The following is a 72089-nucleotide window of genomic DNA, read 5'->3' as shown; positions in this document are numbered from 1 at the left end:
TTGAGACCACGCCCTTTGCCCCAGGGTAATTCCCCGTGCAAATTTTAATCTTCAACATATCCTGATCCTTGTATGTAAGTTTGGTGAAAATCTGCCTGGTGGTTATGGAAAAGATTTTTTAGCAACCAGTACTTTTGGTTTTGTTTTTCTGATTATCTCCCCTTGCTTAAGGGTCCCAACCCTTATTTTAGTATAAATGGCAGCCCTTGGGCGAAGGATACCCTGTGACAAATTTTGTACTGATTGGCCAAGGGGTTCTTGATTTTGGAATGGTTGAGGGGGCGTTTAAATAAACGCAGAGAAGACCTTAAATAATGAATAATGGAATGACCTGACTACCCTTGGAATAGAACAGTCCAAGGGTATATAAAGCGATGCTTTAGGTAAGTCAGGCATTCAGAAGTTAGCTGAGGAAGCCGACAGCTGAATCAGAAGCTGAGAGAAGAGAATTGTAGAATAAAGAACAGAAGCATCAGTGGCAAGTAGTCCTAGGAAATTGATGGTAAGTTCTGGGTGTAGTAAATCTGAAGAAGATTGAGACACTCAGTTCTTATCTATCAATAGGAAGCTAGGAAGAGAAACACGGTGCAAAAGCCATACCCAGTCCACGTCTCTAGATAACAAAATTTTAAATAAATTGTGATTTTCCCTCAGATAGAGCGGCCGTACAATTATTAGATTAGTCCAATCATTAACTCAGACAGAGTGAGAGAAAAAGCATTATACTGTACATATACACGGCTTTTTCTGATTAATTTTTTTATTGTTGTCTAATTTACTTTGTTAACATTTGTGATAATATTGACACCAGGTACACTGAAGTAGTGATACCGCGTGCTTTAGTATAAATTTACTGACACTTGTTGCTCTGAACTGGGTACAGTGTTAAGCAGTGTTGTGAAACAAAGTAGTGATACAGGGTGCTGTTGACACCGGGTGCAAGAAACTCGGTTCAGTGTTACCAAGTACTGTAAAGTCCAGTAGTGATACCAGGTGTTGGGTACCAAGTGCAGTGGTACCATGTGCAGTATCACCAGGTTCTCTCTTTACCAGGTATATTATTTTTGAGTGTAGAGTAGTAAGATTTATTGAAACTGAGCACTGTGTGTCAAGTGTTACAGCCTTAGGTCTCGTGAAAATTGAATGAGCATGGATAATTTAGAAGCAGAGCTGTACGCTGATCTGAGTGCAATTGATGCTAAGAGAGAAAAATTGAGAGAAACATTAGATATGATGAAGTCCACCCCCCAGACTACAAGATCAAACGTAGTTCCAGACTCCGGGGTAGATGTTGGAGACAAACTATTAGAAAGTAGTTTGTATGAATTGACATCAAAATCAGCCAGTAACCGTGGCGCAGAGGGTACAACTAATATGAGAGACACTTTTAGTCATATAGATTACCCACAATCAAGTTACGCGCTGTATGAAGATGAACATAGGGACATGAGAGGAGCCAGTAAATATGACTCGCTGAGGAAAAGTTCACTTAGACAACCTGTGTTTTACGTGGCACGATCCACACCTGGGTTCTCTTGGCGTACTCCAAGTGCTTCAACAGCAACAACTAGTGTGACCTGGACATCAGGGATAGGAGCTGGACATGGTTCCCATATTGGATTCCAACAAAATCCAAATATGAGTATGCAGGCCACACAAAGTTATAATGCAGGAGGTTCATATGGTAAAACCATAATGAACCCAGCAACGTACGACGGAACCGGGTCTTGGATAGACTATAAGGCCCACTTTGAGGCATGTAGCGATATTAACATGTGGAATGCGCGCCAGAAAAGTTTATATTTTGCAGCGTCATTGAGAGGACAAGCACAGACTGTCCTTGGTAACATGAAGGGAGGTACGGCTTGTACATATATGGATTTATGTAATGCACTGGAAGACCGCTTTGCACCAGCCAGTCAAACAGAGTTATATCGGGCAATGCTGAGATAAACGACAAAAGGTGTCCAAGACATTACCAGAGCTCGGTGAGAGAATTAGACGCTTGGCTCACCTTGCTTACCCGACAGCACCTAGGGAAGTCACAGAAATGATTGCCAATAGGATCAGTTTGTTGATGCGTTGACAGATTTTGATATGCGCTTACGCATCCAACAATCGAGGCCTAAATCGCTAAATGATGCTATACGTTTGGAGGCTGAAATTGAGGCTTTCTGTAGAGCCTAATGCCAACGTCGGCATGATGTCGGATTTGCATGAACAGCTACTGGAGATCAGGAAAGTATAACAGAGTCTCAAAAGGACTCAAGTGTGAGAGATGAAATGAAGCAGCTATGTAACGAACTGCAGGAATCATTAAGAAGTTTAGAAAGAAAAATTGCAGACATGGCTATGACAAAAGAGACTCCAAAAGCACCACGTTCAAATCATTCAGTAAAACCAGATGCTTTCTCATATAAATGTTACAACTGCGGAAAGCGTGGTCATCGAATTAAAGACTGCTTGGTAAAGCATAAGCAAACTAATAAGAGGATACAGAAACCCGAGTCATAGGGTGAAATGAAGACTGGCACAGAGACTCAAACCGGGAAGAAAAACAACCAAGTAGTATCTAGTACAACTGTGGTTAAGCATTCATCAAAGCTTTGGTGAATCATGTGCCATGCAATTTGTTGGTTGATACCAGAGCAACCTTGAATTTTAGCCGATAGACTATACAATGAAATAGAAAGTGAAGGGGATGGTAGACTAGAGCTTGTTACTCAAAGTATTCTAGGTGCAGGTGGAACACCCCTGAAGGTTAAAGGAAGAGGGAATTTTTCACTTCGACTTGGTGATAGTGAATCTAAATGCCATGCTGTTATTGCAAATATCAAAGCTGATGGCATATTCCTGGGTTTAGATTTTCTCAAGTCTAACAAATGTTTAATATTAGATGTATCTGAAATGAAAATGCATATTTATGGAGTTGAACATGAATTGCATTTACAAGGACATATTGGATGTTTCTGTGTGAAACAAGAAACAATATCTAGGCTTAGACGAAGGGAAGTTACATGTTCAGGTCAGTTGCATGTGTCAAATCTCAGCATGGTCACAAAGAGGCAAAAGTTGAAGAAGTCAAGTCAAGGAAAAACCAAAGCTAAAGTGACCAAACCCCATATCAGTCATCTGACAATTTGGCTTGTGGTTTGTCTAATTGTTGCAAAGGAAATTTTAAATGTGAGCAGTGTGCTCATACCTTTGGCAAGAAGACTGTGCTTAGAAGACACTTGAACAGAACACATAATTGGAAAGAACCACACACAGAAACCGTAGACACACTAGTGGGAAAGTTTCCAAAATGAGAAGTCCCCTTTTTTTTTGAGGATAAGGTGGAGGATCCAGAAGAGCTGATATTATTTTTATTTTTGAGGAGACAGATTTTTGCTGACAATCTTATAATGTGTCATGTAAAATTCTGTTGCATGTGTTAAAAAACCATTTTTGTAACGAACGTTTCTTTATAGAAATAGTGTTCCCTATAAATTCCAGATAGTTTCAGCCTAAATTTTTTCAACAAGATGTGTTTGTGAAATACTATGCGCCCGGCGTCAACAAGTTATAGAAATTGGTAATACAACTGTAATGAAAAAGCTATTTTTAGTATATAGGTCACAGTCAAGGTCACAAGGTCATTGACCTTGGTGTTGTTTGTAAGAACTTTCATTTAGTGGTGTATGCATACTAAATATGAAGTCTCTCTCTCTCTCTCTCTCATGGTTCAAAAGTTATGGCAAAAAGTGGAAAAAGCTATTTTTAGCATATAGGTCACAGTCAAGGTCACAACAAAATTAAGGTCATTGACCTTGGTGTCATTTTGAAAAAACTTTAATTAAGAGTAAATGCATACTTTTATAATATGAAGTCCCTATCTCATATGGTTTTAAAAGTTTGATGGCAAAAAGTTGCAAAAGCTATTTTTTGTTCTATGATGTATAAAATATCTACATATAAGGTCACAAGGTCATTGACCTTGATGTCATTTGAAGGAACTTTATTAGTGGAGTATGCATACTGAATATGAAGTTTCTATCTCTTATGGTTCAAAAGTTATGACAAACAGTTGAAAAAGCTATTTTTAACATAAAGGTCACAGTCAAGGTCACAAGGTCATTGACCTTGATATCTTTGTAAAAAACTTGCCAAAGATATTAAGCATACCAAATATGAAGTCCCTATCTCTTATGGTAAAAGTTGTGGAAAAAGCTATTTTTAGAAATTTCATTTAGGTCAACGCCACAGTCAAAATCACAAGGTCATTGATCTTGATGTGTATAAAGTTATATTTTATGTAGAGGAGTATGCATTTTGAATATCTATGAAATTTCTATTTTTAAGGTTCAAAAGTTTTGGCGAAATTAAAGTTGACACACAGAATTATGTATCAGTGTAGTCTACAGATAAAAATCAGGACAAAAACTGTAGGAAGTGCATTTTGAAAAAATTCGGGCAGAAATAAAAAGTTAATAATTCGTAAATAGTAAAAAAAAAAGAATTATGTCCTTAGTGTAGTTGTGTGTCAAGTTAAATCACATGCGGGACGCATTTTGATATCAATCTTGGGTAATTTCTATTGGTTAACGGGGCACCGTTTAAATAAAAACCGCACAGAATTATGTTTAAATAATGTGTCAATATATTGGAATGACCAAAACTGTAGGACTACCCTTGGAATAGAACAGTCACAGGGTATATAAAGCGATGCTTTAGTCGAAATCAAAAACCGATATATTCAGAAGTTATGAGGAAGCCGACAGCTGAATGTGTCAAGCTAGAAATCAGAAGAGAATTGTAGAAGGAAGAACAGAAGCATCAGTGGCTATTTTTAGTAACAAATTGATGGTAAGTTCTGGGTGTAGAAATCAAAAACCATATAAGAAGATTGAGACACTCAGTTCTTACTTGTGTGCCAATTTATATTGAGAAACACAAAAGCCATACCCAGTCATTTTGACGTCTCTAGATAACAAAAAAATTTAATAAAGTGTGATTTCCCCAATTTATATTGAAATCAAACCAAAACTGTAGAAGGAGTAGATTTTGAAAGCGGCCGTACAATTATTAGATTAGTCCAATCATTAACTCAGACAGAGTAAGAGGAAAAGCATTATACTGTACATATATCCTTATATTGAAATCAAATCATACACGTTACATATTCAAGATTACGACACTTTTTGTGTTCAAGCAGCCACGGGTAGGAGAGAGCTATATATGCAGAATCCAGATCGTGGCTTGTGTGTGAAATCCTATACACTTTCTTAATCAATGAAAAAATTATGAAACTTTGGCCATCCTTAAAAAGATGTTTGTTTGGAATTGTCGCCTAGTGGATTTATAGATCCAGGAAAACTGAGGAGGAGTAGCATTTAATCTTTTTTTTTTTTACAAATTAACCTAATTAATAGAAATTAAAAATCGCAATGAACAGTGGTGATTTTTGTGTAATTTTCTTTCTTTTATTTGATAAATATCATTTTTGTTTAAAATTAACATAGAACGGTAAATCAAAAACCAATACACAGAATTATGTATCTTCGATATTAGATTTGCTTATCTATTAAAAGTCAAATTTAGGTCAAACTTTTTTCTTTATTTTAAAAATCTTTTTAAAACAATTTCTTTACAAATCTTTATAAAACAATTTCATTAGTGTATTTCATAGCATTTCTCTTTGTGTGCCAATTTATTTGAAATCAACCCTTAAAAGAGGAGGAACTCACAAAATTTCTTAAACGAATAGTTGGGATCCGATATGTGGAAAAATGGGAGGGGGTGCTTAGGTAGTTCTAAGCCAAGTTATATTGAAATCAGTTTTAAAATTAGGTTTCATTTTGAAGAATTGTCATAGACAGACAACATTTTTCCTTTTGACAGACGGACGGACATTTTTCTGGTCTCTGACCAGTAGAGCTAACAACCAAGTGGTATCTAGTACAACTGTGGTTAAGCATTCATCAAAGCTTTGGTGAATCATGTGCCATGCAATTTGTTGGTTGATACCAGAGCAACCTTGACAATTTTAGCCGATAGACTATACAATGAAATAGAAAGTGAAGGGGATGGTAGACTTGAGCTTGTTAAAAGTTTTAGGAGCAGGTGGAACATTCCCAAGGTTAAAGGATAGAGGGAATTTTTCACCAAACTTGGTGATGGATGAAATGCCATGCTGTTATTGCAAATATCAAACTGATGGCATATTCCTGGGTTTAGATTTTCTGGAAGACTAACAAATTTTAATATTAGAGTACCTGAAATGAAAATGCATGTTTATGGAGTTGAACATGAATTGCATTTACAAGGACATATTGGATGTTTCTGTGTGAAACAAGAAACAATATCTTTAGACGAAGGGAAGTTACATGTTCAGGTCAGTTGCATGTGTCAAATCTCAGCATGGTCACAAAGAGGCAAAAGTTGAAGAAGTCAAGTCAAGGAAAAACCAAAGCTAAAGTGACCAAACCCCATATCAGTCATCCTGACAATTTGGCTTGTGGTTTGTCTAATTGTTGCAAAGGAAATTTTAAATGTGAGCAGTGTGCTCATACCTTTGGCAAACTTGCATGGATGTGCTTAGAAGACACTTGAACAGAACACATAATTGGAAAGAACCAAAAGAAACCGTACAGTTTCAGGACTAGTGGGAAAGTCTCCAATAAGTCCCCTACTAACTTCAGTTGAGCATAAGGTGGAGGATCCAGGGAGCTGATATTAGAGGAGACAGATTTTTGCTGACAATCTTTATAATGTTTCTGTACCCAATTCTGTTGCATGTGTTAAAAAACTTTTTGTATGATGTATCTTTATAGATGTGTTCCCCGAATTCCAGATAGTTTCACAAGATGTGTTTGTGAAACACTATGCACCCGACGGCAACAAAGTTTGAAAAAGCTATTTTTAGTATATAGGTCACAGACAAGGTCATTGAACTTGGTGTTGTTTGTAAGAACTTAATTAGTGGTGTATGCATACTAAATATGAAGTCCCTATCTCCTATGGTTCAAAAGTTATGGCAAAAAGTGGAAAAAGCTATTTTTAGCATATAGGTCACAGTCAAGGTCACATGGTCATTGACCTTGGTGTTGTTTGAAAGAACTTTATTAGGAGAGTATGCATATTAAATATGAAGTCCCTATCTCATATGGTTCAAAAGTTATGGCAAAAAGTGGAAAAAGCTATTTTTAGCATATACCGTAGGTCACAGTCAAGGTCACAAGGTCATTGACCTTGATGTCATTTGAAGGAACTTTATTAGTGGAGTAGGCATACTGAATATGAAGTTTCTATCTCTTATGGTTCAAAAGTTATGACAAACAGTTGAAAAAGCTATTTTTAACATAAAGGTCACAGTCAAGGTCACAAGGTCATTGACCTTGATGTCTTTTGAAAAAACTTAATAAAAGGAGTAAGCATACCAAATATGAAGTCCCTATCTCTTATGGTTCAAAAGTTGTGGAAAAAGCTATTTTTAGCATATAGGTCACAGTCAAGGTCACAAGGTCATTGACCTTGATGTCATATGAAAGGACTTTATTAGAGGAGTATGCATACCAAATATGAAGTCTCTATCTCTTAAGGTTCAAAAGTTTTGGCGAAGGTTAAAGTTGACAACAGACAGACAGACAAACAGACAATCAGATAAACAGACAAACAGACAGGACAAAAACAATATGCGCCCCAAAAAAATTTGGGCGCATAAAAAGTTAATAATATAAATAGTAAAAAAAAAATCCTTTAGTTTTGAATCAAATCACATGCGGGACACATGATATCAGAGGCTTGGGTAATGTAATGGTTAAGGGGGCGTTTAAATAAACGCAGAGAAGACCTTAAATAATGAATAATGGAATGACCTGACTACCCTTGGAATAGAACAGTCCAAGGGTATATAAAGCGATGCTTTAGGTAAGTCAGACAGGCATTCAGAAGTTAGCTGAGGAAGCTGACAGCTGAATCAGAAGCTGAGAGAAGAGAATTGTAGAATAAAGAACAGAAGCATCAGTGGCAAGTAGTCCTAGGAAATTGATGGTAAGTTCTGGATGTAGTAAATCTGAAGAAGATTGAGACACTCAGTTCTTATCTATCAATAGGAAGCTAGGAAGAGAAACACGGTGCAAAAGCCATACCTAGTCCACGTCTCTAGATAACAAAAAAATTTAATAAAGTGTGATTTCCCCTCAGATAGAGCGACCGTACAATTATTAGATTAGTCCAATCATTAACTCAGACAGAGTAAGAGGAAAAGCATTATACTGTACATATATCCCTTGTAGAACCCAATCATACATGTTACATATTCAAGATTATGACACTTTTTGTGTTCAAGCAGCCACGGGTAGGAGAGAGCTATATATGCGGACTCCGGACCGTGGCTTGAGACGATGAAATCCTATACACTTTCTTAATCAATGAAAAAATTATGAAACTTTGGCTATCCTTAAAAAGATGTTTGTTTGGAATTGTCGCCTAGGGATTTTCAGATCCAGGAGGGAGTGAGGGAATTTATTTTTTTTTTTTTTTTACAAATTAACCTAATTATTAGAAATTAAAAATCGCAATGAACAGTGGTGATTTTATTTGATAAATATCATTTTTGTTTAAAATTAACATAGAACGGTACTCAAGTATCAATCCATCTTCGATATTAGATTTGCTTATCTATTAAAAGTCAAATTTCAGCGTCAAACTTTTTTCTTTATTTTAAAAATCTTTTTAAAACAATTTCTTTACAAATCTTCATAAAACATTTCATTAGTGTATTTCATAGCATTTCTCTTTGAAATTTAGCCCTTCATTAAGACAACCTTTACAAAGAGTGCGAACCACACAAAATTTCTTAAGAATAGTTGGGATGTTTTGTGGAAAAATGGGAGGGGGTGCTTGGTATGTTCTAGAGTGTTCGCCAGAATCAGTTTTAAAATTAGGTTTCAAAGACTTGTCATATCGACAAACAACATTTTTCCTTTTGAATTTGGGAATAAACATTTCTGACCCATGTAATTTTTAGCTCACCTCGACGAAGTCGAGATGAGCTTATGCTATACCCCCAGCGTTGGCGTCGGCGTCCCAGGTTAAAGTTTTAGGAGCAAGTCCATTCCCAAGTAACTATAAGCTCTATCTGAACCAAACTTGCATGGATTGCATCTAGGGATGACACTAAGACTTGTTCAAATGCTGGATCACCTACATTTTCTAAGAGTACTTAAAGTTAAGCATTAAAGTTCAGAACCAAAAGGAATTTAAACTACCCTGACAAACTATGGATGATGCATCTAGGGATGTACACTACCAGACTTGCTTCGGATGCTGGATCTGAGCTACATTTTCGAGATGAGTGACCGGGTTAAAGTTTTCAGGTTAAAGTTTTTGGAGCAGGTCTATTCCACAAGGAATTATAAGCCCTAACTACCAGGTTAAACTTGCATTGATGATGCATCTAGGGATGTACACTACCAGACTTGCTTCGGATGCTGGATCTGACCTACATTTTCCAGATGAGTGACCAGGTTAAATTTTTTGGAGCAGGTCTATTCCAAAGGAACTATAAGTCCAACCTGGACCAAACTTGCATGGATGATGCATCTAGGGATGGACACTACCAGACTTACACTTCGGATGCTGGATCTGACCAGTCCTACATTTTCAATCCCAAGTAACTATAAGCCCTAGCTAAGCCAAACTTGTTTGGATAATGCATCTAAGGATGGACACTATCAGACTTGCTTCGGATGCTGGATCTGATCTACATTTTCATTCCCAAGTAACTATTAGCCCCTACCTGAACCAGACTTGCATGGATGATGTATCTAGGGATGGACACTTCCAGACTAGCTTCTGATGCTGGATCTGACCTTCATTTTCATTTCCAAGTATCTATAAGCCCTTTTTGGACCAAACTTGCATGGATGATGTATCTAAGGATGGACACTACCAGACTTGCTTAGGATGCTGGATCTGACCTACTTTTTCATTCCCAAGTAACTATAAGCCCTAGCTAAACCAAACTTTCATGGATGATGTATCTAGGGATGCCCCGACACTACCAAACTTGCTTCGGATGCTGGATCTGACCTACTTTTTCATTCCCAAGTAAATATAAAGCTAAACCAAACTTGCATGGATGATGTATCTAGGGATGGCACTACCAGACTTGCTCCGGATGCTGGATCTGGCCTACATTTTTATTACCAAGTAACTACAAGCCCTAGCTAAACCAAACTTGCATGGATAAACTATCAGACTTGCTTCGGATGCTGGATCTGACCTATATTTTCCATACAAGAGACCAGGTTCAAGTTTTGGGAACAGATCAATCCAAAAGAACTTGAAGTCCTTGATATCTGCAGTATATAACAGTTATAACAATATTTGTTTAAAAAACTATACATGTTTTTCCACTACACGCATAGAAATGTGTATATATGCCATGTAAGGGGTTAAACACAACTTGCAAGAATATTGTTATTGGGCTGAATACTAAATATTAAGAAAATATGATGTGAGATTTGCATTACATAAACTGATAATATTCGTCGAGGTGAGCTTCGTAATCTTTGATTACCTATGTTTTAACTAGGAACTGAACGATCATTTTTAATTTCAACATGACGGACTTATCCTATCAAGTTCAAAGGGCAATCTATTACAATAGCTCTTTCCAGGTATCGGTGTATCATTCCATTTAATTTTTTTATTAATCTTTTACTTTTATGAAGATGCATAAATGTTCTGGTCTTCAACGCTTGAATGTTTTCACATCAACTGATGCAACTTGAATCTGACATTTTGGAGGCTTTCAGTTTGTCAAATAACATGTATATTCCCTATATCATAAATACTATGAAGAAAGCGTTTTATTGACCGGTGTTGTTAAATTTATGTGAGCTCAAACCCGACTTTAAAAAGCTATTTTGAAGAACGAACTAACTTGTAAAAAGCGATGTTGGACATAAGACGGTAAAAAAAATATTTCCAATATTTTTCCAATAAAATATTTCAATGAGGCGGGCGGAATTTTAAAAACTTTAATTTTATTTTCCTATATAACTGTGAATTTTTACCCTGTCTAAACTTCAAACTGCACAGATTGTGACTTAACAATTACAGTGCACAATTTGTGCAGCAATATCTTAAATCCTTAATATCTTGCATAACTTTATACCTTGTTTCTGTAAAACAAAGTAAGGTATGCCCTTGAGCAGAGAAGCGATTTTGCTGAAAATGAAAACCAATGCATTGTGTTCAATAAACCAGAAGTGAAAAAAGAATTAGATAGATTACACGATCAGCACTTGGTTCCTGCTGACAAAGCAGGTAACAACATTGTTTCGTTTTGTAAGGCTCATATTGCATTCTACAATCAAGGATTTAATTCTACAAGTTTAATCCTACTTGATGTCTTCTCTTTCATAGGAAGAAATTTTTCAAAATCACCTGTCATTTTGAGTACTTTTAATATTCCACAGAGCCAAAATGAATTTGAACTGCCCCATATATATTGGACCATGAAATTCACAATTTTTGTTCCTTACAAACACAGATGCTTTGTGCCAAAATGTTGAAATTGGTTGACTAAAATATTGACAGAGAAGGAAAAACTTCAAAATGTTCAAATATATTCAAGAAGTGGTGCAAATCAGCATGACGGATACTTAAAAATTCTAAAAAACTTTTGGTCAATTTGAAATCACTCAGACTGACAAAAATCAACAGCTTAAAAACTTACAACTTTCAACTTTATACACAACAATTCCCCACAACAAATTAAAATCAAGGCTTTTTGATATCATTGACAGCTGCTTCTTCAACAAAAATGGAACTCGTAAATTACTTACCTCGTCATTGGTCATTTGAAAAATTATTTTGTTAAAACAGATTCTGATTGCACACATAAGTACTCTGAAGTTGACATCAAGAAGATGCTTGAGTTTCTGATTGACAATATCTATGTGGTTTTTGGAGACCAGGTATTCCAACAATCTATTGGAATTCCCATGGGTACAAATTGCACCCTGTTATAAGCAGACTTATTTTTATATTCATATGAAGCAGAATTTATGCAAAATCTTATGCGTGAAAAGAAGAAAACACTTGCTGTGGTCTTCAACTCGACATTTAGATATATCGATGATGTATTGTCAATTATTAATGATAATTTCCATTCCTAAGCCGATACGATAAATCCTGGTGAGCTTGAGATAAAAGATACCACAGAGTCCGACACTTCTGCTTCATACTTGGATATTTTACTTGAAAAAGACACTAATGGTAATCTAACAGCCAAGCTATATGATAAACGTGATGTCTTTAACTTTTCTATCGTCAACTTCCCTTACTTAAGCAGCAATATACCTTCATCACCTGCATACGGAGTATATATATCTCAGTTGATTCAATATGCAAGAGCATGCTCTACGTATGAACAATTTCTTAAACGAGGTAAATTATTGACAAGCAAGTTGATGAAACAGGAATATGAACAGTCTCGATTAAAGTCATCATTTCGTAAATTTTATGGTCGATACAATGACCTTGTCAGCAAATATAATTTATCATTGGGTCAAATGCTGACTGACGTTTTTCATACCAATTGTTAGTCCATTATTTAAACACTGAATTGATGACGGATTTTTTACGTTATTTCCTGATCATGACAATGAGCACACGGCGGGTGTGACCGGTCGGCAGGGGATGCTCACTCCTCCATGGCACCTGATCCCACCTCTGATGTTTCGGAGGTCCGTGTTTGCTCTGCTCTTATTTTGTATATTGTTTAATGGACGTTGAGATTGAATACTGTTCGTTATCTCCATGTCCTTCTTATAAACTTGTGTAGAAGAGGTCGATGACGTCATAATGTGCACTTGCTATTGCATGTCGTGGGTACCAAGAATGTATTAGAAAACAATTAAGTCTTAACATTTTCTGTGCGGTAGGTAGAGCAATTATTGAATTTAATTAAAGACATTTTGCATAGAAACCTCCATATGTAGACTTAACTCACTTGCATAGAAGTTAAACCTATTTTTCAAAAATATTTACTTATATTAGGCCAAAAATAAAATTAGCTTTGTTTGGTGTTGCCGTCCAACTCAGGTAAATTGGTGCTGTCCAGCCATTTACAACAGCACAAGCCTCAAAATGTGATCTGTAGTCAAGCCAGGAACTGGTACCGTCATACGTGGCTGGCTTGATTTTATGCCCTGTCTTTGCATTGTCTGTCCCTATTGACTGCCTATGTGGTTTTAGTGTGTCGAACAGATGGCCCGTCACAAAGTCGTCAACCCCAGCAATTGATGTGTAGCTTGGTTTGCCTTTGTCTGAAAATCGAACTTTGCGCCGTACTCGTCAAATGACACTTCTCCTGACATACCGGTATTATCAGTACTGTGTGTTGCATATCCAGACTCTCGGCTTGCAGCATTTGTCTGACCACCGTCACTGGTTGGCGTTCTCATCCTTTCTAAGAGCTTCTCCATTCGCTCTATAGTTTCTGACACTTATACGAATCCATGGTCAACAAAACCCCGACGCTTGCCACCAAATAATGTAATGTGCAACACGGCCAAGCTTATATGTTTGGTGATAATATGGTTTGTATCACCGAGGCGTAACACTTAGGTTCGTTAACCTGTTAACTCAAGTTTTTGTTGACCAATACGATTATACTCAAATATGTACTGATCAATGGGTTTCTTCTTGATTGGACAACCACTAACTGTGGTCAACGGTTGTCTCCCGCAAGTAAATTTCTTCTTGTCCTGCCTCTCCACTAGTACTGCTGCATCTTGACACTTCCCCCACCTCTAATTGTGGTATGCCACCTCTCTCTACAACCAAGTGACTGCCTTATTCAGGTCTAACGTGCTTTGGTGTACTGTGACACACTTAGCTGTTTATCCCCTACAACCGTCTGCCTTATTCAGGTCTTACGACCGTATGTAAGAGAAGAAACAAACTAATGTTTATTCCCTCCGTCACCAGAGAGGTCCCCTAAATTCATGTTACACAGCATGTGTTACCTCAGTGCAGCCCCTTGCATAGGCAGTTTCATACTACTTGTATGATCTGAGAATTAATATTTTTTAGTGTTTAAGAATTTATATAAAAACATAGGTCTAACGTTTTTACGAAACTAAACAACAACCATTTCCGTTTCACTATGATTTTTCCCCTTTGACCTAATTTTCAAAAATTGACATATGATAGGAGTGCATATTTGACACACAATCTGCCATAAATTATGGCATCCCATTCACTGAAACACAGAAAGCAGAAGACCACGATTCTTTGAATTTGCTTGTATAATACTGTATACAGGGAAATTTTCGTCCCTTTCGCCCTCTTCTTGATTGGGCGAATTTAAAACGGGGCGAATTCAAATTACACAGTTTAATTTCTTAGGCAGAACTATGACAGGACAAATTTAAAACCGGGCAAAATTGTTTGCAAGTGCAAAAGGGCGAAAATAACATGGGGCTAAAATAACCCTGTATATAGTATTGATATGGAAACATCCTCATATAATGTAGATTCAAGTTTTTTATGCCACGCAATGAGTAGGAAGGAATACATGTATAGTTTTTGTCATGTCTGTCCCCCACCCTTCCATCTGTCTTTCCATCGGGCTTAAAGAAACTTTCTAGATATATTTATCAAAGCTAGTTCATATGTTAATGCATACTGATGTAAACTATACAACTGCAGCAATATTTTTTTACCTTGACATTTCCTTTGACCTTCTTTTAACTTTTCATTAAATTAGTGTTTGGCTTTATTGTAAAGAAACCATTCAAGTTGTGTAATGAAACTTCACATGATGATACATACTGATGTAAGTTTTACAATGCTTCACTCTTTTTTACCTTGACCTTTCCTGTGACCTTTACTTCACTTTTCTAATATTAATGTCTAGATCAGTTTTGAATAAACAGTTCAAGATATATTTATCAAACTTCATATGCTGATACATACTGCTGAGAGCAATTAATGCATCAACTTATTTTGACCTTGAATTTTCCTTTGACCTTGACCTCAATTTTTAAAATATGTGTTTATCTAAGTTTTAAATAAACCATTAATTATATTCTTATCAAACTTCATATGCTAAAAGTAAATTCATACTGATGTAAGCTTTTCAACTGCAACAACATTTTGACCCCAACCTTTCCTTTGACCTCTCTTTTCTTAAAAAAAAGTGTTAAGGTCTCACAAAAGGAAATAATTTCACTATATATTACAATATAGCTTTAATTAAATTATTTAATTTATTAGACTCTCAGCAGAAAATTCATGAAAGAGAAAATAAAGATTAATGCTTGAACAAAAATTTGAGATCAGTAAAAATATGCCTTATGCGGCTTTTAAGAAAGAAAAACGACAGTAAACTTACCTACCCCGAAATGCACATGGGATTCACATGTTGACAAACAGCCTACACACCATCCAGGAAGCTGCATCATGCGCACCTGAAAAAAGAGTTCCTTTTAATTCAGTGGGATAATTCTGCTAAAGAAATGATATTCCTAGTACATGAGTCCAATTTTAATACTGTAGGCCTAAAACAAATTGCCAAAAATGATAAAAGAAAAAGAATTGTCTCTAAATATATGGAACTTCAATTGACTAAGTTCATTACTAAGTTCATTTTGATTGGCTATTTCCTTGCATGAGACCTTTAAGACAACTAAAAGTTAATGAAATTAATTGAAATTGCACAAAATGTCTCTGAGTTATTTATCTTTCATATACTAGTGCATAAAAATTTATCTTTGTCCTTAAGGGATGAAAAATAGGAGATAACTCTTCCTAACAGATTATTGAATTTTAGGCTAAATTTCTGTACTAATTCATCTTTGGCATATTAATTTCAAAATTTGAAAAAAATAAATAAGTGAATTATTCAGAAAACAAGAGGCCCAGGAGCCACAGCGCTCACCTGAGCACATCGGGCTTGAATTTAACCCCCCCCCCTCCAGGCATTCATCATTTGAACAAACTAGAATCTACACTACCTGAGGATGATTCCATATAAATATCACTAGTCATAGCTTTGAAGTACTTGAAAAGAAGATTTTAAAAGATTTCCCTATATTTCCCTATGTAAAATTTGGGTCGGCCATTTTGGCCCAACCCTAGCTCCGGGGGTCATGATTTGAACAAATTTGAATCTACACTACCTGAGGATGATTCCACATGAGTTTCATCTTTCCTGGCCCAGTGGTTCTTGAGAAGAAGATTTTTAAAGATTTTTCCTATATATTCCTATGTAAAACTTGGGTCGGCCATTTTGGCCCCACCCTAGCCCAGGGGGTCATGATTTGAACAAATTTGAGTCTACATTACCTGAGGATGATTCCACATGAGTTTCATCTTTCCTGGCCCAGTGGTTCTTGAGAAGAAGATTTTTAAAGATTCTTCCTTTATATTCCTATGTAAAACTTGGGTCGGCAATTTTGGCCCCACCCTAGCCCCAGGGGTCATGATTTGAACAAACTTGAATCTACACTACCTGACGAAGATTCCACATGAGTTCCATCTTTCCTGGCCTAGTGGTTCTTAAGATTTTTTAAAAATGCCATTAATTTTTCTCTAATTCATAATTTTCTCCCCTTGGAAAAGGGCGTGGCCCTTCATTTGAACACACTTGAATACCCTTCACCCAAGGATACTTTGTGCCAAGTTTGATTGAAATTGGCCCAGCGGTTCTTGAGAAGAAGTCAATAATGTGAAAAGTTTACAGACAGACGGACAGCTAGACAGACAGACAGACGGACGCCGGACAAAATGTGATCAGAAAAGCTTACTTGAGCCTTCGGCTCAGGTGAGCTAAAAAATTTGAATGAAATGAAAGCTGAAATATTGTAGTTTTTGGCTATCTGCTAAAAAATAATTCAAATCTAATCAATGAGCTCTAATTAGCTAAGAAACAGGAAGTTCACTGTTTTTTAAGGAATTAATTAGCAAAAAAGTGAAAATCTTAATTTTAAAACAAAGTCAGAGACTGGAAAAATGGTGTCAACAGAGACTTCAATAATGTACCTTGGAGCTTTGGTAACAGTGATCACTGATTAATGGCTGGTGATTAAGATAAGGGGTTCTTAAGCAGTGGGGGGTGATGAGGCTTTTCCATCAGTCATCAAAGAATGGATTTCTCTTAGAAGTCCTGGCAGCTTTAAAATAAATAAACAACACAAAAGTTTACAATACCGAAAAATGTGCAGCACATACAATAGCATATTCTTATAAAAAGTCAACAAGTATACAGTTAAATAATTGCCATGCCAAAAAAAGGACCAAGATGGTTGCATCAACATCAATACAACAAGAGGCCCACGGGCCTTATAGGTCACCTGAGTATCATGTAACAGCTTTCCAGCGATTGTATTTGGTTAGTGTTTTAAGCCAAAAGCCATGAAATTCACAAATTTTGAAAGAGGCACCATTGTTTATCAAAGGGCAGATTTCAAAGCATTAATTTACTTTTAGTCAAAGTATCCCCCTGGTACCCCTGACCCAGCGGCCCTGAAATTATCTATTTTGAAAGAGGCCCCTTTCTTCATTATAAGGCCAGCATTTTTTCTTTATGTTTAGGTTTAGTTATGACCATGAGAATAAACAAGAGGCCCAGGGGCCACAGCGCTCACCTGAGCACATCGGGCATGAATTTACCCCCCCCCTTTCCAGGCTTTCATCATTTGAACAAACTAGAATCCACACTACCTGAGGATGATTCCATATAAATATCACTAATCATAGCTTGTACTTGAAAAGAAGATTTTAAAAGGTTTCCCTATATATCCCTATGTAAAACTTGGGACAGCCATTTTGATATCCGGATGATTGAACAAACTTGAATCTACACTACCTGAGACGATTTTTTCATCCTGGAAGTGGTTCGAAATTTTTAAATGTTATATATTCTGTAAAACTTGGGTCGGCCATTTTGGCTTGTTTAACTGATGATTCACATGATATCTTTCCTGGCCCAGTGGTTCACATATATTCCTATGTAAAACTTGACAATTTGACAAACTTGGGAACCAAAGCGTTTCATCTTTCCTGGATAAATTTTTAAAGATTTTTCCTATATATTCCTATGGGTCCACTGTATCACTAATCATAGCTTTGAAGTACTTGAAAAGAAGATTTTAAAAGGTTTCCCTATATATCAATATGTAAAACTTGGGTCGGCTATTTTGGCCCCATCCTAGCCCCGGGGGTCATGATTTGAACAAACTTGAATCTACACTACCTGAGGATGATTCCACATGAGTTTCATCTTTCCTGGCCCAGTGGTTCTGGAGAAGAAGATTTTTAAAGATTTTTCCTATATATTCCTATGTAAAACTTGGGTCAGCCATTTTGGCCCCACCCTTGCCCCAGGGGTCATGATTTGAACAAACTTGAATCTACACTACCTGACGAAGATTCCACATGAGTTTCATCTTTCCTGGCCCAGTGGTTCTGGAGAAGAAGATTTTTAAAGATTTTTCCTATATATTCCTATGTAAAACTTGGGTCGGCCATTTTGGCCCCACCCTTGCCCCAGGGGTCATGATTTGAACAAACTTGAATCTACACTACCTGACGAAGATTCCACATGAGTTTCATCTTTCCTGGCCCAGTGGTTCTGGAGAAGAAGATTTTTAAAGATTTTTCCTATATATTCCTATGTAAAACTTGGGTTGGCCATTTTGGCCCCTACCTTGCCCCGGGGGTCATGATTTGAACAAACTTGAATCTACACTACCTATTATGAAGATTCCACATGAGTTTCATCTTTCCTGGCCCAGTGGTTCTGGAGAAGAAGATTTTTAAAGATTTTTCCTATAATATTCCAATGTAAAACTTGGGTCAGCCATTTTGGCCCCACCCTTGCCCCGGGGGTCATGATTTGAACAAACTTGAATCTACACTACCTGAGGATGATTCCACATGAGTTTCATCTTTCCTGGCCCAGTGGTTCTGGAGAAGAAGATTTTTAAAGATTTTTCCTATATATTCCAATGTAAAACTTGGGTCGGCCATTTTGGCCCCACCCTTGCCCCGGGGGTCATGATTTGAACAAACTTGAATCTACACTACCTGAGGATGATTCCACATGAGTTTCATCTTTCCTGGCCCAGTGGTTCTGGAGAAAAATATTTTTAAAGATTTTTCCTATATATTCCTATGTAAAACTTGGGTCGGCCATTTTGGCCCCACCCTTGCCCCTGGGGTCATGATTTGAACAAACTTAAATCTACACTACCTGAGGATGCTTCCATATGAGTTTCATCTTTCCTGGCCCAGTCATTGTTGAGAAGAAGATTTTTTAAAAATGCCATTAATTTTTAACAAATTCATGATTATCTCCCCTTGGAAAAGGGCGTGGCCCTTCATTTGAACAAACTTGAAATCCCTTCACCTAAGGATACTTTGTGCCAAGTTAGGTTGAAATTGGCCCAGTGGTTCTTGAGAAGAAGATGAAAATGTGAAAAAAGTTTACGACGACGACGACAGACAACGGACAGATTGTGATCAGAAAAGCTCACTTGAGCCTTTGGCTCAGGAGATAAAAAGTCCCAAAGGAGAAGGAAATAATTTTTTTTTTTCGATAAATCAATTATTAACATTTGTACATTCTTTTTTATGCTATCCTAATAGGCTCCTTACCACTGGACACATAATGCTTACAAATATGAAAGTAGAACATTTTACTGCTTATTTCATCATCTGCCAGTTTGGGCCAGTTGTATAAATTTTGTGATGTTGATCAAAATATATTTTTAACCAGAAGTCTCTATCGAGACAGAAGCTCTACTGGTTTGTACTTATAGCAAAGGAAGAGAAAAGTAGAAACTTTTCAACAGCAATAAATAGAATAATGATCCTAAATTAAGTCTCTTTATGTTCTTAGTGCAGTGTACTTGCATGCCACATTTATATTAAAATCAGACTAAAATTGTATTTGGAGTAGCATTTTGAAAGAATTTCAAAAACCGATACACAGAATTATGTATCTTATTGTAGTCTACTTGTGTGCCAAGTTATATTGAAATCAGACTAAAACTGTAGGAGGAGTAGCATTTTGAAAGAATTTCACAGAAATTTCTATTTTTAGTAACCACGGCAACACCGTTCATCGAAATCAAAAACGGATACACAGAACTATGAATCTTATTGTAGTCCACTTGTGTGCCATGTTATATTGAAATCAGACCAAAACTGTAGAAGGAGTAGCATTTTGAAAGAATTTCACAGAAATTTCTATTTTTAGTGACCACGGCAACACCGTTCATCGAAATCAAAAACCGATATACAGAATTGTGTATCTTAGTGTAGTCTACTTGTGTGCTAAGTTATATTGAAATCAGACCAAAACTGTAGGAGGAGTAGCATTTTGAAAGAATTTCACAGAAATGTCTATTTTTAGTAACCACGGCAACACCGTTCATCATAATCAAAAACTGAAAAACAGAATTATGTATCTTAGTGTAGTCTACTTGTGTGCCACGTTATATTGAAATCAGACCAAAACTGTAGAAGGAGTAGCATTTTGAAAGAATTTCACAGAAATTTCTATTTTTAGTAACCACGGCAACACCATTCATCGAAATCAAAAACCAATATACAGAATTGTGTATCTTAGTATAGTCTACTTGTGTGCCAAGTTATATTGAAATCAGACTAAAACTGTACAAGGAGTAGCATTTTTAAGGAATTTCACAGAGAATTCTATTTTTAGTAACCACGGCAACACTGTTCATTGAAATCAAAAACCGATATACAGAATTATGTATCTTAGTGTAGTCTACTTGTGTGCCAATTTATATTGAAATCAGACCAAAACTGTAGGAGGATTAGCGTTTTTAAGGAATTTCACAGAGAATTCTATTTTTAGTAACCACGGCAACACTGTTCATTGAAATCAAAAACCGATACACAGAATTATGTATCTTAGTGTAGTCTACTTGTGCGCCAAGTTATATTGAAATCAGACCAAAACTGTAGGAGGAGTAACATTTTGAAAAATTGTTTACAGACAGCTAAGTTTAATTATCATAGAGCCCCACCCTAACACCAGAACCCCTGACCCAGGGGTCATGAAATTCACAAATTGGGAAGAAGCATCCTTCCTCATCCTAACTATGTACATAGTTCATTGGTTTTATACCCAGGAGCATAGGAGAAGATTTTTAAAGAATTTATGCATTTTCACTTTAAAATCAACAGAGCCCCGCCCTAACACCAGAACCCCTGACCCTGGGGCCAAGAAATTCACAATTTTGGAAGACGCAGACTTATCCAATATAATCATGTACTTGGTTAATTTATTTCATACCCAGGAGAAGAGAAGTTGATTTTTTAAAGAATTAATGTATTTTCACTCTAAAAACAATTAAAGAGCCCTGCCCTTATACCAGAACCCCTCACCCATGGGTTTAAATTTACAATTTTTAAAGAGGCATTCTCGGTCATCGTAACTATGTACTTAGTTTGTTTGTTTAATACCCAGGTGCAGAGAAGAAGATTTTCAAAGAATTAATTCATTTTCACTGTATAACCAATAGAGCCCTGCCCTAACACCAAAACCCCTGACCCAGGGGCCATGAAATTCACAAATTGGGAAGAAGTGTCCTTCCTTATTATAAATATGTACATAGTTTGTTGGTAAAATATCCAAGTGCAGAGGAGAAGATTTTAAAAGAATTTATGCATTTTCACTATATAACCAATAGAGCCCCACCCCAACACCAGAACCCCTGACCCTGGGGTCATGAAATTCACAATTTTGAAAGAGGCAATCTTATTTAACATAACTTTGTACTTGGTTAGCTTATTTAATGCCCAGGAGCAGAGAAAAAGATTTTCAAAGAAATAATGCATTTTCACTATACAGTCTATTTAGCCCCGCCCTATCACTTGCACCCCTGACCCTGGGGCCATGAATTTCACAATTTTGGTAGAGGACTCATTGCTGATTTCAATCATGCAAATAGTTTGACTGCTTGATGTCCAGGAGTAAAGAAGAAGATTTTTAAAGATTGCACTAATTTTAGTGGTTTTGGCCCCACCCCTTCACAATTTCTGTTCCCCTTCACCTATAGATGCTTTGTGCCAAAATTGGTTGTAATTGGTTGAGTGGTTTCAGAGAAGAAGCTGAAAATGTTCAAATGTTAACACACGGTGCACAGCGCACGACGCACGACGACGGACAACAACGGATAGCAATAGGTCACCTGAGTTTACTCAGGTGACCTAAAAATTGTCTAGATAAAGGTTTTCTGTCTTCCGTTACAAAAAAAGCTTCAGTGTTCGCTGAAAGTAAAGACTGCCTTAAATTGTAATATTTACAAATAGAAAGCACTGGACATACAGAAAAACCTGTTTTATAAAAAGGAATTGTAATACCTTGCCTGAAGGGGTCAGTTTTAGACTTCTTAAGTGTAATAAAAACAGATTCAGTGCTGATCTGAACATCATTTAAGCATAGATGGCTCTCTGAGTCAAACTGATTTAACACTGTAAATTCATCACACCTAAAAACCAAAAAATGAACACAAGCCAAAAAATGCTTTTTAATAAATTGCAACACAATAGGTAAACAGCTTCTTGTTTCTTTTTATAGCTGCAATAATGATACTATTAAGGGCTAATAACCAAAAATATTTTTTTGATACAGACATTTTTAATAAATTGCACTGTCAACAACATGTGTTAAACTCGAAAACCATGTAAAATAAATCTGTGTCTTTCCCAGCTGCAATATTCAGCAGCCATGACAGTTCACGCGTGACGTAGTGAGACTTTCGCTTCAAATTTGGAACAACCAAATAAAGCAAATGTCGATGTTTATAAACGATTGTGCTATACTATATTACAAAAACATCGATAAATAAAACCATTTCAAGTGTTATTTTTGTTTCTTTTTAATCCATCAAGGTCAGTAAACATGGCGGATAAATTCAAGTTAAGCTGTTGACACACACGAAAAATATATATGCTTTGTAAATTTTTGGATCGATTTATGTTTTGCATAATTACATATTTGGATTCCAGGTAAGAGATAATAATAAAATAGCCGTTTACTGATAATTTGAGCCGAAGGGGTTGAATACCACCTCTGCCTTTTTAGGTTTTAAAATTCCAGAATCAAGGGGTTGAAACCACCTTGCTTTAGGTAAAAGAATCCACACAAATAAAGTTTGATTGTTGAATGTTTAATTTTTCTATGTTCGTCACAAAACGCTGCAAAACGCATAAGAAGCCTTTCCGACATGGGTGGCAGACTTCCATCATCCCATGTTGTGCCCTGCAGTAAAAGGAACTTTTTGTACGTGTCCATACCAGCTTCGTAGGCCGTTAGAGTGGCACGGGATAAAGCATGCATCCAGAGGTTTTCTACTGCGCAGTCCAAAGAATCTGGGATAGCGGTGGACAAGGTGTTGACTGTTCTTCTGCATTCGGCGCCAGTTGACAGAATTTCTGTATCTGCTACTATCTGTTGCCGAACTTCTGGCGAAATGATATCGATGTCTGAGATCGATGATGCAGGTACCCCGAATGATGGCCTTGACATTTGGCTTGCGTCACTGCTGGTACGTACTGGGTACAACATGGAGGGGAATGCATTGACCTGAGTTTGACATACTGCCATAGCCGACTGCAAGCTAAAGTTTGATGATGGCTCGCTTTTTTGCGTCACTTGCAGTAAAGTTTGCTGGCAAAGTTGAAGCGTATTTACCAGTTCGCTTTCTAATTTGTGATTATTGCCGATGCCTTCCGAAGTACTCTGGGCGGAAGTTGTCTGTGTGCGAGGTAGGGTTTCCAACGTCGAGGTGCCCTGGGCGGAAGTTAACTGCAATGTATCATTGCGAGGTAGGGATTGAGTAGTCGGTTGCATCGCCGTCATAGAATCCCTGTTTTGACTAGTGGAACTTTGAGAAACAGATTCTGTATTTAAAACAGAGATTGTACTAGCGACACTGGCGGATGTTTCATTGTTTTTCTGCATACTTGCCTTGGCACTATTTTCTTCGAACAGAGCGCGGGAACTATTTTCCGCTGAGAAGGATTGTCTCTCTTTGTTGTCTTCGTATAATTTTCTTAACTGGCTGTTATTCAGAGGAATAGAAATGTTAATTCCCAAGTCTTTCAACGCTGTTTTTAATTGTGCGTTAGTCCAGTTTGCTGGATTAGTCACGTCCATCGTGTTCTTAGACCTGCGCCTTGACGCCATGGCGAAGGAATGGAAGTATCCCGTTACAAAATCACAGATTCTTGTCACAAACAAAACAGATCCACACAATGAATACACAAGAATTATCACATCCAGTAGTAAAAGTTTCTACATGATGAGGCAACGGAAAAAACGGCATCAGATGACTTGAAATCAAAAATGTAAACAATGATTTTTGGAAACACGCACCAGCAATGATATACCGTATATACTCGCCTATATATAGCAATGATATCGTCACCATTCAAAGATAAGTCGGACATAAAGTGAGGCTGGGTATATACGGTAAGCAATGACGTCACGAAAAGATGCTAAAGTGAGGCTGGGTTATGAAGAGGGTAAAGAGGCTCTAAGGGGGAAAAAATAATGCTAAGACAAAATAAATTTGATACAACAAAAAATGAAATGTGAAAACAAAAATAACTTCTATAAACATAAATTATATACATAATTCTTATCTAAGAGCTGTTTACCAAACTGCCACTACATACAGCAAGTCCCATTTCTACAATTACATCCCCTTCAAATCCCTTACAAAGGGATATCATACTTCCAAGAATTTCTCTTTTTTTTCTAAGTAAAACAAAGCACAATATTAATGCAGATTTAAACTGAATACAGTTAATAAAAATTTCTGGATCACTTTCCTTACCTGTAATTAATGGCCTGTTTGATGTACTCCACTTTATTTGCACGAGTTATCTTGCTGTATTTGGCTGACAATTGTACCTCCTGACCAGAAGAGCTGGGGATATTGAAGGGCATCTCTACAGCCTGGAGTTTCTCATCTGTCAGATCTTTTATGCATATCAGACCTAAAAAGCCAAATCAACAATACCATTCATTGACAAGCATACCAACTTTTTTTCACTCAAAATCTATACTGATACCCAAAAAGATCTCATCACAAAACAATTTATACCCCTTTTAAATCTCTAAAACCTTTTTCTAAAAGATATGTCACAATTTTTTTTTACAGATTTTATCTAAAATTCATACTTTGATATACATATGTATTGATAAATTTAAAAAACTCATGGTACATACAGTTGCACATTTTTTTTTACTGTTACAATACCTGGAACACAGTCTTTGTCAATCTCTGCCAGGTCTGATATACTGAGGGGCATCCCAGCCACCTGTTTCCACACAGGCTCCGCAATGTTCAGACTCAGGGGACTGCCACTTCTAATGGCTATGCCAAATAACACACCTACAAAATACAGGCTAAACACTGATAAAGAGCTTACTTCTTTTTTACTCTCTTTGTAATATTTCATCTATTGATTACATTTTTAAACAATAACTACTTTAAATTGAATGTGGTTTCATATGAAGGTAATTTATAAGCTTCTTTCTCAAAGAGCTCAAATTATTTTTGAACCATCTCAATGTACAAATAATTGACCTGAAAACAATGCTATCACATAAAGAAAATAACTCATACCTGAGAATTTAAACATGTTGACATGCACTGGAGATTTGGCCATGGGATTGAAGATAAAGCAGTCCCTGTTAGCCCCGGACTCTCCCCGTCCGTTGGAGGTGACGATGAGGAGGGGGAGGGATCCGTTCTGTAACTCGTCACACATCTCAGCCACAGACTCACTATACCCCCCTCCACAGTCATCTACACTCTCTCCTAAAGTCAAAGGAGAAAAGGTACTATCACCCACAGCACACGTATATTATCTTAAACTACTGGTATACATGTATATGATGACGGAAAGGGGTGAAATTGAAAATTTGACCGAACAGTAACCACTCTTTATGGTCATTAGATATTGGTGCATATTGATAAAAATAATTGCATTGAAGAATCTGTGCATGAATCAAGTGTTCCTTTCTCTTCTTATGGAACATTCCCCTTAATTAAATGTCAATTTTCTACTACAGCATCCTCCCTTACTACCTTTATTTATAATCTTGACCATTCCTCACTAATAATATGTGTACACTCCCATACCTGTAGCCTGTTAAGTTCCACTACTGGTCCATGCTGTTTGTCTCTCACCATAGTTGCCTGTACAACTTTTCTGAAGGCAGCTTCCTATTAATTCAAAATACGACAAATTTATCACCATCCTATCATTTATTCCTTGTAGAGAAAGCAAGCAGTCCCTTACACATAAAACAAGAGGCCCAGGGGCCACATCGCTCACCTGAGCAATTGGCTAGGAAAAAGCACACGTCAGATCAGAACTGAAAGTTTACTGAGGGGGGGGGGGGAATTTTAACCCCCAGGGGGTCATGATTTGAACACAGCTTGAATCCACACTACCTCAGGATGATTCCCTATAAATATCACTAAGCATGGCTTTAAAGTACTAGAAAAGAAGATTTTAAAAAGGTTTCTCTAGATATTCCTATGTAAAACTTTTATCGGCCATTTGGCCACACCCTACCGCCGGGGTTCATGATTTGAACAAACTTGAATCTACACTACCTGGGGATGATTCCACAGGAGTTTCACCTTTCCTGTCTCAATGGTTCTTGAGAAGAAGATTTTTCCTATATATTCCTATGTTAAACTTTGATCGGCCATTTTGGCCCCAACCTACCTCCGGGGGTCATGATTTGAACAAATTTGAATCTACACTAGCTGAGGATGATTCCACATGAGTTTCATCTTTCCTGGCCCTGTGGATCTTCAGAAGGATTTTTAAAGATATTTCCTATATATTCCAATGTAAAACTTGGGTCGGCCATTTTGGCCCCACCCTTGCCCCGGGGGTCATGATTTGCAAAAACTTGAATCTACACTACCTGAGGATGATTCTACACGAGTTTCATCTTTTTTGGCCCAGTGGTTCTGGAGAAGAAGATTTTTAAAGATTTTTCCTAAATATTCCTATGTAAAACTTTGGTCGGCCAGTTTGGCCCCACCCTAGCCCCAGGGGTCATGATTTGAACAAACTTGAATGTACACTACCTGAGGATCTGATTCTACATGAGTTTCATCTTTCCTGTCCTAGTGGTTCTTGAGAAGAATATTTTTAAAAATTTTTCCTATATATTCCAATGTAAAACTAGGGTCGGCCATTTTGGCCCCACCCTTGCCCAGGGGGTCATGATTTGAACAAACTTGAATGTACACTACCTGAGGATGATTCCACATGAGTTTCATCTTTCCTGGCCCATCAGTTCTGGAGAAGAAGATTTTTTAAAAATGCCATTAATTTTTAACAAATTCATGATTATCTCCCCTTGGAAAAGGGCGTGGCCCTTCATTTGAACAAACTAGAATCCCCTTCACCCAAGGATACTTTGTGCCAAGTTTGGTTGAAATCGGCCCAGTGGTTCTCGAGAAGAAGATGAAACAACAACGACGACAACAACAACGACAGACGACGGACAAATTTTGATCAGAAAAGCTCACTTGAGCCTTCGGCTCAGGTGAGCTAAAAACCACTCCGGGTACAGGTCAAATTCGGGAAGATGACACTCATGTATCATTGCTTCAATTTTGATTCATAGCAACAGGGCATTGTTTTTGTACAAATGTTCCAATTAATATAACCAAGTACACGTATATGTAGCTCTTTCCATTTCTCGTAATATATTTTGGATTCACTTCATTTACAGCTTGGTAGAGGAGTCGCAAAAAGATCCAAAATAAGGCGTTAAGTCCACCCATTCTTTAATAGAAACTTCATTAATGAGTACAATTTCACAATCCACAATATAACAGTAAATTAATATTAATTTTGTAATATTTCATGTTTCTCAAAAGGGTCTGCTGCAAACAAGGGATAATTGAGATGGGATAAATACAATAAATTATCAATTACAATATCTTTATACTAGTTACCAGTATCAGTGCAGGCCACACAGTGGAGGGAACCACAGGCCACGTCAATGACCTTCTTAGACTGGAGAGCTGACACTCGGCGGGGGCGCCTGACGTGGTCATCAGATCCATGACCCAAACGATGGTAGTCTCCCTTACCCCTATAAAGGAGGACGTCATTTAAAACACAATTTCATTAAAGGAAAATTACACATGGAGCCAAATATTGAAAGAAAGGGTGAAACTTCAAATTATATAAATCTTGTTATTACTTTACATGTACTGTAAACCAGCTTTTATTTGTAGGACCTGATGATAAATATTCAGATGATTCACCCCTCTCCTTGACTTGCAAATATTATAGCCGCAAACCACTGTGTATTTGGAGAGAGTATTTCTTATGTTGCGAAAATTAATTTTCAAGAATTGATTTTAAAATACCGAAAGGCTAATAAAAGATTACAGGAACAATTCTAGTTGATTTACAGTATTTATACGGCTCTCTAAATGCATTCATATTTTAAACCAATGCAGTTTTTATTATTCACTGTAATAAATAATTTTCCTTACCATGTGAAGACAGCTCCACTTTTAGTGAGTGCCACAGAGAACTGAGAACCACACTCCACCTTCATGACCCCCTGACCCATCAGTGTCTCGATTTTCATTGGCACTTTACAGCCATCACTTCCTCCACGACCTATTTAAAACACACAAATCAGCTGTTTTTAAGACACTGAAGTTTTCACCAAATAGACTACTGAATTGCAGTTGGATTCAGAAAAGAAAAGGCAATTTGAACAAATACAGACTTTCAAAATGTTCACATACAAATATATCTGAATCAGATACACATGCACATACAACACATACATGTACACTGTAAGTATCAAGAGTGGTGAGAAATATACAGTAGGAGAATTAAGGAATTACCCAATTTCCCATAATCCCCATCTCCCCAAGACCAGACATTGTCATCGTCAGTGATACACAGAGTCTGGGCGTCCCCACTACCACACGCCACGTCAATTACACGGTAGGATTTCAGGGCCTCCACCTAAGTTAAAAATAGAATATGACATAATTTCAAATACAATATTGATTCAATAAATACAAAACTCAGCCTTATACACTGTACATGTATCTAAATGTTAAAGATAAAAGATTTGCAAAACTGGTATACATAAGATTTAACAAAATTTTTAAAATGCCTTTCTTTGAATATCATGAAGAAATGTTGCTTTCTTTGGAACACCTACCCAATCACAACTAAATGTACCTTTCAGAATAATAGCATGTCAAGTTTCCATGTCAACCTACCAGTTTGGGGCGAGGCTGATCTTCACTGTCCCCATGCCCCAGGCGACCATATCGTCCCTTGCCCCAGGTGTACAGTTCCCCGTTAGCTGTGATACAGGCACTGTGTGCCCCTCCGGCTGCTATATCCACCACCTCCTTCCCTCTAAGGGAATCTATCACTCGGGGTCTGTCACAGGGACTAGGAAACAAATAAAGAGAGGCTTGGTTTGCTTGTACTACATGTATTTTTAAACAAACTACAGTACTATGACTTATAGTTTTGTCAGTATTGAAAAATTTCTCATTAAGAGCATGTCTACGAGAAAACCATGCAAGAGGTTATGGGAGCAAGGTTCTCGGATCAACTTCATGTTTAATGTGTAAATTTCTTCTATAATATGAAATATTTTGCCACAAAATTTTTTTCAGTGTGGTCTCACTTAAGGGGTTAAATCGACACTGTTACTAAAAATAGAATTCTTGGTCCTTACGCAGGGTGAAAACAAGAATTTTATAATTAAAAATTCAGCATTTTACTTGATAATGATATAAAATATCCATATATGGTTGAAAGTAACAAGATACACTTGTTTCAGAAAATTTTTCATAATCACAAACTGTGCCCTCGTTTAAGTGCAAAAAGGTCACAAATCTGGCATATTTCCAGATTTTTGAAAACTGGTGAAAATATTCACTTTTCAAAAACCTATAACTCAGAAAGTGACGCTTAGAATCAACTCAATCTCATACAATTATTAGACAACATGTCTGTCTACATTATATAAAAAATCTGTCTTTGGACTCTCAAATATTTTGCTGTACTTTTTACTTAAAGTTGGACATTTTTTGGAGAATTTTTAAATTTTCTCATCCCTGAACTTCAGCAAGGAGTTATTTTGCTGATTTAAATATTTTCAAAAATTTAAATTTTGCTGTTGAAAAATACCAGTAAATTGTACATTTTTGTTTTCAAGCAATAATTATTTCTTAGGGGAATAAATGGGGTTAATTTGGGAGGGGGGGGGGGGTACCAGAATTGTATTATTTTACATTTTCTTTGAGCAGGGTGATATTCACATACTGCTAAGTACCTGTTTGTCAATTGGTAGACCAAGTGTGTTCTCTCTTATCTTAAAAAAAACCCATTTGCTTGATAGATAATAAACATAGTACACTGGTACCTACTAATAAGTAGATGGCCCCTTTTAATTTGGAGTTCACAAGGTCAAAGGTCAAGGGTTATAATTCTCGATATACCAGTATGTAGATTTTAATCATTCAAAATCTTGAGGACATATTGCTTGACAGACATCAAATTTAGTACACTGGTTTCTTGAAAAGTAGAGGACCCCTTAGATTTTGAGGTCACAATGTCAAAGGTCAAGGGTCAAACTGAACAAAAAGGAATATCAGAGCCATTAATTTTCTTGACAGACATATTGTCATGGCAACAAACTCAAAATGAATGAACACCAAGTTTTAAAAATCAACAAATTAGAACATTTATAAATTTTAATTTGATTGCAGATTAAAATTTGAATATTACTCAATAACTAAGTACATTCAACAACAACAAAATTACAATGCTAGACTGCTTCCTGATATTTTATATTCACTTCCAAAATTAAAATGACCTTGAAATTTTGTATGCTTGAAAAAAAATCTACTTGCTTAATTATACATCATGGTTCTAAATTAAGGTAAGATTTGGAAAAAAAAAATCACAGTTTCCCCAAATCATATTCTGAATTATTTGCTATATCCGTATACAGGAAATTAGTCTTTATAATGGCGTTATATGTGGTAAAACTAAAGCACTGTTGACCTTGAACTTTGATCTTTTCTAACATAACAAACACTTAAAATTTACTCTGAATTTTTGTGTATTCCTGCAAGTGAAACCTGATACATATTAAATATCAAGATATTAACAATGTTTAAGTACATTGTACCAATAAAATCGTATAAGTTAACATATATGAAATACCCTGAAATTTTGGCTACTACAAAAGCTTCTTCAATCATAAACTGTCTTTTTTTCTTCATGTTTGGTACACCATTTGGGTTGATCTTGAGGTCTCAAGCTTTCAAAATCTATAAGGTGTATCCAAACTATTCTGTTCAGTATGACCCCATTTTCTTCCTTTGTAGCATCCAATAACTTCTGGAGAAAATTTAACAAGCACTGAAATTTCCAATTCTGGTTTAAAGAAGAACTGGACTGTCTCCAAATACACAAAGGTAGTACTCAAGGCATGTACCTGTGAAAAAGGGCAGTTTTCAAATTAAATTGAAATAAACCATACTAGACATATTCTAAGATTTTTAAAATAAATGTCATGTTTATGATAATGCTACATTTATATTTATCAATTGAAGAAAATGTCATCAAATGACTTGGGTAAGATTCTTCACAAATTCTTCTGGCTATCTTTGAAGAAAACAAGAGCTTCATATATCCTTGAGGTAAAGTAACAGAGTAGGGAAAAATGCATGTGGCAAATCAACAGACAGACAAGGCAATTCCTATCCATGTACCATAGTATACAGTTATAAAATGGGTATGAAATAGCAAATTTATGATTCCCCGAGGGAGGATTTAACTATTTCCCGGAGGAAATAGTTTTCTGCTGAGGGGAACTATAAATTTGCTATTTCCCGAGTTCCCATTCCATAACTCTTTTATTATACCAAACAATGATAGGCGATCTAAATTTTTTTAACCAGATATTCCAAAATTAAAAAAAAAACTGTAGAGGCATAATTACAAATGCATGCGGTTTAACACATTGTATGATAAGTGAAGCATCATGTCCTTAAACAATTAAATTATTTTTAAAAAGTATTTTCACTGACGTTTCAAAAATTATCGTTGCCTTCATTTTGGTAGAATTCAAGTATGATTTTGACATCGCACGTCGAAATGTTTTGACATCATAGCTACATTGCTAATAACATGACGTCACAGACTAGCGATTCCTTGAACGCTCCACCCACTGAACACTTTGATTGGTTAAAATTACTAATAAATATTCATGAGGGAGTAATCCCAAAGAGTAGCTCTGATTTTCCAGGGAGTAGTCTTCAGATGAGGGCAATAGTCACTTCTCTTGGAAATAGAGAGTTTTATGGTATTAATTTATACAGAGTAATTACAGTAGAGGTATAATAATATAACATATCTTTACCATTTTCTCAGCAGTGGTAAGTAATTGGTAATGCTAATGCTGCATCTGTATTGTCTCTCCTCTTCTTATTTCTGGATTCTGTTCACAATCCTACATTGGAAACCCTATGTAGTAATTCGTTATAGCTCCAAAGCTGAAAATCCCATTGTAAAGCCCAGCCCTAACCAGGGAAATGAATTTGAATAATCTGAAATTGCACGAGAAATATAAGAATGAAAGGAAATATTCTTTACAAAGTATTATTTCCCAAACTTATATTTATAATATTAGTTATGTTTTAAACACAAACCTGTCAAGGAACACATGGTGACCTTTAATTTGAAAAGTCTGCACAATTATTTGACAACTCTTTTCCTTTAATCATATATTAAAAGCCAAAAATCATAACTGTAGCCATCTTCATAACATTTCATGAATATCTGAGAAAAATATTTTGTTTAATGAGATTCTTTATAATCATGCAGCCCACATATGAGGCAATAATGGTGATTTAATTGACAGTGAAGACCCACCTATCCAATTCTTAATGTACCCTATTAGAAACAGTCTTTGAAAACCCTGGACCTATTCAACTTTTCATTCCCTCTTCATCACCCCACAAAAGCAACTTATGCTATTTATAATTCTGCAGATGTGAATATTTTGCAATATTGTTGAATTTATATATACAGATATTTTTATTGCTACATGTACAAGTACCAACCTTGAAATTAATATATTCTCTTGACAGGTTTGCTAGGTATATATTCAGGTCCAGTACAATCACTAGATTTAGCTACGTAGGTATTTTTTATAGAAATAAATTAATTTGATAGCTAAATAAAGCTACTTCAGGTAGGTAAATAAAGCTAACTAAGTAGGTAAATCAAGCTACGTAATATATAGCTAAATCTAGTGATTGTACCAGACCTGATAGTGTCTTGTAAAAAATCTTCCCTTGTCCATAATCAAGTCCCCATCAAAATTGTTTATTTATTTATTTTTTACATATCAATAAGCCTTTTTATAAGGTACATAGTATTATAAATCAAGATCCACCTACCTGTTTCTTTTTCAAATTCAAACATTGTTGATTCGGTATCATCATGATCATCATCACTACATCCGTCTTGCTACCAAATGAATTTTGCTGTCAGAATCATATTCATCAAAATCAGAGTCAGAATCTGAAGACTCGTTGACAATTCACGCACCTGAATCTTTTTCTGAGGACGTACAAAACGGTAACAAAACGTCTCAGGATGCCATAATGTTTACACGTGGTTACGGAACCGTACATCGATCCCGATGGTTTTCATAATATTCTATGCATTCTATACACAGGCCACTAGTATATACGTAACAAATTACATTCACAGGAGGGACAATTTTCTTCAAATCACACATACTTTATGCCTAAAACGATTAGATGACAGACATCTGTTTCTAAACTTCGTAAACATAATCATTATCTACCTTCTCTACAGAAGAGCGCTACAGGGGAGATAATTCTAACAAAATCTAAATAAATAGCAAAATACGTTTTTTTCACAGGAAAAGCAGGGAAAAAAATATTTATAGCTTTTATAAAATCAAAAATAATTTTCATTGTTTATATTTGTAAATATTTTACACAAAATTCATTAAAATTACTGTTTAAAGTAAACCTTATAAAAGCATGAATTTTTCCATCATTTGAATTTGAGGTAAATTCATTACGATATAACTTTTCTGTCCTTGAGAGTCCAAAGGTGGATTTTACATATTGTTGGGATAATATCCTAGAGATTCTTAAATGCACAAAATTCTGAAAAAAGAAGCGTCACTTTCTAAGAAATGTATCCCTCAATATTAACAAAAAATGAACCATTATCATTTCTTGGCACCATGCCAATATTTGTGACCTCCGGACAGCCTTCTATATAGGGGTTTTACAAAAAAATTGATTCCAACTTAATTTTACGACTCAGTTCTATGAGAAAACATTGCCCTTTTATTTATATATTGTTTTTCTTTTTTACTTTTAAATATTGAAATTGTCATTTTTACACCAACTTTTTTGCATTTTCCCTTGAATATTGACCAAAATGAATTATTGGCTGTTACTAAAAATAGAAACAACAGATGCAAAAATAAACAACATATTTCTGACTCTGAATGGGTGTCCTTTAAGTTAATAATGAAAATTAGTTTGTTCTTGAGAATGCCTACCAGAGCTTATTTCTATATATCTGCAGGGTTTTCTCGTAGACAGGCTCTTAAGATACTTTTTTAAGGATAATTACTTGATGTGAATTCAAAAGTAGATTCATAAATACAATTCACCAAGGACAAACTAATTCACATGCATTTTCAAGGTCATTATTTCTTCACACACATTAAATCTAACTTTTTTTTTAATTTGAAGATTCATTAATATTTAAGATCTTTTTTATATTGAATGAAAATAATTTAATTAACCAGATTAAAACAAATTTTTTAAACATCCTTTGACCTACTTACCGTGACCTAGTTTCCCGTCCTCTCCCTCTCCCCAGGAGTACACCTCCCCATCAGCAGACAGGGCCAGGCAGTGCTTCCCTCCCGAGTTCACGGCCAGCTTCTTAATAAACACATGCTGAATGGACTCCAGTTGTGTGGGGTGGGACACAGACTCTGTCCCTCCAACTCCTAGCCTCCCGCCAGCCCCATATCCTGTAGCAAACACCTGTAGGAAAAAAGATAAAGAATATCTAATGTCACTCTGTAATCATCAATGCGAGTAAATTATAGTGCTTTAAAAATCTACCCAAGCTTTTACTCTTAAATCAATATAAAATTTTAATAAGAAGTTGTTTTTCTTGGAGAGACGTTATTGTTAAAGTACTCAGGAATCTACAGATTTTTATCAATTTAAGTGTATATTTACTATCAATTTTAATAAGTTTTTTCTTGGAACATCTGATCATTTTAAATGAGCTATATAATGATTTACATTTTTATATTTAAAGCATTCTGACCTTTCCTTCAGCTGTCACTGCAAACAAGGTCTGCTCCCCTCCTACCAACTGAATGGGCCTGGTGACCGCTAGACCCTCACAGCTGACCGGCTGCTTGACCTTGGCACCGTCCACTCCCCCAAGCTGTCCCCTGTGATTGTGGCCCCACCCCCAGATTTGACCACTCCCTCCCCAGGACAAAGTCCATTCCTCCGGTTTCCTGTTCAACCACAACAGTAACTGTTCATCTTGTTCTTGTTTGAAAATTTCGTGATTTTCATGAGCATTTGTATCCTCTTCTTCATCACACGAAATGTCCAGAATCTTTTTTCGGACCTCCTCCAGGAAAGAGATTGGCAAGGCAGTCCTTTGGACAATCCCCGTGGCGACGCGTGCTGCCATGCAGTAGCGACGGAACCACGCCCACTTGTGTGCTTCACTGCAGCAGTTCAGCTTGTCCAGTTCAAGGTCACAGGCTAAGGCCACTAGAACCTGGAAAGATAGCCCAGCAAATTGTGATTAATATGATATGCACTTGATGTTACAGGGAGACACCAGTTCTATGTTCAATGTCTAGAAAAAGAACTGATTTTTAGAAACTATGCATTAAAAGATAAGAAATACATGTACATGTATTACTGTTCAATATGCCCCGTACTTGAATAAATTCCATCTCCTCATATTTAAAGGTAAAAAATCTTTGTAATTACATCTTAAATAATGAAGTTTCATGCAAAATTATCTCCCGATAAATCGCAAGACATAATTATCCCTACTAACATAACTGCCCACTCGTAGACACTGTACCTTGAAGAATGGGCTGTGCATCAGGTGCTTGCCACTCCTTACTATAGGATCCTCATAGTCATACTGTCTCTGTAGGGCCTCAGGTAGACCCTTAACAAGGGAGGTCACCGAGGAACTGCTCAGGAGCTGTACAAGGAAAACCAATATATTGTTACTGATAATGGATTCTAATTTCTTATCCATTAGTTAAAACAATATTTTCTTTTTTTGTCCTGTTTTATACGATGCTCCTTAGTAGCATTTTTCAAGACAGCAAGAACACAATATTCCTCATGTACATGTATATGCATGTGAATGATCATCTAATGGATAATACTACATTGAAAACTTCTAATCTGACATATGTGCAATCCATTTTACCATATTTCCTCATATATTCCTCCTATATTCTCATACCCATTTTAACCTTGTCTATTATGAAGCAAACTTTGCCTCCCAATGGATGTGGGATTACACAGGTACTTACTGCTGTGGAGGATCGAGGTGTTAGGTCGGGCTCCGCTGTCTCCACAGTGGGACTGGCCAGTAACGTGTTGACATTGACGATCTGCTCCGAGGTGTCAGAGGTCATCAGTTTTCGGAGTTTTTGTAAAGCCCACATTCTCTGGCTGGACCCTGTAATAAAGAGACACCAAAATTATTCCATGACTCTGAGAAAAAAATTACCTCAGGACATATTTACTTCACTTAGATATGGATAAATGAATGTTGAAAATGAACATAGATATTGTAAGAGCTAATAAATTGACTTCCTCCATCACTTAATTATTTTTTCTCTCCATATCCTTGACCTTTTCTAATATATCTAAATAAGATTCAGGACACACCCACAGTTGAAAGTGCAATATTTCTCATTTGCACTCTATCAACATACTTTTTCGATCAACTTCACATCTTTTTTTTCAACATTCACCTTGCATTTGACTACTAGTGCTTTGGGAGAAAATTTATTCAGAGCTAGAAACAAACCTAGTGAACTCAGCTGAGCATTGGCAGCCAGAGTCGCGGCCAGTCTGGTGACGATATTCCTGGCCAGGTTAATGTCCAGTTTGAAGTCCAGAAGACAGGTGACCAGGTCAATGGAAGGACGCGACAGGACTGTTCTGTCAGAGAGCATGTCCATGGGAGCAGCAGCAGGCATGATGGGATACACAGTGAAGTACCAGCCCCAGCCGTTAACGGAGCCGTCGCTGACAAACTTCCATCGCAGCTCATCTCCGTCAATCCGCAGCTCCTGGGACCAATCAGACCACTCTCGTCCTGAAATAAAAAGTAAAAATTGTAAATTTTCAAGAATGATAAGGATAAACTTGAAATTATCTACAAAATTGAAATTATGAGATTTTACTGGTACATTTTTACACTTAACAAGTCTATCAAAATTCCTATAATTCAAGTCTTCATTTATAAAATATAGAGCTCATTACCTGATTTTACAGCCAGGGTTCTACCAGAACTGTCTGAGATTGTCAAGGGATCATGTCTCCTCTCTGTAGAACATCGGCGATCAAACTCCACCCTCAATGAATCAGCTCCTACAAAAGTTATGATAGTTAATAAATTCTATATGCAACAAATTAATGTGCTATCCATACACTTGATTATTCTGGTGGCTTTAATATAAAAATTTTCTAGCTGTTGATTATTTACCTGGAATTTTGACTGTGTGTTACCTGATTTTTTACTGTGCCACTCAGTGGTTATTTACCTAGTATTTTGACTTTGCTGATTATCTACCAGTATTTTTACTGTGCCACTGTGCTGATTATTTACCTGGTATTTTGACTGTGCCGCTGAGTGAGGTATCATCACTGTAGGGGTGGGGACACTCCTGTACCACCGGCTGTGGTAGCCTCCCACAGACTCGATCTGATGCCACATCCTCCAACTCTGTAACACACAGCTCCAACAACATCTCAGCCACCTTAAAATAAAAACAATGAATTTAATTTAAAATGATTACACAATATAAAAGAATGGAAAGAGGTTTTAACTGCAGGAGTGATTGTAAAAGAATGAAGCCTCAATTATTTAACATTTGTCTGCAGTATTCAAGTTCTCAAAGATACCGTATAACTGGATTTTTCTACGGGGTGCTATTTTTTGCGATTTCTGCGATCAAGTCACAAAAAAATAAATCCCAAAAAATACGTAAATAAAAATTTTCAGTAGCATCGAAGTTCTGCAGTAAATAATGCCATTGCATGTTTTCAATCGTATTTTACAGGTAATTTACTTGATATCAACAACAATGATTGTTTTTCGAATAAATAAAACGAATTCCTTAAGATTCAATATTTATTTGTTCCTACATTGTATTTCATGATTTATTTATATGAAACTCGAATAGCAATTGTCAGTTTGGCTATTCCCCGGCTTGAGCGGGTCCTGCACCAGTGTTTACAAGATTTTTCTTAATCGGTATTCTGTCCTTGAGAAAAGAATTTCTTGTGTAATATTTCATACTGAGATTATATAAACTCTCTATAACCATAAATGAAAGTTCATAGTCTATGGGAACTTACTGAAACGAACATCTATAAATTAATTTCAAAGAATTATCGTCTCGGTTTCAATTAATTCAAAATACTTGTGACTTTGTTTCTAATTTACCCTGTGAATAATAACCAATTAATTATAACAACACACGGAACCCACAGGTGTAGTGTCATCTATGTAAACACCCAATAGCCCAAGGCCTTCACTGTTTCCAGGTAAGTCCAGACTGCAACTATTTTACGCTTGATTGGCGTGTATACAAAACTTCGAGAGATAGAGAGTGAAATTCAATGAAATATGTGTAACGGGGCCCAGGTTTTGGTTCGAGAAATAGAAGTTCGAGAGATCAGGAGTAAAATTGCTTAGTTCTATAGTTTCAATGGTTTCAAAAAAAAACGGGACCAGGGGTTCACTTCAAGAGATCGAGAACTTCCCGAAATCAGAGTTCAAGCCATCGAGAGTCACCTGTATTTTAAATTGCTTTGGTTTGTTCAATAAAAAATAAAAATAGACTTTATTGTTTAAATGTCTAGTAATGAAATTCAATAAAAATAGACTTTATTGTCAAAGTGAAATCGCAAAAATTAAAATCGCAAAAAATAAATATACCTATTTCAGGATCCAATCGCAAAAATTTGCTCCCGCATTAAAAACCAGTTATACGGTATCTAATATGCATGAAACAGCTCAAAGCCTTAAAAAAATTTTTTTTCAAACATTGCAGTTTTAAAGCTTAATTCAAGATATATGAAAGGAAATTATTAGAATATTAATTCAATCCTCATCTGATGAAATGTAACATAAAATCACACAAATGACTTATTCAGTTAAACAGAATGGGAGATGTACCTGAGGATATGCCTTGGCCAGTCGAGTAAGGATGTCTGACAGTCCTTCTTTAGCCAGTTCTCCCATTCTGGACGCCACAGCAAGCTTCAGAAGTTCTACCAAATTACGAGCATCGTTAACAGACATTCGGGCAGTGAAGTCATCCAGACCTGATGGAAAATTTGTTGGGCCGGCTTCCATGGTACTCATGACCTCATCTGCAGAGGTCAAGGTCTCTGCTATGATGCTTGTCTCCATGGGAACTAAAGCTGCCAGACTTTGCATGCTTGTGTATGATGAGATTTCTGAATGCACCTAAAATAATATGAAACAAAATTATTACCTCTATTATAAATGTTTCACAACTTTCCAACACAACATCTTTTCGGAAATATTTCAGTCGCAAGCAAATTTATAGTTCATGTTTTTACTTGCTTGTAGTGAGTTTCAGGTTAGGACCCTGATAAACAAGAATCTATATATCAAAAATGCAAGTTAGAACCAGTTTATGTCTAAATTATATTTTTTTCCTTCTATAAGTGAATTGTAAAATCAGTTTATGAGCAAATGGCATTTCTTTATTCTATATAAAACCTACCCCACTGACAGTTTCTGTGACAGTCTCCCCCACTGTCAGCTGTATGTCCGCGTGGTCCAGCACCTCGTCCATCCCCTCCCTGTGTAGATTCTCCTGACAGGGAGCTCATCAGTGCTGGCCGCCAGGGAACCTGTCATACCCAGGGGCTTCATTTCTGGTGAAACTGGCACAGGCTGGCCATCTGTCTCCAGGGACTTCACTATTGCATCTCTGTTTAACACGAAAATTCTTATGAGTTTAAATACTATTATTTAAAGAAATAATACATGTATCGTATTTTACTTCAGTGAATTACATTTTACATCTAGGAGTCAAGCCCCCTCCTAGGCCCCTCCTCACCCCCTCCCACTATTTACAGTAAAACACACTTATAAAGAAGTTCCAGGGCTAGACAATTTATTTGGTGCATTGGTAAACTTAATTCATGACATCCATTAAGTTCTCAGTATATTTTAACCAGTTTAACTGTACTTCCCTTTTTTATAATCAAGGCTATTCAAAAGATAAATTCAGAAAGACCAGAAAGCCTTTACCTGGAGTAGAGAATCTGTAGAGCGGTCAGAATATAACCCAGGGCCTGCTGTTTACTGGTGTCTGTGTCCTGTGATAGAATGATTTTGGACAGAGATGGACGTACAGTTTTGGAAGTTGAATTTTGGGAGGCAGCTGTAGATACCGAGTTCTCCTCTGCATTGCTCTCGTTCACACCTTTATCAATCAACAGGGAAAAAAAACATTTATTTTATAAAAGAAATGCACAAGAATTAAAAAAAAGAAATTTAATCAATAGGAGAAATACCACTACAGGTCAATGTTAAAAAAAGAAACACAAGGGCAAAAGAAATTAGCAAAGTCCACCCAAGACGAACCACATCTCTTCTTCACACCCCGCCCCTCAAAGAGTCGGATCTTTATTTAATAAGACTTTATAATACTAATCCTTACCCAGTAGTGTTGCCCCCAGGGGATCCCTGGAGGTGGAGAACAGTACCGGCTCGTGGGTGGTGGGAACAGACATGTCTGTGGTGGCCCAGGCTATGCTGTGGGAGGAACCACATGCTACCTTACTGATCTTGTACCCCTCCAGCACCACCAGGGCTGGCTTTCTGTTAACTGTGGTGGTTCCATTTCCTTGCTGTCCGTGGTCATTATCTCCCCAAGCATACACCTAGACAAAAAATTCATAGTGAGAATGTTAAACAATTTCAGATCCTTCAATTATTGTATTTCAAAATATCAAAACTATTAGGGCAGTAAACTTCCATCCATCTAATCCTGGTTCTTGACACAAAATGACTGAATAGTGATTAACAAGCTGTGGATGTACATGTATGTTTACTTATCTTCAATGTAAAATTCAACCAAGTTTACATTATATATTTTAAAAATATCTCCCATAGGTCTGTAAAACTTGAGTACATTTGACTCACCTGCCCCGTGTCAGTGACAGCCAGACAGTGGAGTGCCCCCACGGCTACATGGACAATCTTCTTCCCCTTCAGTCCCTCCACAATCTGAGGCTTCCTTACATGAGCATCAGTTCCATGACCCAATCGAAAATAGTCATCTTTGCCCCTAAAAACATGAATTGAAGCACATCAATTTATCATTCCTCTTCTATTTCTGTGACCTGATAAATCTTAAGCTGCAGCAAAATTAATTTACCAGTAGGTATGATTCCTTTGAAAAACTGATTGGTAAAAGGCAATGGAATCATTTCATTCTTTATCAAGCACAGACACATGCAATTCAAAGGTAAGCCATATCTAGTACATGTATATAATTATTCATTATGGAATAAATGCTCACCATGTCCACACTTGTCCAGACTTGGTCAGAGCCAATGAGAACTGGGCACCACACTCAATCTGACACACCTTCTGATCCCTCAGTCTCTCCACTTCGTGAGGGACATTACATCCCTCACTCCCCCCTCGACCCAGTTTTCCAAAGTCCCCGTCCCCCCAGGAGTAGACGTAGCCCTCGTCTGTGAGGGCCAGGGTCTGGGCGTCCCGACTCCCACAGGCCACCTGTACCACTCGCTGATGGGCCAAGTGTTTGACCTAAATTAAAATATTAAATGCATCGAGAATAAAGCAACTTTTAAAAAAAAAGATTGATTTTTTCAATGAAGGTGGGCTACAAAACGCAACAAGAGGCCCATGGGCCACAGTTTTCACCTTGCAATAGCTATTGTGGCCCCACCCTACATGTACGCCCTGGGGCCATGATTTGAACAATTTAGAATCTACTCTACCCAAGGATGCTTCCACATACTTGTAAGTTTCAGATTTTCTGGTCCATTGGTTTTTGAGATGATTGATTGTATGCTGTTTTAAACATCCCTCTCAAGAATTTTTCATTATCCCTCCCAAGAATTTTTCATTCATATGTAGATGCTACCACTTGTCGATGGAGATCTCAAGATTTGTCCTATACTCTGCACATAAGGCCATTGAGCAGTGAGGAAATGTGCTAGCACCTATTATTACCTAACCCGGCTACTATATAAATTATAATTAGGCATTTTGAACTGTTTCACGGTTTACTTTATGTTTTTGTGTGATCATGAAACAGTGAACTGTTGACCGGGCCACAGAATGAACTGTTGCCTGTTTAAAGCGTCATCGTGATATTCAAGCATTTTGATGATCATGACATCACTATTTACCTGCTCTATAATTAATCAAATTTAAATAAAACACACAAACAGTCAATTTATTAAGTATTACTTTAAATTAAAAATATTGATTTAATCTTTATATTTTGTGTTCAGCTAATTAATAGACAAGTATTTGAATAAACAGTTGTGAAACCTTTTTATTGATTGTTTGTGTGTTTTTATTCCAATTTAATTAATTATATAGTAGGTTAGGTAATAAAACACTTATTCAATGACTACTCGGTGAAACAGTCAAACTGTTGTCCCTCGGTAGTGGGGGAGACCTGGAAAACTGTTGCCCTCGGCCGGCAACAGTTTTCCAGGTCTCCCCCACTACCTCGGGACAACAATTTGACTGTTTACCTCGTAGTCATTAAATAAGTGTATACTGTGACACAGGACCCTGGCTTATACGGTCTCATCCGAAGAACCTGTCTCTACATCCCACAGTGGGATTCGTACCTGCGAGATAGGGATGACTCCTTACTTTGTGACTCTAAAGCAGACGCTCTAACCACTGCACCTATTGGTGAAGGTGACATGGTTCTTCAGAAGAAGATTTTTAAAAGATTTTTTCTACATATTTCAATGTAAAACTCAGGGATTCCCCATTATGACCCCGTCCTAACCACGCATAAGAAGTTTTTAATGACCCACCCTATTTTTGTCTTGCCTTGACAAGATTTAATATCCCTAGTCCTTGTAGGCCTAGAGTAAGCAAAATATCCAAGTTTTAACAAAAACATAACTTTTTGTCACATTATAGCGGCACCTTAAGACCATATCCTTTGTCCCCAGGGTGATGCCTTGAACAATTTTTAATCTACAACATATTCTCATCCTTGTACTCTAGATCACTTATTTTTCGCGACACCTTATTTTCATGAGATAGTCATTGACTCTTTATTAGTGAGACAAAATTTTCGCGATTTGTGGTCATTGCATCTTATGGGATTCTATTATACGCAAGAATGAAATTTTCGCTAGCATACCTTCTCGCGTAATTACACAACCAGAAGTCTCTGTCGAGACTGAAGCTCTACTGGTTTGTACTTATAGCAAAGGAAGAGAAAAGCACTTAAGCAGTTGGAAATTGAACCTTTCAACAGCAATAAATAGAATAATGATCCTTGATTAAGTCTCTTTATGTTCTTAGTGTAGTCTACTTGCATGCCACATTATATTATAACCAGACTATTTGGAGTAGCATTTTGAGAGTATTTGACAGAAATTTCTATTTTTAGTAACCATGGCAACACCATTCATTGAAGTGAAAAACTGATATACAGAATTACGTACCTTAGTGTAGTCTACTTGTGTGCCATGTTATATTGAAATCAGACCAAAACTGTAGGAGGTGTAGCATTTTGAAAGAATTTCACAGAAATTTCTATTTTTAGTAACCACGGCAACACCGTTCATCGAAATCAAAAACCGATACATAGAATTATGTATCTTAGTGTAGTCTACTTGTGTGCCAAGTTATATTGAAATCAGACCAAAACTATAGAAGGAGTAGCATTTTGAAAGAATTTCACAGAAATTTCTATTTTTAGTAACCACGGCAACACCGTTCATCGAAATCAAAAACCGATACACAGAATTATGTATCTTAGTGTAGTCTACTTGTGTGCCATGTTATATTGAAATCAGACCAAAACTGTAGGAGGAGTAGCATTTTGAAAGAATTTCACAAAAAATCCTATTTTTAGTAACCACGGCAACACTGTTCAACGAAATCAAAAACCGATACACAGAATTATGTATCTTAGTGTAGTCTACTTGTGTGCCAAGTTATATTGAAATCAGACCAAAACTGTAGAAGGAGTAGCATTTTGAAAGAATTTCACAGAAACTTCTATTTTTAGTAACCACGGCAACACTGTTCATTGAAATCAAAAACCGATACACAGAATTATGTATCTTAGTGTAGTCTACTTGTGTGCCAAGTTATATTGAAATCAGACCAAAACTGTAGAAGGAGTAGCATTTTGAAAGAATTTCACAGAAATTTCTATTTTTAGTAACCACGGCAACACCGTTCATCGAAATCAAAAACCGATACACAGAATGATGTATCTTAGTGTAGTCTACTTGTGTGCCAAGTTATACTGAAATCAGACCAAAACTGTAGGAGGAGTAACATTTTGAAAGAATTTCACAGAAATTTCTATTTTTAGTAACCACGGCAACACCGTTCATTGAAATCAAAAACCGATATACAGAATTATGTATCTTAGTGTAGTCTACTTGTGTGCCAAGTTATATTGAAATCAGACCAAAACTGTAGGAGGAGTAGCATTTTGAAAAATTGTTTACAGACAGACAGACGGACAGACAGACAGATGGACGGACGACGGAAGCATTACCATCGCATAAGCTCTTCTGGTCTCTGACCAGTAGAGCTAAAAATCAATTCTTTAAAAGTCTTTCAATATATCTTCATTTTTTTCATATGTGTTAGGTGAATGTGTAGACATTGTTCTAAAAGTTACTTGAACCCTAAAGTTATAATTCCTATTGTAAAACAGACAGGGAGTATTGGGGAGTAGGGTGAACATTTTTTCAATTAAGTGTAAAATAATTTTTCTGGCTGATACAAATGATACTACATGCCTGTATATAATTGTATATTCTTGCATATTCTTGCCTTTTAATAGTTGAATTTTTTTTTTATTTCTTCAGGTTATTGTTTATTTCTTCCTCAAATGGACTTCACTTCTCCCATAGTTTTATTCATTATTGCATAAGCAACTCTTTTCTGAAGAATGATGCTTAGACTGTAAGCTATAACAGAGACCTAAACAATGTCGCTGGCAATATGCAATAGCTACCACGAGCAGTTTAAAACCTGGGGGAGGAAAATAATTTACAGACAGTAACTTTTGAAACGAATACATACTTTAATTATCTCACCAGCATGTCATTGTGCAACAAAGTCGTCAGCATTTTATTTGTCCTTCGAACGGGTGAAACGTTTTGAATGGCACTCTTATCGATGAATTTTACACTAAACCAAGTTATCTTATCAGATCTAGCTTTATTTACCTGCTGTTTCATCGTAAAACCGGAAGTGCGAGATCGTAAAATTGAAATCGCGATCCCGACTCAAATTTGACATTGGAAAAAAAAATATTTTTATTTTTTTCTGAAAATTCAAAACCTTGAGCGGAGGGTTTGTAAAAATGAAAATAAAATAAATACTGGCCTTAAATATAAAATTAGATCATTAGCATATTAACCAGGAGCAAAGGATAAGATGTTCAAAGAAATCATGCATTTCACAATATATATAATCATTAGGGCCCCACCCTAAAACAAGAACCCCTGACCCCGGGGCCATAAAATTCACAATTTTGGTAGAAGTACTCTTGCTCATCATAACTATGTACTTAGTTGGTTTATTTAATACCCAGGAGCAGAGAAGAAGATTTTCAAAGAAATAATGCATTTTCAATACCTACTTATTTAGCCCCACCCTAGCACTAGAACCCCTGACCCCAAGGCCATGAATTTCACAATTTTGGTAGAGGACTCATTGCTTGTTACAATCATGCAAACAGTTTGACTGCTTGATGTCCAGGAGTAAAGAAGAAGATTTTTAAAGATTGCATTAATTTTAGTGGTTTTGGCCCCACCCCTAAGGCCCCAGGGGGGCAGGGATCATGAAATTCACAATTTTTATTCCCCTTCACCCATAGATGCTTTGTGCCAAATTTGGTTGAAATTGGTTCAGTGGTTGCAGAGAAGAAGCTGAAAATGTTCAAATGTTAACGGACAATGCACAACGCACGACGACGGACGAAAACAGATAGCAATAGGTCACCTGAGTTTACTCAGGTGACCTAAAAAAGGAAGTATTCCTCACAACAAAGGCCAGAAGAAAATAGGGACCACCAGCCTAGTCCAATCTCTGGTTCCCATAAGAAGACTAAGTAAAGAAGAATTTCAGGACATTGTACGGCCACAGAAAAATGGAGTGTTTGCAGTTATAGATGCCAAGAGCCGAAGCAGCGAGATGAAGTTTTTACGACCCAGGCCAAGTGAGGTCCAGCCAGTGGACACCTACATGGAATCTGTGTCAGATGACCCAAATTCAAAATTATACAAAGTACTTCACCAAGAAAAGACTGCTAAATTGTGGAACAATGCATTTAAAGAACACTCACAGAATTTTCCAGACTGTGATGGTCAACTGGACTGGAATCAGCATGGGGAGGAAAAACGAGGCCTTGCATGGATCCTTTACATTCGATGTAAGAAGTGCCACTATACCAGTCACCGAGAAAAGCTTTACGAAGAGGTGAGAAGATCTGGCAGGGGATGAAGAGCTGCACAGCTGAATGTGGCCATGGCTGTCGGTCACCTGGGTACCAGTCTTACAACAGAGGGTATGTGTAGTATGCTTCTTGGTGCATATATTAAACCAGCGTCAGCCACCAACATGCAACAGACCTGCAACAAAGTGGGGAAAATTATAACCAATGTAAATAAAAACAGTATGAAGAAAATTCGGCAGAATATTCAAGAACTTAATGAACCAGAAGTCTCTGTTGAGACTGAAGCTCTACTGGTTTGAACTTATAGCAAAGGAAGAGAAAGTACTTAAGCAGCTGGGATTTGAAACTTTATAAACAGCATTAAATAGAATAATGATCGTTGATAAAGTCTCTTTATGTTCTTAGTGTAGTCTACTTGTGTGCCAAGTTATACTGAAATCAGACCAAAACTGTAGGAGGAGTAGCATTTTGAAACAATTTTACAGACATTTCTATTTTAAGTAACCACGGCAACACAGTTCATCAAAATTACAATTCGATACACAGGATTATGTATCTTAGTGTATTCTACTTGTGTGCCAAGTTATATTGAAATCAGACCAAAACTGTAGGAGGAGTAGCATTTTGAAAGAATTTCACAGAAATTTCTATTTTTAGTAACCACTGCAACACCTTTCATCGAAATCAAAAACCGATACACAGAATTATGTATCTTGGTGTATTCTACTTGTTTGCCAAGTTATACTGAAATCAGACCAAAACTGTAGGAGGAGTAGCATTTTGAAAGAATTTCACAGAAATTTCTATTTTTAGTAACCACTGCAACACCTTTCATCGAAATCAAAAACCGATCCACAGAATTATGTATCTTAGTGTAGTCTACTTGTGTGCCAAGTTATACTGAAATCAGACCAAAACTGTAGGAGGAGTAGCATTTTGAAACAATTTTACAGAAATTTCTATTTTTAGTAACCACAGCAACATCGTTCATCGTAATCAAAAACTGATAAACAGAATGATGTATCTTAGTGTAGTCTACTTGTGTGCCAAGTTATACTGAAATCAGACCAAAACTGTAGGAGGAGTAGCATTTTGAAAGAAATTCACAGAAATTTCTATTTTTAGTAACCACGGCAACACCGTTCATCGAAATCAAAAACCAATACACAGAATGATGTATCTTAGTGTAGTCTACTTGTGTGCCAAGTTATACTGAAATCAGACCAAAACTGTAGGAGGAGTAGCATTTTGAAAGAATTTCACAGAAATTTCTATTTTTAGTAACCACTGCAACACCTTTCATCGAAATAAAAAACCGATACACAGAATTATGTATCTTAGTGTAGTCTACTTGTGTGCCAAGTTATACTGAAATCAGACCAAAACTGTCGGAGGAGTAGCATTTTGAAACAATTTTACAGAAATTTCTATTTTTAGTAACCACAGCAACATCGTTCATCGAAATCAAAAACTGATAAACAGAATGATGTATCTTAGTGTAGTCTACTTGTGTGCCAAGTTATACTGAAATCAGACCAAAACTGTAGGAGGAGTAGCATTTTGAAAGAAATTCACAGAAATTTCTATTTTTAGTAACCACGGCAACACCGCTCATCGAAATCAAAAACCAATACACAGAATTATGTATCTTAGTGTATAGTCTACTTGTTTGCCAACTTATACTGAAATCAGATCAAAACTGTAGGAGGAGTAGCATTTTGAAAGAATTTCACAGAAATTTCTATTTTTAGTAACCACTGCAACACCTTTCATTGAAATCAAAAACCAATACACAGAATTATGTATCTTAGTTTAGTCTACTTGTGTGCCAAGTTATACTGAAATCAGACCAAAACTGTAGGAGGAGTAGCATTTTGAAACAATTTTACAGACATTTCTATTTTAAGTAACCACGGCAACACAGTTCATCAAAATTAAAATTCGATACACAGAATTATGTATCTTAGTGTAGTCTACTTGTGTGCCAAGTTATATTGAAATTAGACCAAAACTGTAGGAGGAGTAGCATTTTGAAAAATTGTTTACAGACAGACGGACAGACAGACAGACGGACAGATGGACGGACGCCGGACGCATTACTATCGCATAAGCTCTTCTGGTCTCTGACCAGTAGAGCTAAAAATGTGGACTTCCGGATACCCCCATCAGAGGGGAAGGAGATGCTCGGTACAATAATGCCACCTTCAGTGCAATTGGGAAAACCCCATTCCAAGCTGCCACCCAAGTGACGTATACCGTAAGTGAAAATGTAACTCAGAGGAAGAATGTGGTAGCAGTTTTCTGTGGGAATAAACTATGCAAGAAAGGCGCACACCTACGAAGCAAAGGAAAAGAAGTTACCTGCCAAGGACACTAAGACTGCACTGCAACCATTCATCCGGAGACCACCATTGGAGACGAGAAGCGATTGGCCGCTAATTGTGTTGGTGAGTTACAAAATGATGACCGGCCACTAGTCATATCCCATTTCACAAGTGATGGAGACAGTGCCGCTGCATCTGGTGCATCTGAAAAACAAGGACATGTGATTGAAAACCTTAAGGACTTGCGTCACTTCTTTGACTCTCAAAGAAAACAGACTGCTAAGGCTTCATTCAGCAGTCACATGTTTCCGGGAAGAACCAAGGCCACAAGAAAATCCATGCAGAGAAGATTTGCCTTGGACCTGAAGCTTCGATGCAGGACAGAGTACGAGAATTGCTACAAACACAACTCAGGCGACTTACCTTTGATGAAGCGTGCTGTGTCTACTGCGGTTGGTTCCCTCATAAACTGCTACCAGGGACAGTGCGGGAAGTCCTGTCAACTCTATTCCTTTTCCTGTCGTGGACTGAAAAGTAATTTTGGAAATCTTCAGTGTTGCCTAGTGACTTTGAATTAAACATGACAGAAAAAGACATGTTAGTTAAAAGACTGCATAAATTTGACTTTAGGACAAAGTAATCTTGATAGAATCAAATATCATGCTTGTACACAAAAATCTGAATCTGTAAATAGGGCATATTTAAAATCAAATCCAAAATGTATTACAAGTAGTAGGAATTTTGAAAGTAGAATACATAAAGTTGTGCACTCACTTAATAGGGGTCATGGAAACTCAACACTGGAACTTTGTGAATCTGTAGGGGCACCTGTTGTCAAAGGAAGTAGAGTGGTCCATCATCTAAAACAACAACAAAATAGACAAAATTACTTTAAAATGAAACAAAAACTGTTAAAATATAAATTTCAAAGAAAATTCTATAGATCTAAAAGATATCAGCTGTACGATAAAAAATCTAAAGACACTTACAGTAAATCATTAACAGATCCAAAATTAAAAAGGAAATTGTAAGACTGTGAAGGGAGGGTGGGGGGGGGGGGCATTGATGATATGTACATGCATTTCAAATGTATAAAATTTGTATTTAAAAATATATTTTGTGAACTATCTTACATGTAATAATTGTTTTTAGGGTTCATTATCAGATTATGCATTGATTATTTTCAACTGGGTAAATGGGGAAAATGTGGACATGTGAATAATGTATTATTGTATGTAAAACGTGACATTTTCTTCTACGAGAGAGTCTGTACATGTAAAAATGTTATATTCTTTATTATTTTGCTCATTAAAATTTTTTGAATTAAAAATCTTGTTTTTCTTACCTGTGTGATGAACACAACAAAGGTTACTGAGGTAATTGGTAGAAATACAGGTATGAGTGTCAGAACTGTCCGTTGGTGACCAGACTGCATGCCACATTGTTTATCCGCCATTATTGATCTTTTCAAGGGGAGATAACTCCTGAAATCAGAGAAATTTTAGTGAAAATGAGAGTTACCTGTCCCTCTTTAGGTCTCACACAAGGAAATAATTTCACTATATCACTATATAGCTTGAATTAAATTATTTAATTTATTAGACTCTCAGCAGAAAATTAATGAAAGAGAAAAAAAAGATTAATGCTTAAACAAAAATTTGAGATCAGAAAAAATATGCCTTATGCGGCTTTTAATTTTCCTACTAAGTTTGAAAATTTTCTAAGCATACTCAGTTATAATTAAAAACCAACAACACATGTCAAAAATTTTATAATTTTTTCACTAGAAAGAAAAAATCGACAGTAAACTTACCTACCTCGAAATGCACATGGGATTCACATGTTGACAAACAGCCTACACACCATCCAGGAAGCTGCATCATGCGCACCTGAAAAAAGAGTTCCTTTTAATTCAGTGGGATAATTCTGCTAAAGAAATGATATTCCTAGTACACGAGTCCAATTTTAATACTGTAGGCCTAAATCAAATTGCCAACAAGAGGCCCATGGGCCACATCGCTCACCTGAGCACTAAGGGTAGGAAAAAGTAGAAAATGGCTTTTAATTGTAAAGTTTCAATCCAAAAGTAGTCCCATGACCAACAATCATGGATTTGCTATTTTTTAGAAAATGATTTTTATAGAATTTTTCCTACATATATCTTTAAAAACTTTGGTCTGCCATTTTGGTCCCGCCCTACCCCTTGGGGTCATGATTTGAACAAACTTGAATCTACACTAATTGAGCATGCTTCCATATAAATATGATGAATTATGGCTTTGTCATTCTTGAGAAGAAGATTTTTAAAGAATTTTCCTATATAATTCTATGTATAACTTTGGTCTGCCATTTTGGCCACGCCCTACCCCCGGGGGTCATGATTTGAACACACTTGAATCTACACTACCTGAGCATGCTTCCATATAAATATGATGAATAATGGCTTTGTCATTCTTGAGAAGAAGATTTTTAAAGAATTTTCCTATATATTTCTATGTAAAACTTTGGTCGGCCATTTTGGCCACGCCCTACCCCCGGGGGTCATGATTTGAACAAATTTGAATCTACACTACTTGAACATGCTTCCATATAAATATGATGAATTATGGCTTTGTCATTCTTGAGAAGAAGATTTTTAAAGAATTTTCCAATATATTTCTATGTAAAACTTTGGTCGGCCATTTTGGCCCCGCCCTACCCCGGGGGTCATGATTTGAACAAACTTGAATCTACACTACGTCTTGAGCATGCTTCCATATAAATGTTACGGTTCCGTAATTATTCCTGTTACTATGAGTAACATTTTCTGTGGAAATACATAGTACAAGTTAAACAAAAACTCCCTGCAATATATACTGGTCCATAAAATGACAAATTCATGTTTAATTAATTGTATGTATAATTTCATCAACAACATTGTATTTACCAAGTGTACCATTGGGACGAGGTCGGTACTTCGTGACGCCCGAAATTCCTCGATATCTTGCATTCCCAAGTCACGCTTGAACTGTTTATGATTGTTTTGTTTATGCTTACAAAGTCGATCAGCGATAAGTATAATGAATATTTCCCATAATAATTATCCGCGCCCTAGGGTGCGCGTTTCCTTTCGTCGGTTCGATCGGCATGGCAGCATATCAACTAACAAGCATGGCGGGTATTTTCACTTTGTCGTGACGTCACGACAATCGAGCCCAATGCCAATATAAGCCAGCGCAAATCGACTGACAGTCAGAAAGGGATTAGAACAGGTTTAGAACAGATTTAGAATAGGTTTAGAATAGGTTTAGAATGGGTTTAGAATAGGTTAGAGTAGGTTAGATCATCGCATCGCCAGCATGGCTGGGAGCGATATCGTTGGGAAATTACTGTGACATAATTAATTAATTAATTTTGGGGAGCTGATGAATTTTGTAACATATTTTATTATTACAGTAACTTTTTACTATTTATATTGAATTAGCCTGTGGGAGAAAATTAGCGGGAGGTAAAATAACTCTCCCATAACTATATCTGACTATAATATAATTGTAATGTAAAGAACTCCCAATATTTTGGGAAAAGATGAATACTTTTATGCTTTTGTAAATTTATATATACAATTCCCTAAAACAGAATTCTCCCATGTAAGAGTATTTTATTCCCATTCTGGGAGAGAAACAATATTTCTACGGGAGTAAGAAATAGGGATAATTATTCAGAGATGTGCAAATTAAATACAACAAGCATTAATAAATTTTTATAAACTTTAATCCTGACTCATAGTTCTTTTGTCCAATATACAGAATTGGGAGACCCACAAGTTGTCCCAAGGGAGAAAACCCCTGAACGGCAACATAAATATGATGAATTATGGCTTTGTCATTCTTGAGAAGAAGATTTTTAAAGAATTTTCCTATATATTTCTATGTAAAACTTTGGTCGGCCATTTTGGCCACGCCCTACCCCCGGGGGTCATGATTTGAACAAACTTTAATCTACACTACCTGAGCATGCTTCCATATAAATATGATGAATTAATATGGTATTGTCATTCTTAAAAAGAAGATTTTTAAAGAATTTTCCTATATATTTCTATGTAAAACTTTGGTCAGCCATTTTGGCCCCGCCCTACCCCCGGGGGTCAGGATTTAAACAAACTTGAATCTACACTACTTGAGGATGTTTCCCCATAAGTTTCATCTTTCCTGGCACAGTGGTTCTTGAGAAGAAGATTTTTAAAATATGCCACCAAATTTTCATTAATTCCCAATTATCTCCCCTTGAATGAGGGCGTGGCCCTTCATTTGAACAAACTTGAATCCCCTTTACCCAAGGATACTTTGTGGCAAGTTTGGTTGAAATTGGCCCAGCGGTTCTTGAGAAGAAGTCGAAAATGTGAAAAGTTTACAGACAGACGGACAGACAGACGGACGCTGGACAAAATGTGATCAGAAAAGCTCACTTGAGCTTTCAGCTCAGGTGAGCTAAAAATGAAACAAGAGGCCCATGGGCCACATCGCTCACCTGAGTAACTTGGGTGATGCAGTTCTTTACCAGATTCCCCCTCTTGCTATACCTATCATGCCCCACTACCCCCTTCCCTTTTATGATTTAAAAACCTTAGAATCTACACTACCCCAGGATGCTTCCACATAACTTTCAGCTTTCCTGGCCCACTGGTTCTTGAGAAGAAGATTTTTTAAAGATATGTTGTATATATTTCAGTGTAAAACTTGGATTCCCTATTGTGGCCCCACCAGCCCTACCCCCAGGGGTCATGATTTTAACAATTTAATATCTGCACTACCCAAGGATGCTTCCACATAAGTTTCAGCTTTCCTGGCCCAGTGGTTCTTGAGAAGAAGATTTTTTAAAGATATGTTGTATATATTTCAGTGTAAAACTTGGATTCCCTATTGTGGCTCCCCCCTACCCCCAGGGGTCATGATTTTAATAATTTAATATCTACACTACCCAAGTATGCTTCCACATAAGTTTCAGATTTCCTGGCCCAGTGGTTCGTGAGAAGAAGATTTTTAAAGATTTGTTCTATATATTTCTATGTAAAAAAGCAAGAGCCATCTTATGCATAAAATAGCCCTGTACGTATATGGATTAATTAACTATCAGCCTCTTTCCATTTTCATATATCAAAATAAAGTAGACACTTGGTGCATTCATTTTCTATAATGAAATTTCGTTTTAAGAATCCAAATATTTGAGAACAGGCTTTGAGAAATTGCATTGTTCTTGAAATTTGCAGAAAATGTGTGTATTTGACTACCTTCAGCAAAGAATTAAAATATGAGCACAGCCCACGATCCAAAAAATAAAACATGTTTTTTGATCTTCAGAAAAAGGCCTTTCATTATGTATTGGCATATTTTGGATCAGAGGTTGTGCTCTATATGGAATATTGAAAAAATGCTTCAACTTTAGGTAATTTTTAAAGGAATTTACAGGATATGAGGAAATGACGCATTTTATGACGTCATAATTCATTGACTAGATGTGAAATTACGTCACAATTGATAGATATGTGGTCACCAACAGTCCAAGTGATAAGTAATGCATTTGCAACCTAAACTGAGCGGTTTTGAACTTTCAGAAATTCTCAGGGCCAAATAAGGTCCAGAGTGGCTCTACCTCTTTGGATTCCTTATTGTGGCCCCGTCCTACCCTCAGGGGTCATGATGTTAACAATTTTTAATACCTACACTACCCAAGTAGGCTTCCACATAAGTTTCAGCTTTCCTGGCCCCGTGCATGGTTCTTGAGAAGAAGATTTTTAAAGATTTGTTCTATATATTTCTATGTAAAATTTGGATTCCCTATTGTGGTCCCGCCCTACCCCCAGGGGTCATGATTTTAACAATTTAATATCTACACTACCCAAGTATGCTTCCACATAAGTTTTAGCTTTCCTGGCCCAGTGGTTCTTGAGAAGAGGATTTTAAAAGATTTGTTCTATATATTTCTATGTAAAATTTGGATTCCTTATTGTGGCCCCGCCCTACCCCCAGGGGTCATGATGTTAACAATTTTTAATATCTACACTACCCAAGTAGGCTTCAACATAAGTTTCAGCTTTCCTGGTCCCGTGGTTCTTGAGAAGAAGATTTTTAAAGATTTGTTCTATATATTTCTATGTAAAATTTGGATTCCCTATTGTGGCCCCGCCCTACCCCCAGGGGTCATGATTTTAACAATTTAATATCTACACTACCCAAGTATGCTTCCACATAAGTTTCAGCTTTCCTTGCCCAGTGGTTCTTGAGAAGAAGATTTTTAAAGATTTGTTCTATATATTTCTATGTAAAATTAGATTCCCTATTGTAGCCATGCCCTACCCCCGGGGGTCATGATATTAACAATTTTTAATATCTACACTTCCCAAGTATGCTTCCACATAAGTTTCAGCTTTCCTGGCCCAGTGGTTCTTGAGAAGAAGATTTTTAAAGATTTGTTCTATATATTTCTATGTAAAATTTGGATTCCCTATTGTGGTCCAGCCCTACCCCCAGGGATCATAATTTTAACAATTTAATATCTACACTACCCAAATATACTTCCACATAAGTTTTAGCTTTCCTGGCCCCGTGGTACTTGAGAAGAAGATTTTTAAAGATTTGTTCTATATATTTCTATGTAAAACTTGGATTCCCTATTGGGGCCCCGCCAAACCCCGGGGGTCGTGATTTTAACAATTTAATATCTACGCTACCCAAGGATGCTTTCACATAAGTTTCAGCTTTCCTGGCCCTGTGGTTCTTGAGAAGAAGATTTTTGAAGATTTGTTCTATATATTTCTATGTAAAACTTGGATTCCCTATTGCAGCCATGCCCTACCCCCAGGGGTCATGATTTGAAGAATTTAATATCTACACTACCCAAGGATGCTTCCACATAAGTTTCAGCTTTCCTTGCCCAGTGGTTCTTGAGAAGAGGATTTTTAAAGATTTGTTCTATAAATTTCTATGTAAAACTGGGATTCCCTATTGGGGCCCCGCCCTACCCTCAGGGGTCATGATTTTAACAATTTAATATCTACACTACCCAAGCATGCTTCAACATAAGTTTCAGCTTTTCTGGCCCAGTGGTTCTTGAGAAGAAGATTTTTTAGTGACCCCTTCCTATTTTTGTCTTTTTGATTATCTCCCCTTATAAGGGGGCTTGGCCCTTCATTTTAACAATTTAAATTCCCTTTTACCCAAGGATCCTTTGTACCAAGTTTGGTTAAAATTGGCCCATTGGTTCTTGAGAAGTCGAAAATGTGAAAAGTTTACAGACGGACAGACGGACAGACGGACAGACGGACGGACGGACGACGGACAAAATGTGATCAGAAAAGCTCACTTGAGCCTTCGGCTCAGGTGAGCTAAAAAGAAAAAAAATTGTCTCTATATATATGGAACTTCAATTGACTAAGTTCATTTTGATTGGCTATTTCCTTGCGTAAGACCTTAAGCTCAGTTTCATTAAATCATTTAAGATATTTTTATCAATTTACATAATACCGTATAAGTCGAAATTTTAGCGAGACGCAAATTTAGCGATTTGTCCTTAAAAACTGGTAATTTATTTTTAGCGAGATGTTATTTTAGCGATTTTAAAATGCATTATAAAGAAGCTATTACAAATAAACCGCAATTAATTTTTAGCGAAATTCAATTTTAGCGATCTCGGCACCCTCGCTAATAATGCCAAAATTAAATCCTCGCTAAAATTTCTACTTATACGGTATTCTAATATGTTTTAGTGAGAGCTATTCAACTGCATCAAAAACTTCACCTTGCACATTCCTGTGACCTTGACCTCCCTCCTCTTTAATTTGCTTAGTTTTAAAGAAATAATTTAAGACATTTTTATGTTTAATTAGCAAGCACTTATACATAATTTGGTGAGAATGTATAATCTACATGATCTATATCCAATTCATTTAGATTTTAGTTTCAATTCTAAAGAAACTGTTCAAGATATTTTCATCAAACTTTATGCACTAATACAAATTTTCATGTAGCATTAGTAATAATTTATTTAGATTTTAGTTTCAATTCTAAAGAAACTGTTCAAGATATTTTCATCAATCTTTATGCACTTATACAAATTTTCATGTAGCATTAGTAATAATTAAATCCAGCGGGACTAGTGATTCAGCAATAGTCGCCGACAATCGAAAAATCATCATTGGAAGCTTGGCGATGCCGACAATCGATAGCTTAAGAGCAAAATCGATTGTCGCTATATATATATAAAGATACTTTAAACATAATGCTAAATCTTAACAATTATTGTATTTTTTTCGTGTTTTGTACCTTTTTTCTCTTGTACAAAGATGGCACTTTGATTATTTTTTATGCATCTTCCATGTGCACACAAGTTCCTGACCGTTGTCTGTACTAAACGGTGCTTGTAACCTTTGGTAACTGAGTCAGCGAAAAAATAGTAAAAATCGTTGCAGAGAGGAAGCTGAAAATGTTCAAATGTTAACGGACAACCCACGACGATGGACGAAAACAGATAGCAATAGGTCACCTGAGTTTACTCAGGTGACCTAAAAAGTTATGGACTGGACACAAATTATGAAATTTTACTTCCAGTGACCTTGAACTTTCCCAATGACCTTGAGTCAAGGTCATGACAAACCCTTAGGTCAAGGGCAATCTTTGTGTGAAATGAGAACCTACCAAGTTTATCCATAAGAAAGATATGGACCGGACACGAATTCTGAAATTTTTCTTCCAGTGACCTTGAACTTCCGTAAATGAACTTGGGTCAAGATCATGACACACCCTTGGGTCATTGGCAATCTTTGTGTGAAATGAAAACCTACCAAATTTATCCATAAGAAAGATGTGGACCGGACACGTACTATGAAATTTTTCTTCCAGCGACCTTGAACTTCCGTAAATGAACTTGGGTCAAGATCATGACACACCCTTGGGTCATGGGCAATCTTTGTGTGGAGTAGTAGATTCTAATGTCCCTCCGTAAGAAAGATATGGACCGGACACGTTTGCACAGACAGACGGACAGCTAGACAGACGTACGGACGGACGGACAGACGGACTACAGACAAAATGTGATCAGAAAAGCTCACTTGAGCCTTCAGCTCAGGTGAGCTAAAAAATAGGACTGATCGAATTTAAACCCCTCTGCCCGAAATAGGATTTTCGGGCATGGACAATTTCTTCTTGGCATGTCAAGTTTTTCCGGGTAAATAATTTTTTTCTGGCTGACCTCCTCTTTCAAAAGAAGATGTTACTTCTAGTGATGGGGAAAAATATAATAATCGATTATCAGTTATGATCGGCTGGGCATAATCGATTAATAATCGATTATAATCGAAATTTTTAACTTTTAAATTAATGAAATTAATACAGAAAAGTTAAAACTTATTCAGATTTCTGTCAGACGTTTACAAAAAAACATTTACTTACAAAAAATATTCAAAGATGTTAATTGAAATTTCTTTTTTAAAAAGTGGAAAAAAATATTTTGTTTACTGTAAACAATATAGGACTATTGAAAGAGAATTGGAATTTATTTTTTTTTAAAGTCCATGCAATGGGTATTTTACTGATATTAGTCCCACCTTTCATTTAATACATGTGCATATTTATTTATTAAAATTACTTTTAATTAGTAAAAATTGCAAGTTTTAAAGTAATTATCCAGAAGTTAGACTTGTATTTATGATTATTCATTACGTTTAAAGATTGACTAGACTAATTATGTTTTCCTTTACTTGCAATATTACCATTTCCTGGTATTAGTCTAACCCCATATTTTATCATGGCGGTAAAAGTATCAACAAGACACAGAATCCTTCAATGTTTTCAACATTCATCACTACTTTTATGCTCTTTGCACTTGGATTTGGTAATAAAATTAAAGTATGACAATTTCATTTTTTGTTAGCGATGTCGACATTTATTTTATAATCGATTAGTAGCATCGAAGAGCTTCTAACGACCGACAATTGATTGTCGACGACAATCGTTCCATCACTAGTTACTTCACTGGAATCAGCAATTTTTTTTAACCATTCCAGGGTCAGAATTCTATTACAAAAATCTACCTGTCGCTCATCTTAATCAATTGATCCCATGGGGATCCGGGTTAGAATAGGTCCTTAGAACCCCCTTGCTTGTCGTAAAAGGCGACTAAATGGGGCGGTCCTTCGGATGAGACCGTATAAACCGAGGCCCCGTGTCACAGCAGGTGTGGCACGATAAAGATCCCTCCCTGCTCAAAGGCCGTAAGTGCCGAGCATAGGCCTAAATTTGCAGCCCCTCACCGGCAATGGTGACGTCTCCATATCAGTGAAATATTCTGGAGAGGGATGTTAAACAGTATACAATCAATCAATCTAAATCAATTGAAATGCCTTAGTAAGCATGCATGGGCACATATCAGTGGTGGATATGAGAATCTTGAACAAGGAAGGGGGACTGATATGGTTGGAGACCAAGGGCGAAAAGCGGAGAAGCTTTCAGGCTTTATAGTTTTATAGAATAAAGTTTTCAAATTAATTCAGCTAAACTTAATGTGAAACTAATGCAATGTCCTACAAAGTTTGAAGACTTTTATAAAAAAAAAAAAAAAAAAAAAAAAACTATTCAAAATAAAAAGAAACCAGAAGTCTCTGTCAAGACTGTAGCTCTACTGGTTTGTTCTTATCAAAAACCATTGCACTATTTTATGTATCTTTCACTTTGTGTAGTCTACTTGTGTGCCAACTTATTTTGAAATCAGACCAAAACTGTAGAAGGAGTAGTGTTTTAAAGGAATTTCACAGAGAATTCTATTTTTAGTAACCATGGCAACAACGTTCACCCAAATCAAAAACCGATGCACTATTCTATGTATCTCAGTGTAGTCTACTTGTGTGCCTAGTTATATTGAAATCAGACCAAAACTGTAGAAGGAGTAGCATTTTTAAAGAATTTCACAGAAAATTCTATTTTTAGTAACCATGGCAACACCGTTCATTGAAATTAAAAACCGATGCACTATACTATGTACCTTAGTGTAGTCTACTTGTGTGCCAAGTAATATTGAAATCAGACTAAAATTGTAGGAGGAGTAGCGTTTTGAAAAATTTACAGACAGACGGACAGACAGACAGACAGACGGACGGACTCCGGATGCATTACTATAGCATAAGCTCTTCTGGTCTCTGACCAGTAGAGCTAAAATAATTGCTGCACGACTCATAATGTTTGATTTATTTGATTATCAGCTTAAAGTCAACATCATTGAATTTCGACGTGACTTTAATTCACAGTCGCAGTGTTAAGAATAAAATTGCACATTTCAAGATTGTCAATCATTTGTCGCTTAAAGTTTTCATTTAAAGATGTCATTCCCAAATTGCTGAGAATCTCTTCTACGACAGTTTTCTCTCACGCCATTTTTACTGCTTGCGGAACGCGGAAAATACGTTATGCTCATATAAAGGCCGAGGATACCCATGTTCGCATAAGATAATAGTGAATCGACATAATGTAGAAGAGCGCGCACAGCATGACATGAGCTTTTCACATCAGTTAATAAGAACTAAGATGTCATGAAAAGAAAACATTACGAAATGCAAGTTGACAAAATATACAGATATAATTGTAGTATGTGTAAATTAGGGCTGGGACGATATATCGAGATATCGATATATCGTGATATATGTGAGGATGATACGGGTATGGATACATTTGAAAAAATATCGAAATATCGCTCCAAAAAATCTGACTTCTGTTTTTCTTTGTTTATTTAACATTTGAGGTTTAATATATAAAATAAATAAGTTAAATATAAATATAGATATGAAATAAATAATAATTAACACCACTTGAATAAAATATTTTTGTTTTAACAACATATAAACAACAATTTTGAATAAATTATTCTCATTTGCAAAGAAATAATTTGTTTATTTCAATGTAAAAAAACAGATTTTATAAGCAATTAAACATATCGTGAAATATATCGTATCGTGGCTCAAATATTGTGATACGTATCGATATAGAAAAAGTTGTATCGTCCCAGCCCTAGTGTAAATGTCATAAAGAGTTGACATAATGTAATGGAAGGTTGACACAATGCAATAGTAGTATTCTGCTATAAGGCAGTGACGGCGTTCCATACTCAGATCTAAGTATAGTTCTCATATATGTTTTCATATATTTTTTTATTCCCCCCGCTTGAAAAGCGAGAGGGTATATAGTAATTGTTAATTCCGTCCATCCGTCTAGCTGTCCGTCCGTCCGTCCGACATTCTCATAATATGTTTTCATATATTTTTTTATTCCCCCCGCTTGAAAAGCGGGAGGGTATATAGTAATTGTTAATTCCGTCCATCCGTCTAGCTGTCCGTCCGTCCGTCTGTTAGGCTTTGGGGTGCCCATCTCTTATCCGCAACTCCTCTCATACCACTGAATGAAATTTGATGAATCTTTCACAGAATCTTTTATTACATATTGCCATTGTGCACCTTCTATTTTACTTTTTGATCCGGCACATATTTTGGGTTTCCGGGCCACCGGACAGACGTACAGACGGACGGAATTAACGATTACTATATACCCTCCCGCTTTCAAGCGGGGGGTATAAAAAGATATTAGTCCTTTCACTTCGGAGTTCTGAATGACAATGAAGACTGAGCCATAAGTGAACAGTGAACACAAGGTAAACGCAAAGTAAATGGAACGAAGAGCAAACGGTGAATGTTTTGTGAACGGTGAAAGCACACAGTGAACGCAAAACTGTGAACGGCGAACGAATCGTGAGCGAATGGAAAAAATGGGAAAGTATGAGAACATTTCATGGACTGTAGATCAGAGTAACTAAGAGAAAATGCACTTCCACTTTATAACCAGTCAACTAATTAAAAGGAACCTTATTATTATACCCCCCGCTTGAAAAGCGGTAGGGTATATAGTAATCGTTAATTCCGTCCGTCCGTCTGTTACGCTTTGGGGTACCCATCTCTTATCCTCAACTCCTCTTCAACCACTGAGTGAAATTTAATGAAACTTTCAAAGAATCTTTATTACATATTGCCATTGTGCACCTCCTATTTTATTTTTTGATCTGACAAATATTTTGGGTTTCCTGGCCATCGCAAAACATGGACTTTGCCATTATAATCATATGGGAGGCGGGGGGTATCATTTAGTGAGCTCATTGCTCACAGTACCTCTAGTTAGTTTAGCTTATGAAAATGAAATAATATTGCATGATATACAGTTATAGTTTTAATGCAATTACAGTAACTATGGAAACTATAATTATATACTAGTTGTAGGGAATAATATTAATTAAGTAACTATAAAACTATAATCATTATGCTTAACTGTAGAGAATAATGTAATTCAAGTAACTATAAAACTACAATTATTCTAAAGTAATTGTAGGTGTATGTGTGTGGTATAATACAAGAGGATGAACTTTATTTATATTAAAAACAAAACTTTATACATACAAGAAAAAGGGCAGGGCTGCCAAAATTTAATTTTGAAGAAGTGCTACTTAAATATTTAAAACCAAAGAAGAATTTTGAGGCCGTCATCAGGTGCTACACCTCAAGTCCTATACCAGTGATTGTTTCTGCAGCTAGTAGTCTAGCCGTAGCACGGCATGGTTCCCATTCTCGTTATATGTAAAAGTTAAACTAGTGCTAATTGTAACGGGAACCGTTACAGATGTTCCCCAAACACTCCCCAACTCCCTTTCGGTGCCATATTCCCTGTAAGCTTCAATAAATAAGACAAACTCTGTGCATTTTTTACTTTAACAACGTTTTTCCAGAAGGATACCAATTATATTCAATTTTTAGCATTGCACTCAAGCGCATGTGAATGCATGTGCGTTATGACCATATCATCTTGTCTTTCAAGAGTAGTTTTAGATATACTCGTTTCAAATGCACGCACGTGAGTGCACGTGCATGATGATCAAACCTTCTTGTAGGAGTCCCTTACATCTATCTATGTTCTAAATCCCATCCTGTTTGGTTGAAAAACAAGGGAGTTATAGCCATTTAAAGTTTCAGCCAATCAGATTGCAGCACACGTGCATGCGTGTAATTTCATGATTTTTTTAAATATCATTTTGTAGGATATCTTAATGCATGACTATATTTTAAATTTCAAAGAATTTCGTCAAAAAACAAAGGAGAAATAGCAATTTAAAGTTTCAGCCAATCAAATTGCAGCTCACGTGCATGCGCGTGATTTCATGATATTTTTTCTATATCATTTTGTAGGATATTCCAATGCATGACTATATTTTAAATTTCAAAGAATTTCGTCAAAAAACAAAGGAGATATAGCCATTTAAAGTTTCAGCCAATCAGCTTGCAGCACACGCACATGCGCATGCTTTCATGAAAATTCTTATATATCATGCGGTAGATCATTATAATGTAGGACTATGTTCAAAATTTCAAAGGATTATGACAAGAAACAAGAAAGTTATTGATACTTTAGTTTCAGCCAATCAGAGCAAAGCGCACGTGCATGCGCGTGAAATCTCGCTATTTTGACCATGCTATCTTGTCTATACTACTAATGTATCCTTACATTATGAGTTTCAAAAAATTTCATCAAAAAATAGAAAAGTTACGGCAATATCCATTATATTGGTAATTTCACCTAATGCACGTGCGCGCTCTTGCAAGCACGTGCGCGCAAAATGACCTTTGTTTGGCAACTCTACATAACATGCCTACTAACCCTAAAAAGGTTTCACCTAAGTCGGATGTGTAGTTTACAAGATCACTCGTGGACAAAATTTTCCCAGGAAGAAGAAAAATAATAATAATAACTAGAGCCGAGCTCGTTGCAAAGCAACGAGTAGGTCTTCCGTCCGGTTTTGACCAGAAGTGCCGGAAGTGACGTGAACAAAAGAAAGCAATGAGCTAAGTAGTCTCTAGTGACTTAATAATTTCAATTTTCCATTAAAACCTTCAAAATAAGCTATATTTGGCTACTTCCGGTTTGACCGGAAGTGACGTCAACGGACGGAAAGTTAAGACTTAAGCTTCCAGTAACATATGTTGCCCATAATCCTGTCAAGAACAGCAAAAATATGCAATTTTTTACTACTTCCGGTTTGACCGGAAGTGACATCGTCGGACGTATTTTGACGACTCCGTTAGATAAAGCTTGAAATTTTGAACAACTTTGCTTCTTTGACGTATTACAAATTCTCAATACTTTTTGAGATATTAAGGAAAAACTGTCGGCCCCTTTTGGCCCTTTATTATAGGGGCCAGCCCCTTATCGTTGATATATTTAGAAAGACGGTGACATTCTCTACAACTTTTGTTCTATATGTCTTTACAAATTGTTAACATGTAAAAAGATATTGCAGAAAAGGTGTTTAAAATTTCTGAGTCCATGGTAGAACTTTTTTCGAGCCATAGCGAGCGCCGACGTGCGGCGCTTCCGGAAAAGAAGAATGGTGAGTGACAAAAGAGCACACCTTGCTCTATCATCGCTGAAAATCTTATGTTTCTAGCTTAAGGCATTTTCGAAAAAAATGATGGACAATGAGACCCCCTGAAAATCACTAAATCTCGGAAATCTCAAAACCGGAAGTGACGTCATCAAAACAAAAAATTATATATCAGCTTTGTTTGATGTTCTATCAGTCCTGAAAGTTTCATGAAATTCTATCCAGCCGTTTTCGAGAAATCGCGTGCACAAAATCGGTAAGAAAAAAAAACAATAATAATAATAATAATAAAAATAGTGGAAAAGAAACCTAAGAATAACAAGAAGGTCTTCCGCTGAAGACGGAAGACCTTAATAACTAGAGCCGAGCTCGTTGCAAAGCAACGAGTAGGTCTTCCGTCCTGTTTGACCGGAAATAACTTTCATTTTAAAAAAAATAGAGTAATGAAGTCCCAAAATGGTTTAATCCTCCAAATCTATGTTAATTATTGCAAAATTAAGCCATTTTCGGCAACTTCCGGTTTGACTGGAAGTGACGACGACAGACGGAAAATTAAGATTTAAGCTTCCAGTGACATATGATATCCAAATATCTGTCATGAACAGCAAAAATATGCAAAATTTGACTACTTCCGGTTTGACCGGAAGTGACGTCGCCGGACGTATTTTGACGACGCCATTAGATAAAGCTTGATATTTTGAACAACTTTGCTTCTTTGACGTATTACAAATTCTCAATACTTTTTGAGATATAAAGGAAAAACTTTTCGCCCCTTTTGGCCCTTTATTATAGGGGCCAGCCCCTTATTGTTGATATCTTTTGAAAGATCGTGACATTCTTCACAACTTTTGTTCTATATGTCTTTACAAAATATTAACGTGTAAAAAGATATTGCCAAAAATGTGTGAAAATTTTCTAAATTCCCGATAGGTCTTTTTTCGAGCCATAGCAAGCGCCGACGTGCTGCACTTCCGGAGAATAAGAAGGCTGTATGTCACATCAGCATATATTGCTCTATCATCGCTGAAAATCTTACATTTCTATCTAAAAGCACTTTTGAGAAAAATGCTGGACAATGTGACCCTCTGAAAATCACTAAATCGCGGAAATCTCGAAACCGGAAGTGACGTCATAAAAATAAAAAATTATATATCAGGTTTGATTGATGTTCCATCAGTCCTGAAAGTTTCATGAAAATCGATCGAGCCGTTTCCGAGAAATCGCGTGCACAAAATCGGTAAGAAAAAAAACAATAATAAAAATAACTAGAGCCGAGCTCGTTGCAAAGCAACGAGTAGGTCTTCCGTCCTGTTTGACCGGAAGTGCACCTGTAACTTTCATTTTTAAAAAAAAGGAGTAATGAAGTTCAAAAATGGTTTTATCCTCCAAATCTATATTAATTAATGTTATATTAAAGCCATTTTTGGCTACTTCCGGTTTGACCGGAAGTGACGTCGACGGACGGAAAATTAAGATTTAAGCTTCCAGTGACATGTGTTACCCAAAAACCTGTCAAGAACGGCAAAAATATGCAATTTTGGACTACTTCCGGTTTGACCGGAAGTGACGTCGCCGGACGTATTTTGACGACGCCATTTGATAAAGCTTGATGTTTAGAGCAACTTTGCTTCTTTGACGTATTACAAATTCTCAATACTTTTTGAGATATGAAGGAAAAACTTTCGGCCCCTTTTGGCCCTTAATTTTAGGGGCCAGCCCCTTTTTGTTGATATCTTTCGAAAGATCGTGACATTCTTCACAACTTTCGTTCTATATGTCTTTACAAAATATTAACGTGTAAAAAGATATTGCAAAAAATGTGTTAAAAATTCCTAAATTCCCAATAGGTCTTTTTTCGAGCCATAGCGAGCGCCGACGTGCGGCACTTCCGGAGAAAAAAAGTGGTGTGTGACAAAAGAGCACACATTGCTCTATCATCGCTGAAAATCTCATGTTTCTGTCTTAAGGCATTTTCGAGAAAAATGATGGACAATGAGACCCCCTGAAAATCACTAAATCGCTGAAATCTCAAAACCGGAAGTGACGTCATCAAAACAAAAAATTATATATCAGCTTTGTTTGATGTTCTATCAGTCCTGAAAGTTTCATGAAAATTTATCCAGCCGTTTTCGAGAAATCGCGTGCACAAAATCGGTAAGAAAAAAAAACAATAATAATAATAATAATAAAAATAGTGGAAAAGAAACCTGAGAATAACAAGAAGGTCTTCCGCTGAAGACGGAAGACCTTAATAATAACTAGTGCTAATTGTAACAGGAACCGTTACAGATGTTCCCCAAACGCTCCCCATTTCCCTTTTGTTGCCTTATTCCCTGTAAGCTTGATTAAATAAGACAAACGCGATACATTTAAGACTTTAACAAAGTTTTACCAGAAGTATTCAATTTAAGCATTGCACGCATGCGCATTTGAATGCATGTGCGTAATGACCATATCATCTTGTCTACACTATTGATATATTTTAATATACTAAATATTACAGCATTTAATCCAAAAATATGTTGAATCTAGTGTATTTGGAATTTTACTCATTTCACGTGCACGCACGTGCATGCATGTGCATGATGACCATTCCCTGCTGTAGGAGTCTATAATATCTATCTATGTTCTGAATCCCATCCTGTTTGGTTGAAAATCAAGGGAGTTATAGCCATTTAAAGTTTCAGCCAATCAGATTGCAGCGCACGTGCATGCGCGTGACTTGATTAAAATTACTATATATCATATTGTAGGATATCCTAAAGCATGCCTTTGTTTTAAATTTCAAAGCATTTCGTCAAAAAACAAAAAAGATATTGAGATTTTTGTTTCAGCCAATCAGAGCGAAGCGCACGTTCATGCACGTGCAAGTATGTTCATGATGACTATACCTTCTTCTAGGAGTCCATTATGTTTGTCTACGTTCTAAATCCCGTGCTGTTTGGTTGAAAAACACGGGAGTTATAGCCATTTAAAGTTTCAGCCAATCAGATTGCAGCGCACGTGCATGCGCGTGATTTGATGAAAATTCTTATATACCATATTGTAGAATATCCTAAAGCATGCCTATGTTTTAAATTTCAAAGCATTTCGTCAAAAAACAGAGAAGATATTGAGATTTTTGTTTCAGCCAATCAGAGCAAAGCGCACGTGCATGCGCGTGAGTTCGTGCGAATTTGACAGTATCACATTATCTACACTACTAATCTATCCTTATATAATGAGTTTCAAATCATTTCATCAAAAAATGTAAAAGTTATAGCTATATTAAGTATATCAGTCAATTCACTCATTTCACGCGCACGCACGTGCATGCGTATGCGCGCAAAATGACCTTCGTTCCGCACACCTACACTACACACCTATTAACCCTAAAAAGGTTTTAGGTCAGTTGGGTGAACAGTTTCTGAGAACACTCGCGGACAAAAAAGTACCGGAGAACAAATAAGAAAAAAAAAAATAATAATAATAATAACTAGGGCTAATTGTAACGGGGACCGTTACAGATGTTCCCCAAACGCTCCCCAACTCCCTTTTGATGCCATATTCCCTGTAAGCGCTACTAAATAAGACACACTTTATGCAAAACAACATTTTCCCAGAAGAATACAAAATATATTTAAATTTTAGCATTGCACGCGTGCTCATCTGAATGCATGTGCGTGATGTCCATATCATCTTGTCTACACTATTTATATATTTTAATATACTTCATATTAAATCAAATAATCCAGAAGTATTAAAAAATACACTCATTTAAGCGTATTTTTAATATTCCTCATTTCACGTGCACGCACGTGCATGAGGACTATACCGTCTTGTAGGAGTCTATTATGTCTGTCTATATTCTAAATCCCATCCTGTTTGGTTGAAAAACAAGGGAGTTATAGCCATTTACAGTTTAAGCCAATAAGATTGCAGCGCACGTGCATGCACGTGTTTTCACGAAAATTGTTATATATCATTTTGTAGTACATCCTAAAGTATGTATATATCTTAGATTACATAGCATTTCGTCAAAAAACAGAAAAGATATTGAGATTTTTGTTTCAGCCAATCGGAACGAAGCGCAGGTGCACGTACGTGCATGTATGTGCATGATGACCATACCTTCTTGTAGGAGTTCATTAAATCTGTCTATATTCTAAATCCCTTCCTGATTGGTTGAAAAACAAGGGAGTAATAGCCATTTAAAGTTTAAGCCAATCAGATTGCAGCGCACGTGCATGCGCGTGTTTTCAAGACAATTGTTATAAATCATATTGTAGAACATCCTAAAGTATGCTTATATTTCAAATTTGATATCATTTCGTCAAAAAACAAAAAAGATATTGAGATTTTTGTTTCAGCCAATCAGAGCGAAGCGCACGTGCATGCGCGTGAGTTCGTGCTAATTTGACAGTGTCATATTATCTACACTATTAATATATCCTTATATAATGAGTTTCAAAGCATTTCATCAAAAAATGTAAAAGTTATAGCTATATCAAGTATATCGGTCATTTCACTCATATCACGCGCACGCACGTGCATGCGTATGCGCGCAAAATGACCTTCGTTCCGCACACCTACACTACACACCTATTAACCCTAAAAAGGTTTTAGCTCAGTTGGGTGAACAGTTTCTGAGAACACTCGCGGACAAAAAAGTACCGGAGAACAAATAAGAAAAAAAATAATAACTAGTGCTAATTGTAACGGGGACCGTTACAGATGTTCCCCAAACGCTCCCCATCTCCCTTTTGGTGCCATATTCCCTGTAAGCTTCATTAAATAAGACAAACTTTATGCATTTGAGACTTTAACAACGTTTACCCAGAAGGGTACCAAGTTCATTCAAATTTTAGCATTGCACGCGTGCGCATGTGAATGCATGTGCGTAATGACCATATCATCTTGTCTACACAATCTATATACTTTAATATACTAAATATTAAAGTATTTAATCTAAAAGTATTAAAACATACGCTCATTCAAGTGTATTTTTGATTTTACTCATTTCACGTGCACGCATGTGCATACATGAGCATGGTGGCATACCTTCTTGTAGAAGTTCATCACATCTATCTATGTTCTAAATCCCACTCTGTTTGGTTGAAAACCAAGGGAGTTATAGCTGATTAAAATTTCAGCCAATCAGATTGCAGCGTACGTTCACGCACGTGTATGGATGTGCATGGTGACCATACCTTCTTGTAGAAGTCTACTATATCTATCTATGTTCCAAATCCCATCCTGTTTGATTGAAAACCAAGGGAGTTATAGCTATTTAAAGTTTCAGCCAATCAGATTGCAGCGCACGTGCATGCGCGTGTTTTCATGACAGTTTTTATACATAACATTGTAGAACATCCTAAAGTATGCCTATATTATAAATTTCATATTATTTCGTCAAAAAACAGAAAAGATATTGAGATTTTTGTTTCAGCCAATCAGAGCGAAGTGCACGTGCATGCGCGTGAGTTCGTGCTAATTTGACAGTGTCATATTATCTACACTATTAATATATCTTTATATAATGAGTTTCAAATCATTTAATTAAAAAATGTAAAAGTTATAGCGATATTAAGTATATCGGTCATTTCACTCATTTCACGCGCACGCACGTGCATGCGTATGCGCGCAAAATGACCTTCGTTCCGCACACCTACACTACACACCCATTAACCCTAAAAAGGTTTTAGGTCAGTTGGGTGAACAGTTTCTGAGAACACTCGCGGACAAAAAAGTACCGGAGAACAAAGAAGAAAAAAAAGAATAATAATAATAACTAGGGCTAATTGTAACGGGAACCGTTACAGATGTTCCCCAAACGCTCCCCAACTCCCTTTTGGTGCCATACTCCCTTTCAGCTTCATTAAAAACGACAAACTCTATGCATTTTACACTTTAACAACGTTTCCCTGAAGTATACCGAGTATATTCAAATTTTAGCATTTGCACGCGTGCACATGTAAATGCATGTGCGTAATGACCATATTCTCTTGTCTACACTATCTATATACATTAATATAATAAAATAATAAAGCATTTAATCCAAAAGTATTAAAAAATACGCTTCATCAAGTGTATTTTTGATTTTACCCATCTCACGTGCATGCACGTGCATGCATGTGCATGATGACCTTACCTTTTTGTAGGAATCCACTATGTCTATCTATGTTCTAAATCCCATCCTGTTCGGTTGAAAATCAAAGGAGTTATACCCATTTAAAGTTTAAGCCAATCAGATTGCAGCGCACGTGCATGCGCGTGTTTTCATGATATCTGCTATATATTATATTGTAGTATATCCTAATGCATGATTATGTTTAAAATTTCAAAGCATTTCGTCAAAAAACAAAAGAGATATTGAAATCTTTGTTTCAGCCAATCAGAGGGAAGCGCACGTGCATGCACGTGAGTTCGTGCTAATTTGACCATGTCATATTATCTAGACTATTAATATATCCTTATAGAATGAGTTTCAAAGCATTTCAATAAAAAATGTAAAAGTTATGGCTATAATAAGTATATCGGTCATTTCACTCATTTCACGCGCACGCACGTGCATGCGTATGCGCGCAAAATGACCTTCGTTGTGCACACCTACACTTGACACCTATTAACCCTAAAAAGGTTTTAACTTAGTTGGGTGAACAGTTTCTGAGAACACTCGCGGACAAAAAAAGTACCGGAGAACAAAGAAGAAAAAAAAGAATAATAATAATAATAATAACTAGTGCTAATTGTAACGGGAACCGTTACAGATGTTCCCCAAACGCTCCCCAACTCCTTTTTGGTGCCATATTCCCTGTAAGCCTTATTAAATAAGACAACATCTGTGCATTTTTGACTTTAACAATGTTTTCCCAAAAGGATACCAATTATATTCAAATTTTAACATTGCACGCGTGCCCATGTGAATGCACGTGCATAATGATCACATCATCTTGTCTACACTTTCTATATATTTAAATATACTTTATATAAAAGCATTTAGTCCAAAAGTATTAAAAATCACTCATACAAGTGTATTTTCAATTTCACTCGTTCCAAATGCACGCACGTGCGTGCACGTGCATGATGACCATACCTTCTTGTAGGAGGCCCTTATATCTATCTATGTTCTAAATCCCATCCTGTTTGGTTGAAAATCAAGGGAATTATAGCCATTTCAAGTTTAAGCCAATCAGATTGCAGCACACGTGCAT

The 72089-nt window shown here is 36.5% G+C and overlaps 2 protein-coding genes and 2 long non-coding RNA genes across 4 annotated transcripts; all 4 read right to left on the bottom strand.

Annotated features, from left to right (window-relative positions):
- Positions 1–15393: 15393 nt before the first annotated feature.
- On the bottom strand, positions 15394–47307 carry LOC134271149 (uncharacterized). The gene is made up of 3 exons (XR_009992963.1): positions 47024–47307; positions 17044–17174; positions 15394–15470 (listed from the first exon to the last, which is right to left on the bottom strand). It is a non-coding gene; the product is annotated as an uncharacterized LOC134271149 (long non-coding RNA).
- Positions 28030–31361, bottom strand: LOC134271120 (E3 ubiquitin-protein ligase HERC2-like). The gene is made up of 5 exons (XM_062753374.1): positions 31303–31361; positions 29337–29514; positions 28950–29073; positions 28587–28716; positions 28030–28177 (listed from the first exon to the last, which is right to left on the bottom strand). Exons 1-5 carry the CDS (start codon positions 31359–31361, stop codon positions 28030–28032), a joined length of 639 nt encoding a protein of 212 aa, XP_062609358.1.
- LOC134271097 (E3 ubiquitin-protein ligase HERC2-like) lies at positions 34977–40281 on the bottom strand. Its single transcript, XM_062753354.1, has 9 exons — positions 40193–40281; positions 39616–39909; positions 38041–38191; positions 37695–37802; positions 37237–37527; positions 36734–36882; positions 36268–36393; positions 35482–35952; positions 34977–35189 (listed from the first exon to the last, which is right to left on the bottom strand). Exons 1-9 carry the CDS (start codon positions 40262–40264, stop codon positions 34977–34979), a joined length of 1875 nt encoding a protein of 624 aa, XP_062609338.1. The 5' UTR covers positions 40265–40281.
- A 2235-nt stretch (positions 47308–49542) lies between the features above and the next one.
- Positions 49543–51549, bottom strand: LOC134271107 (uncharacterized). Its single transcript, XR_009992958.1, has 5 exons — positions 51276–51549; positions 50804–50942; positions 50233–50318; positions 49882–49985; positions 49543–49662 (listed from the first exon to the last, which is right to left on the bottom strand). It is a non-coding gene; the product is annotated as an uncharacterized LOC134271107 (long non-coding RNA).
- Between the last annotated feature and the right edge of the window lie 20540 nt (positions 51550–72089).

The sequence above is a fragment of the Saccostrea cucullata genome, unplaced genomic scaffold (genome assembly GCF_032062105.1).
Source record: "Saccostrea cucullata isolate Sc308-1 unplaced genomic scaffold, CSIRO_AGI_Scuc_v1 ctg2111, whole genome shotgun sequence".
Taxonomy (NCBI): Eukaryota; Metazoa; Mollusca; class Bivalvia; order Ostreida; family Ostreidae; genus Saccostrea; species Saccostrea cuccullata.
The sequence above is the reverse complement of the archived record's forward strand: the minus strand, read 5'-3'. Positions and strand labels throughout refer to the sequence as shown.

Coding starts and splice junctions, on each gene's coding strand:
- LOC134271120 (XM_062753374.1), bottom strand. CDS start 31,361: ATGAAGAAAAAAAGACAGTTTATGATTGAAGAAGCTTTTGTAGTAGCC. Junction 29,515..31,302: donor GTAGTAGCCAAAATTTCAGG/GTATTTCATATA, acceptor TTTGTTTCCTAG/TCCCTGTGACAGACCCCGAG. Junction 29,074..29,336: donor ATCAGCCTCGCCCCAAACTG/GTAGGTTGACAT, acceptor TTTTTAACTTAG/GTGGAGGCCCTGAAATCCTA.
- LOC134271097 (XM_062753354.1), bottom strand. CDS start 40,264: ATGGACGAGGTGCTGGACCACGCGGACATACAGCTGACAGTGGGGGAG. Junction 37,528..37,694: donor AACCCTGGCTGTAAAATCAG/GTAATGAGCTCT, acceptor TTTTTATTTCAG/GACGAGAGTGGTCTGATTGG. Junction 35,953..36,267: donor TGCACAGCCCATTCTTCAAG/GTACAGTGTCTA, acceptor CTATCTTTCCAG/GTTCTAGTGGCCTTAGCCTG.